The sequence below is a fragment of the Rhinolophus sinicus genome, linkage group LG14 (genome assembly GCF_036562045.2).
Source record: "Rhinolophus sinicus isolate RSC01 linkage group LG14, ASM3656204v1, whole genome shotgun sequence".
Lineage (NCBI taxonomy): Eukaryota > Metazoa > Chordata > Mammalia > Chiroptera > Rhinolophidae > Rhinolophus > Rhinolophus sinicus.
Window position 1 is genome coordinate 47339872 of NC_133763.1, and position 71842 is coordinate 47411713.

The 71842-nt window shown below is 47.1% G+C and overlaps 1 protein-coding gene across 1 annotated transcript; it reads right to left on the bottom strand.

Moving 5' to 3' along the window:
* Positions 1 to 663: 663 nt before the first annotated feature.
* VTCN1 (V-set domain containing T cell activation inhibitor 1) lies at positions 664 to 50007 on the bottom strand. Its single transcript, XM_019730569.2, has 6 exons — positions 49881 to 50007; positions 19841 to 19905; positions 9757 to 10104; positions 6781 to 7059; positions 2497 to 2666; positions 664 to 2196 (listed from the first exon to the last, which is right to left on the bottom strand). The coding sequence occupies exons 1-5, from the start codon at positions 49910 to 49912 to the stop codon at positions 2542 to 2544; spliced, it is 849 nt and encodes a 282-aa protein (XP_019586128.2). The 5' UTR covers positions 49913 to 50007; the 3' UTR covers positions 664 to 2196; positions 2497 to 2541.
* Positions 50008 to 71842: the final 21835 nt, after the last annotated feature.

Here is a 71842-nt window from a genome sequence, read left to right on the forward strand (position 1 = left end):
AGGCCAAAGAATTGACCTGGGGTAGGAGTGTCCATGTTTTCACAGCTCCCTTTCTTGGTTTGGTTCCGTGTTGTTCTCTTCTTGCAAAAGGCCCAGTGAGAACAAGCTGGGAATGCAGCCAAGAGTCCTTCCAAAAGTCCCCTGGGAATTTGAAAATTAAAATTTCTATAGGTGTCATCCTCCCGTTGACTACCAGCGTGATTTTTGGCGAGTGATACAACCTGTAGACAGCCAGTTACCCACACTTCAGCTCTGGGTCTTCATCTGAAAAGTGAAAGGACTAGGAAAGGTGACTTTGAGCTTCTTCCACCTCTAAGATTTGAGAATTCGATGATTCCTGAGAAGGAAAAGTCAGATGTTTTTTGACACTAGAGCCATGGGTTTGTCCACCTATATGTATTCAAGTCCACTGTCACCACTTATTTTCCCAGATGGAAACATGCCAGGTTGGTACAGCCAAGTGGAATTTTCTTAACACACTAGACCCAGCTGCCTGGCCCATGCTCACAGCCTCCTCTCATTCTTTCCCATTCATTTATCCATTCATTCAACATTTATTGAAGGCCTGTTATGTGCTAGGCACTAACCTTTAAAATGTGACCGGTGGCTTTTTATCCATCTTCCCGTACACTCACTTTCTGTGACAAACCAGGCAGATGACAGTATAGGAAATATGTATTTAATCATTCTCTTGAATGGTCAGAACTCTAAAATCAAGTTTTCTATCACAAAATGTCATACAGTCATGGCAGGTCCAAAGTGCTAGGGACGCAGTGTCCACCCACGTTAAAGTGTTGGGAGAGGGCTGCAAAGCAAACATTCTTTCCCATCACAGCTTCATTCCTCACGGCCTCGTCCCCAAGCTCTATTGTCCCTGCTTTCAGAAGTGTCTGTGTTTCCGGAAGATACACGTCTCTGTTGCCTTGATTTGAGTTTTGACTAGCCGGGGTTCTGAGGTCTAAGTTCCGAGTGAGAGAACTTGAGATGGACTCCAGCGGCTCTCTCACAGAACTTGCCATGTAGAGAAAAATGAAGGGAAAGGAACTTAGAAGCTCAACTGGCTGCACATAATCCTGTCAGGTCGCCCCAAACTGAGTTCTGGCTCTCTTTTTTAGACCTTTTCCTACTCTACATCAGGGTTTCTTAACCTCAGCGTGACAGACCTTTTCGGCTGGATAATTCTTTGTTGTGGGTTGGTGTCCTGGACATTGCAGGGCATTGAACAGCACCCCTGGGCTCTATAGGTGCCAGTAGCACCCACCACTCCAAACTGTGACAACTAAAATCGTTTGCGAACATTTCTAAATGTCCCCAGGAGGTTGCAAAATGGCCCCGGCTGAGTGAGCCCCACTACTCTAGATGCTGTTGAAAGCCAAGGTCATCGCTGTCCATGCAGGATAGAAAGCAGAAGCCTCAAACCTTGTGATGACCTAATGCCACGTGCAGTCAAGGTGACAGCTCTTTCCCTGACCACTCAAGGGTGAACATCATCTGAGAAATGAAATGGCTTTTGTTTGTTAAAAAAACAAGGTGCTCAGAACATTTAGAAAATCACTGTCCCCCAACTATGTTTTTCTATGTTACAATCATGATCATTTCCCACATGTCTCTAGCATGGGTCAGTGCGAGGAGATGCGAAGGCACTTTCGGAAGCATCGTAAGGAATAATGACTCATTTGAGCCATCACTAAAATGCAGCCACCTCTGAATTGTGACGTGGCAGCTGATTAGCAGCTTTTTACTGTGTCCACTATGGCTTAATTTGTGGATTATAAAACGTGGATATGTTGCCATCAAAACTTTCTAGGACTTTGCTCAGAGCAATATTACAGCAATATAACTAAAGATTCAGAGACAAAGGAGATGCATTATCCCATCCTCTCACTCCCCAAATGGGGATGGGTAAGGGGAGGTCCCTAAGATATGGGGATACACTTGTCTCCACGAGCATTTTACTTAGCAGTCTTAACACACTTCTCCAGTTCAGATGAATTATTTTCCCAACTTTTAATATATGTCTTTGAAGATGGATATATCTTGTTCATATTGGAGTCGTCCACGGGTCCCTTTTGGCTTCTTTTTGCTTCTTGATCTTATATGTTCACTCCAGACTTCTAGACATGAATTCATTTCCCCCAAGGAGTATAAAACTAGGTCATATCTTGTGGTGAAATAGTTCTGCGGAATCCTGGGAGTCTGAAAATAACAGCAATAAGATACCATTACAACCATTTGGCAAATACCTGTTGAGAACTGGAAATCTCCCTGTCTGTGTCTGGTGTCTGTCTTATTCAGAAGTGGCCTTGTTTGTCTGTATTTTGATGATGTTCTAGCGAGACTGCATGGTACATGGGCTGCTGGGGAAAGGAGACAGCTTGAGTCTTTCCTTAAGGGCAGGGGTCGCCTCAGAGCAGATGCTGGGGGGCTGCTTGACTCTCGTTAGGAACACAAACACATACACAACCGATCCTCCACGCCATTCAGGATTCATCTCACCTGTCATACCGATGGCTGTGCAGGTTTCTGGGTGGCTAAGGCACATTATTTTAGCATCAGGCAAGAGGAGAGAGGCAGGAGTATCCAGCTGATGGCAAAGGAAGAAGAGACACACCGGGAAGCCTTTGAGTCCAGCAGCTCTAGGTGACTCCGCCTTTTAATCTCAGAGTCTGTGAAGGGAGAGAAAAAGTTCAGGGTCATAGTGGAAACGCTGGGTATCTTCTTCACATGGCTGGTCAGCAAAGAAAATACCCGAAAAACAGAACAACTTGTTCCTAATACAAGTTGTACCCCAAATTTGAGGGCAATGTTGTACCCCATTCTCTAGTTTTCTGTAATGGGCTTCAAAGCAGAGCTTTCCCTTTCTTCAGAGGAAATTCTGTTCTGTGGTCCACTCTGGCTAGCACTCAGAGAAATGAAAAACTACACCAATAAAGAGATCATTATCGGTTACCAAATAAAGAACAAGCTAAACAAACAGCCGTGACCAGTCCTTGGTTTCAGACACATTTGTTTCCTCTAGGTAGTGACCGTTACAGGTTCTGTGTTATTCGCTTCCTGCACACCACCACAAAGTGATGAGAAAGTATTGTTCTCATTTTGAAGGAGAGAAAGGTAGAAGCGAAGAAATTACTCTTTACTCCATTTTCTCCCTAGACAGTCCAATCTCATTTAGTTCATTTCAGCTCTGACACTTACTAGCTGTGTGACTTCAGGCAATTTACTCAATCTATACGTGTTCCAGTTTCTCCATCTACAAAATAGGACTAAAATAATAATAATAATAATCACGTACTTTGTAGAGTTCTTAGGAGGATTAATGAGTTAATACATGCAAAGCCCTTAGCACAGTGCCTGGCACATAGTAAGCACTCTATAAGTATTAGCTATAAAAACAACAATAACAGTAACCCCACTTAAGCCTAATGAGCATTACTTTCATTAAGCTGATCATTTATTTCCAAATTCACCTCCTCAGCCTGAACCCTGTCCTGAGTTCCACAGCTGGATTTACAGTTGCTATTGTGTATGTCAGTCATAAACATAATTGTTCAGTAAATATTTTTGAGTACCTACTGTTGGGGTTCAAAGGAGTCCAAAAAATAACACCCCCTTCCCACCTGAGTTCTGGATCAATTCACGAGTCGGACAAAAAGAGTGAGGCAACTGGAAGGAAAAGCATCCCCTTTATTACTGATAAATCTGATAAAGGATGAGGCTTTGTCTGCAGGGACGTGAGCTGCAGACCAGGCTTCTCCAGTTGCAGGCAGCACCACACCGGGGCAGGCTTCCTCCTCCAAGGGCAGATCTGCCCTTGAAAACCTGATGGCTCTGGGGGAGCAGAGTAGAAATTATACTTCCTGAGGGTTAGCTAGAGAGAAAAGGCAAAAGGAGGAACTGAACTATGTACTTTTATGTCCAGCTTCTTTGAATAAACTCCCCAATCAGATAAATTAGTAATTCTTCCTTCTCTGGTGAGGAGTGAAAGAGGGGAGAGGAGACAGGCTAGAAGGGTTACATTGGTGGGGCTCTCTCCTCATGGAAGCAACTATGTGGGGTCGGGGTGAAGCATTCTCCCCCACACCTGTCTTATGCTGGGTAACGTGCTAAGCATCGGACATCTGTACCCAGGTAAACAATGGGCACTTGCAACTCAGCATCTCTAAATCCCTCATCTTTTTGCCAAGCATGTTGGTGCTCCTGTGTTTTAACTTTTTGTTGGTAGCATTCCTAAGCCAAGCTTCTTAGCAACCTGGTTAGACATGGCAGACCCATCTGACTTGCTCTTTCTCTAGTCCTTCACATTGGTGTCACTAAGCCCTTCGTGAACTTTTCATTCTTCCCCTTCCCTTCCTGTGTCCGCCATCCCCAGGATCTCTCCCCTGGACATGGATGTAGGCTCCTGACTTCATGCTTTCCTATCTAGCGAATCTGTTCTTCTTCCTTAAAACCCGGCTTAAACTCTGCCTCATCTACCGACCTCATATAGTCTTAATTAACAACTCTTTCCCCTACGCACAGCTACATTGATTGATTTCTCTGTATTTATTGGGACTTACATATTGCTCTGTATATATCCAGCACACAATTGATAGTTGTTGAATGAATGACTTGAGTTAGCAGTAGAGTCAGAGAACAGAAGATGTAAACCCCATGGCCTCATTCAGTTGTTTAAAAGCATGTATGGAATACCTCCTCTGTGCGTGGCAAGAAGGGATTATGTTATTTTCTTAACTTTGAGCTATGCCATGTTACCAAAAGTTGTATTTAGTCATAGTACTGATACATGGAACACTTATTCTGATGTATCCAATGAGCACGTATGGGGGAAAAAAATCTGCTCACTGAATAAAAGCTGTGCTCAATTTCTGTGGTTTGTTCAGTTACTGCCCTTTCTATTAGAAGGCATCAGTTATACAGTTTGGAGCTTTTTATTGAGATCTAAACTGAGATGCTGTTGTTCACACCCATTGTTTTGAATGCCCAATGCTTCATCCCCCGTTCTCTTTTGGTAAAGCCTTTCCTCAGGTACTGCCTCGTTGTCTAGGTGAGGGCAGCTGGCCCACGGTGAGCTTCTCTGGGAATGCAGAATAGGACCAAAGGATTGAGGTTCAGTCTGGTTACTCTGAGTGAAAGAGACTTTAAAAGCTAGCAGCTCTCGCCAATCACATTCTGCTCTATAGACGAAACGAGAGAGTAAATTAGAGGGTAAAGAAAGAATCAAGTAGAAATGAGAGAGGAAGAATCCCAGTGGAATTTAAGTGCCTGAAGCCATATTGCAGTACTGTCCTTAGTTCCACAGGACATCCCATTACCCTTTTAGCTTAGGCTTATTTGGGGTGGTTTCCTCTTGCAGGTAACTAAAAGCGTTCTAACCATGGCAGGCACCAGTTTGTTCCACAGGACAGTGGAAGAGCTCTCTCTCATATATACAGTTTTTGTCGGAGGCTTTTTTATGTGTGGTAAACACATAACATAAAATTTGCTATCTTGCCATTTTTAAGTGTGCTGTTCATTAGTGTTAAGCATATTCACACTGTTGTGAAACAGAGCTCCTAAACTTTTACATCTTGGAATGGAAAACTCTATATCCATGAAATAGTAACTCTCTTTCCTTCCTCCTTACCCTCAGCTGCTGGTAACCACCATCTACTTTCTGTTTCTATGAATTTGACTACTTTAGATACCTTATATAAATGGAATTGCACAGTATTTGTCTTTCTGTGGTGGGATTATTTCACTTAGCATAATATCCTGACAATTCATCCATATTTTAGCATATGAAAGGATTTCCTTCTTTTTTTAAGGCTGAATAATATTCATTTGTATGTATATACTACATTCTGTTTATCTGTTCATATGTTGATGGACATTTTCGATTGTTTCTTTCTCTTGCCTATTGTGAATAACACTGCTGTGAACATGGGTGTTTAAATCTCTCTTCGAGCCCCTACTTTCAATTCTTTTGGATATACACATAGAAATGGGATTGCTGGATCATATGGTAGGTTCTATTTTTAATACTGTAAGGAACCTTTATACTGTTTTCTATACTGGTTGCACCATTTTGCAATCTCACCAACATGCACAAGGGTTCCAATTTCTCCTCTCCTCACCAACACTTGTTATTTTCTGTTGTTGTTTTTTCCAAACAGTAGCCATCCTAATGGGTTTGAGGTGATATTATGGTTTCCATTTACATTTCTCTGATGGTTAGTGATGTTGAGCATCGTTTCATGTGCTTGTTGGTCATTTGTATGTCTTCTTTGGGGAATTGTCTGTTCAAGTCCTTTGCCCATTTTTTAATCTGATTATTTGAATTTTTTTTGTTGAGTTGTAGGAGTTCTTTTTGTATTCTGGATATTAACCATTGACCAGATATATGATTTGTATTTTCTCCTACTCCATAAGTTTCATATATAATTTTAAATAAAAGTTAAAAAATTAAGCTGATGAGAAAATGGTTTATTCAGTTAAATTCAGCAAACATTTATAGGGAACTTGTAGTATGCAAAGTATTCTGCCGGGTATTATGTTAAATATAAGACAGCGATTCTCCTGATGTGTTCCTTCCACAACAGCTTTGACCTCTATGCCATAAATGCTGTTTTGTAGTCGTCTTCTTATATAATGCAATCTCAACGGGAGTTGTGATCAAGATCTCAGTGAAGAGAACTCTCGAGCTTTCTGTGCCCTGGTACATAACATCTCTGTTGTAGAGTTTAATTTAGGTTTGATTCTTGCTTACCCGATAAACCCATATGAAAGTGTGAAGGAACCCACCTGTCACTTTGATATCCCCCGTGGCTTTGGCAATGCTGTTCTCGATCATACAGGAGTATGTGTTGTTGACCGTGACGTTGTAGAGGACGGATACAACCTTCATGGTCACGTTCTCAGAGTTCAGCTCAAAGCTGGTGTTGGAGACTTCTGAGAAGTTGGCTCTCTGGTCCACTTGGGATGTCCAGACCACTGTGGGCTGGGGGAACCACCGGGGAGCCTCACACCGAAAGCTCTCTGAGCTGGCGTTGTAGTCCACGTCCATCTTGGGGATGCTGAAGGCTGCAGGGTTGAAGGTCAGAAAGGACAGATGTCAAGGTCAGGCAGATAAGACAAGATAGCCTTGGAAATGCTAGGTCTTAACAACACAGTGGTTTCCGCCAGTGAAGTGACTCTGTACTTCCCCGGTGAGCAGTGTGGGGATGGCCCGCTGTGCTGTGGGTGCAAAGAACGATTATTTCTAGTGTTGCTCTCCATCACAACTCTTGCCAATAGCATAGACGCCAGGGACCTAAGTCCTAGGTATAACTGTTACCATAGATACATTTCTGCGTGTAAGAGGAGTTCCGGTGATCTCAGAAAAGCCTACCCGTTAGGGAGACTGGGTGGTTTCCCAGGCACCTGGACTGCATGTATTTTCCTGCCTGGAGAAAATAGGGCGGGGAGGGAGAGGAAGGAAAAACAGCTTCGACCTGGCACCCAAAGAAATCCCGTACACAAGCCCTGTGCTCATGGGGTTTGGAGTTTTCTTGGGCCGAGACTGTCATGCTGTGGAATCCAGGTGTGGAGACAGGCTCTTGTTTTCTACTAAGATAATTCTCCTCACTGGGGAGATAACTGCATTGTGACAGTAAGACTAGCTCCCTCCTCTGTCTAGGCAGAGAGACACTTGTGGAAAATGTTAAGGCCTGGACTTTTGACTGTAAAATGCTTGTGATGCCCATAGGCAAGACACAATTTATTAATTTATTTAGCAGCTGCTTTTGCCCAGGACTGTGCTAGTGCTGCGTGAGCAGTGAAAGGAAAGGCCTTGCTTTGCCCCTAGAGCGCGCAAAACAGACATCATTTATTCAGGGGGTGCCCTGTGCTAGGTGCCAAATTCCAGACATTCTCTCGTTTGGTCTCCACAACAGTCCTACAGATACCTGTTATCGTCCCCATTTTTTAAAAAATAAGCGTTTGATTTTGGAGTAATTTCAGATTTACAGAAAAGTTGCAAAGATAGCACCGAGTTCTTGCATACTCCTCACCCAGTTTCTCCCAGCGGCCCACTTGTCAAAACTGAGAACCACGGCTGGTGCATTACTGTTAGCTAAGCTCCAGACTGTTTGGATCCTACCAGGTTTTCCACCAATGCCCTCTTTCTGTCCCAGGATCCCATCCGGAATACCACATTGCATTTATTTGTCACGTCCTGTCGGGCTCCTCTGGTCTGTGACAGTTTCTCAGTCTTTCCGTGTTTTGGATCACCGTGACAGTTCTGAGCAGTGCTGCTCAGGTGTTTCGCAGGCTTCCCTCCCCTCGACTGGAACTTCTCTACTGTTTTCCTCATGATTAGACTGAAGCTGTGGGTTTTGGAGAGGAAGGCTACAGGAAGTAACGTGCCCTTCGCATCGTGTCATGTCAGACAGTGCATGCTGTCAACGTGACTTGTCACTGAGGATGTCCACTGTGATGGCTGAGGCTACGTGTGCCAGGTTTATGTGGAAGCTGGACTTTACTAGGTCGGACACACGCTGGATCTGGTGCAGGGAGAGGGGGAAGTACTAGGTTCCACCTCCTGGAGGAGGAGAGACCTACATACATTGTCTGGAATTTATCTGTAAAGATTTGTTGCATCGCTCTCGTGTTTATGTCAGTGTGGACTCCTCTGTATTCATTTTATACTTAGAGTTATAATTGAATACTGTATTGTTTCTTTTGCTGCTCATGTCTCCAGTGGAAGCCCTTTCAGTTGGCTCCAGTGTCCCTTTGACGTGACCGTATGAATCCCCATTTGAAGATAAAGAAACAGACTCAGCGGGGTTGCCTTGCCCAGGCCACTGTACTGGCCCAGGCCTGGCGCTAGCTCTGTGCTTCAAACCATTCCATATACATGTTATGAGGTGTCCAAGAAAGGCCTGTGCAGACAAGCTCAGGCTGGGAGACCTCAGGCTACTGTCTGCCTCTCCTTCTAGGCTCCCCTTCAACGCCACCCTCTCTCCATGGGGCTTTCCTGTCCCCTCCCTCCCTGTGCATTTGGATATGATCTCTCTCTTCATCTGAATCCCAAAATCAGACCATTTATACTTCTCTTAGAGCATCTGACACACTCTACCAATTATTGTAGATATTTACATATTTGTCTTTCTGCCCCAACCCTCCTCTCTGTAAGCGCTACACTATGAGCTCTGCAAGTGGAGGAGCAACCATCTCTGTTTTCTTAATCATCTTTTTATTCTTTCCAGTATCTGTCTGAGTCCCTCCAGCATACATTCAGAAGACACGTGAAATTTAGTTGGTAAGGAAGGGCGGGTTTCATTGGGGGAGGATTAGTGAGTTTATGGGACAAAACTGTTTTATTTAATTACCTGTGAACTTCTCCTCTAATGAGCTCTACTGTTGTAAGTCCCTGAAGGTACGGATTCCAGACTTGGGCTGGGGCCTGCTTTGTAGAGAAAAGTCTCAGGCCGATTCTAGGCTTCTCTTACTAATGGTACCAGAGGCTCCAATAACAGAGACTATATTTATTGTGGCAAAATATTTCAGGGAATACACGTGAAAATTCAGAAGAGCCTTTAGAGTCCTGAAAAGCAAGATTTCAAGACCTGCTATGATAATGGTCTTGGACAGCGTGGACGGCTGCTCGCAGAATTCGAGGGTCTTGTCTGAGATGAGTCACTCATGAGCATAACGACATCACATTTCATTAGTAACCCATGTTCTTTAGCCACCAGTATCTTTTGGCACTTCCTCTCCCTCTCTGCAAACGTGACTTACCTCCAGTTTTGTACTCAAGGTTCGCATTCCCCTTGCCTTTGGAAGTGACAATGTAACATTTGTAGGTGCCAGCATCTGTGAGTTGCACATTTTTCAACCTCAGGGAGGCGTTGCCAACTCTCACTTGATCAGCAAACACTGCTGTCCGGCCTCGGAACATTTCATTCTGGTCTGACAGGTCATCTTTGCCTTCTTTAAACTCATGGACCAAGCCCATGACGCCTTCCTTTAGCCACTGTATCACGATATCAGACAGCTTGATGTCAGGTTCAAAGGTGCAGCTCAGGATTCCGTCCTCCCCGAGGTTCCCCGCTGAGGTGAGAGTTGTGACTGTGATGGAATGTGTGCCTGAAATTCAGGAAGGAACGGTTAGTGCCAAGGAGCTTGTACAACCAAAACCTTCACTCCTAAGAGCCAAACAGAGACTCCTGTAGTAAACGAGAAATATACGAGCACAGGAGAGACATAAAGAAAGACGTAAGGACAATAGAAAGAGCAGGAAGGCAATAGTTTTGATACCTACAGCAGATGTGCCACAAACAGTAGCTTTTTGAGCCCAACCAATCCAAACTGTGAGGGGCAACAAGAGGAAAACACACTGGACTTGGGGTCTGAAGATGAGAATTCAGGTCCTGGCTTTGTCACTGAATATGTGTGTGACCTTGAGTGAATCGTGTAACCTCTCTGCATCTCGGAAAAAGGGAGGTGAAAATATCTGTCTTACCTACCTTAAAGAGTTCTTGTGGGGATCCAATCAAATGGATGTGACCTTGATTTGCAAATTATAATTAGACATAAGAGGTATTGTTATTTTCAGTTACCTAGAAGTGGCTCAGAAGTGAAACTTCATGTTAACTGACTAGTAATTCTGAAGAATGCTAATGTGCTCTTACTTTTATCTCCATTTGAATGATGAGGGAACTAAGGCACAGAGAAGACAAGTTTGTTGGTCAAGGTTACAGTGCTGGCTAGCTATGGCATGATGAAGAATGGTACTTAATTAAATTGTTTCTTGGCCTAAGAGAGAAGACACTCCCTCCCTCCTCTCCAATCACACCACCAGTACAATATTAATTATGGTGCCAGCCCTGTGCACGGCCTCATTCCCACTAGTCCAGCTGATAGCCCACTCAGTCTGTGAAGGGTTGACCAGCTGTTCTTTCTGCACCGGGGGCTGCTGACTGGGGACGCCTGTAGGAGTGATTTAATCAAATCACTGAATCTTCTTGAGAGGCTCCTGAGGTTTGGATGTGAAGCTAAGGAGAGGATGGGTCAAAGACTAAAAGCAGACTGGACAGACACTATGAGAGAAAGATGAAGAGAGTCCCCCATCCCCAGAGCTGTCTTGGATCCTGAGGGTTTTCAGGTCCAGTTCCCATCCCAGTCTAAGAGGAACCTTTACAAAGACCTTAGGTTACAATGGTCTACACGAACTTCTCTTCCTTCCAGCCCCAGAAGTCCAACCTGGTGGGTGCTGAGCGCTTCTCACCTGCGTTTCTCAGCTTCCTATTGGTATTCCTGCCTCTCACCTTTGCTGCCATCCAATCTATTTTACATGCATGAATCTTACAGGTAGGTCTTAAAGTTCCATCTGAACATGTTAGTTTTCTAATCACTAGTCTTCTGTGGCTCCCAAGGGCTGTGGAGTAAAGTTCAGACCACCCAGCATAGGCTTCAACCCTAAATACTGCATGGCACAGAGGAAATGCCCATACATAGTAGCTCGTATTGCTTCATGCCTTATTTCTACCATTATAGCCTTATTTCCCACTACATTCTTCTAGAGTCTGTACTGTTTATTCAAATCAAGTGATTTGTTGATTTTCTGCTTTCGGTGGAAAAATACATAAGCAAAGAATACTTGGTATTTTTCAGATGTAAGAGGTAAACATTATGAACATACGGATGTCCTCTCTGGCCTCTCCTAGCCCATAAGGGGTTGGGATTGTATAATTGGCTCCTAGGCCTTTATAAAGTAGATGAAGGTAGTGGATGAGGGATAGACCTGGAAAAGCTAAGCGAGAAAGATGTACATGAGAAAGAACAGAGAGCTACTGATGGGAGAAAAATCGTAAGTACAGAAGAGGCAGAGGAACACATGTGCACCGGGTGGGAAGACGCTTGGGGGCTTTAGAGTGTGGAGAAGAGAGACTGGAGCAGCTGTCGCACATGGCCATTCATGTGGGAGGTTGGGAAAGAAGAGATGAAAGAGGACGGCATGCAGTTTTGCTGTGTAATATGAATGCAACACACCCCATAGCCTGCCCTCGCATTTTTTTTTTGAACACTCCTTTAACCATTTAATCTGCTTTTCAGTTATTTTTACTTGGCAGATTGATATCTAAGACATCCCAGGCTAGTCCTGGTTATACAGTTACACAATGCATTTTCACACCCCTGTTCATCTCGCACCTGCAGGGTATAGTTCCTTCCTCGCCTTTATCACCAGTTATCCAAATTCTGCTTATTCTCAAGGCCGTGCAGGCGGCAGTCCTTGCAAGACACTCTTCTACTCTCCCAAGACACAATGAACAGGCTCTCTCTTTACTCTCCCTGACACTTGCCATTGACTGTATTACAGCAGCTGCCTCCCTCTACCTTGTCTTGAGTTTATGCCTGGCCTCACTGGTAAGCTTTTCAAGGGCAGAAACGGTTTAAATCATATTTGTAATCCCTATAATGCTGCAATGATTAATTTTATGTGTCAGCTTTACTGAGGCACAGGGTACCCAGACATTTTGTCTACATTTTGGGGGTGTCTGTGAAGATGTTTCTGGATGAGATTAATATTTGAATCAGTACATGGAGTAAAGCAGGTCTCACTCCCTAAGATGGTTGGGCCTCATCCAGTCAGTTGTATGACCTGACTAGAAGCATTAAGTTGGGATATCAGTGTTTGTCTGCCTCGGACTCAAACGGAAACATTGTCTCTTGGGTCTTGAGCCTTCTGGCTTTCGAACTGGAACTATATCATTGGCTGTCCTGGTTCTCAGGCCTTCGGACTCAGACTGGAACTAAACCATCTGGGTCTCCAGTCTGCTGACTGCAGACCGTGGGAATTGTCAGCCTCCCTCATCATGTGAGACAGTTTTTTCTAAATCTATCTCGTTCTATCCCTCTCTCTCTATACACACACACACACACACACACACACACACACACAATTGGTTCTGTTTCTCTGGAGAACCCTAATACAAATTTTGGTACCAAGAAGTGGGGGCACTGCTGTAATAAATGTCTAAACATGGGGAGGAAGCTTTGGAGCTGGGTGGTGGGTAAAGGCTGGAAGAATTTTGACAGGCATGCTAGATGCTAGAGATACGGATGTTAAGGACTATTCTGGCGAGATTTCAGGTGGGAATGAGGAATGTGTTATTGGGAACTGGAGGAAAGGCCCTTATTGTTAGAAAGTGGCAAAGAACTTGGCTGGACTGTGTCTTAGGGTTCTGTGGAAGGTTGAACTTGTGAGTGATGAAATTGGCCATTTGGCCGAGGAGATTGATAAGCAAAGTGTTGAAAAGACAGCTTGGTTACTCCTGACTGTATATAATAAGACATGGGAGAGGAGAGAGATGAATTGAAGAAGGAATTGTTAGGCGAAAAGGAACCATCCATATTACAGAACCGGAGGAGGTTGTTCTGAAGAGAACGCTAAGGGTGTGGCTGAATGGCCATCTGATCAGGAGACCGTCAAGTGTGACCTAAAGGCTGCATCAGCCACTGCAGCAGAAGCCAAGAATAGAGATGGGATCACACCAGCAGAAACACTGCCAGCTGGGGAAAGAGAGTAAAGGGGAGAGGAAAAAAACGAGAAACTAAGAAAGGCTTCTTAGATCCTACAGGACGGGACCGTAGAGCTATTCAGCTGTGAACATGTGCTCTTCTTCCAGAAAAGGGAAGAACTACGCTAAAGGTGATTCAGAGGTCATTCAGGCTGCCTGCTTGGCTTCCAAGGGTGAGGCCCTCACCTCTGCTTCAATAGGCCAGAGGACCTTTGATGAAAGCTTTAGAGATGAGGCCATCTGGCACCTGCAGTGACTTCCCAGCCTCTAGGACTGTGAGAAAGTGTATTTCTGGTGTTTAAGCCACGCAGTCTATGGTGTTTTGTTATGGCAGCCTGAGCAAACTAGGACAAGTGCCTAGTGCTGTATCTCTACAGAGAAAAATAAAATAATAGTTGTTGAGTGAATGAATGAATGAATGAGTGAGTGAATGCATGCATGAATGAATGAATGAGTGAATGAATGCTTGAATGAATGAGTGAATGAATGCATGAATGCATGAATGAATGAGTGAATGAATGCATGAATGAATGAATGAATGAATGAATGGAACTCAGTAGAAATCAAGGTACAATGGTTCTATTTGAAATTATTATAGGAGTAAGGAACATGTGGCAGGATTACCACCTCTAAATTTGGGGGAAATGTGAGCCAGTGAAAAAGAAGGCACTGAACATACACAGATTCTCAGTAAAGTCATGGAGCAAATGTAACTGTGTGAGAGCAAGGGTAAATTTGATTGGAGTTTAGAAGAGCCATTAAAGTTGAATTGAAAAATTACTTTTCGGAAAAAAAAAATATAATTAGCACAGGGTATGGAGAGAATGAAATGGTAATGACTTATTTCAGTTTGGTAATTGTGCTACTGAATTAATTCTAATGTGTTGGCCTTGAGCCCACAGGTGGAGAATTTGTGGAAATCTATCTTTTAGAACTTAATGATTAGAAGTAGGCAGCTGTGGGGTGCCCCAGGGCCCCGCTGCAGGCGCTAGCCAATTTCAGCTTGTATTAAAGAGGTGGCAGATGGAATGGGTAAAAGCACCCTCCCCATATCAAATCAAGAGGAGGCGTAAAAGCAAGTGAGGACGTAAAAACTGCCGAGGACCTAGCCATTGCTTGGCACCCAGAAGTCAATCAATCAGTACTTATTTGTGAGGTAAACAAATGATGATTAAAAGTGCTAAAATAAAATTTAATTTGCAAGCAACAGCATAAACATATTGCTTCTCACACACAAAAAAGAAATCTGTATACAAACTTGCAAACAGATGTTGGCTCAAGGAGCTGTGTTGTGGGAAACAGTCTGCTCTGATAGGCTCGCCAGGCCTGTGGCCCACCAGGGGCTCCTGCGTGACCTGGTGAGCCACAGGGCTCTAGGAGATGGGTCAGAGGCCGCCGTCTGCCCATGTAGAATCCTGGTCATTTAAACAGGCCCACATTTTAAGGGTTTCAGTGGCCTCTAAGATTCCATCAAACTTCTTTAGAGTTGGAAGACCCAGTCACTTACTGAAAATGAACTGTCCAGCCCATGAGAGCTAATCACTGTCACAGCTCTGGTCTGCGTGGGGAAGGAGGAGCTAGCTGTGGAAGGGAGCCAGCTAACCCCGAGCCATTCTCAGTCACACGGGTGAGCAGTATTCAGCTGGGGCAGGAATCGCCTGGAGAGTGGGGTTACAGGTAACAAGGCAAGGATTCTTTACAAAAATTATGATTTGGGGTGCCCCGCACCACTGGATAAAACCTGGGAAGTGGACTTCCCTTTGAAACGACTCAGTGAGACAAGTTGTGTAGATTCCAGGAGCATAGAGAACATACTGGAAGTCTTAAGCAGGTGCTCACTCAGTATCTAGTGGAACCCAGCTGCCCAGATGGGCACCGCAGCGCATGGCGTAAAGGTGGAAACACATGCGTAAGCCTGCACCCATGGAGCCTGGGGTCAGACAGTGAGGGCACTCTTGCCAGAGAAGAGGGCGGGGTTGGTGGTAGCTGTGGCTCCTGTGAGAAGAAACGGGAAAGGATCCTGGTCCAGGACCAATGTAGGGAAGCAGCAGCAGACCGTGGGGTGGAGGACCTGGCACAGGTATCGGCCGTCAGGGATCAATCCTGCCCCACCCCGCGGCTTATTGGGTATGTGTCCTTGGGCACATTTTCTAACTTCCTTATGCCATAGCTTTTTCACCAGTAGACTGGGGATGCTAATAAGCATAGTTCCCTCAGCAGGTCCCTGAAAGAGCTAAGTGATACAACACAGGCAAAGAGATGAAGATAGTACCGGACTTGCCACATATGAAACCTTAAGTTGGTGATATCGCTAACCAGTATTCACTGGAATCATTAGGAAAGATTGCAGATCAGAGCTCCAGGAGGAAAGGAACAGTTTGCTAAATACTTATAGTGACTCGTAAGCTTGGTAACAACCACGAGAGGGAAAATGATCATTCCACCCATTTTCAGGATGAGGATGAAGACACTCCATGGGATTGAATGGCTCGCTGAAGGCCGTGGGCCTGGCAGATCGTGGAGTCTCGTCTGGTTCGCAGCCTGTGCTCCTTCTGCCATGTTTTGCTGTAGAGAGCCTGCCCTCTACAACGGGCTCCTCACCTCGTGTAAAAGTGAAAACAATTACAAACCCTAAAACAAGTGTAAGAAAGGCCAAGAGCTGTTTATTTTGTCAGATGACTACAGTTAAGGAAACATCAGATTCTTTCCCATCTGTTCAGTGCTCCTGTGTCGGTGCCATCGGCACGTGCCTCACTGGCATAGTAAGCAGACCGTAACTTTTATCCCGTGTCCGAAGCGGGAGTCTTTATTAAGAGGCAGCGTTCTGCGGCTTCCAGAGGAAGCCTGCCCTGGTGTGGCCAGGAAGTTGGGCAAGTTTTAGGAGGGGCTATATGAACGCATTAATAATAGCAAATTATTATTCATAGCACTGATGTTATCAATACAAATAGCAGTGGCTGCCATTTATTGCACACGTGTGTCAGGCACTTTACAAACACTTTGTCATTTAATTCCCACAACTCTGACTGTTTCACCAGTGAGGAAACTGTTTCTGGAAAGTTAAGTTATATCCCAATGGATACATACAGGGTGGCGGGAAGGAGTGTGGGTTCTGGAACAATCTGCCAGGGCGTGAAACCCAACAGTAGCCGCTTGTTAGCTGCATGCCACCTTAGGCACATTTCTTATCGGGACGGAGTCATAATATTTACCTCCTATTTGTTGTGAGCAGGAAATAAGGTAATACATGCGAAGTTATTTAGTAGAGTGAGGTGTACATAGAAAGGGTTCAAAAGATATCAGCATCTGCCGAGTGCCATTTGCTTAATTTCGCCATCTTGTATGTTAAACCAGCTAACATTTTACTGAATTTATTTAAAGTGTGATACTATGATTCTGTCCGGGAAGGGTTATTGTCTTTTAAATAGAGGCAATGGAGAAAAACCCAACTAGCGTTAAACTAATAAATAGCCCGTTTTATCCAAATAACCAGCTTTCATCCCATGACATAGGAAGGAGGCAGAAAACCTCTTCATTGCTGGTAGGGCTTTAATATTATTGGAGGCACATTGTTGGGCCGGGGAGACTGTAGCTTTTATCTAGGTAGTCACCCCTGCGTGCATTCATTCACTTGTCCATTCCAAAAGCACTTAAGGGGCACCTCTGTATTGGAGGAGCTGACCCAAAGCACTTGAGGTCGCTATAGCTATGCAACAGGAGAAGCGGTAAGTAGCATAAGTTTGACTGTCGCAGGGAATCTGTGACAATGGGAAAATTCTTGCTAGGGTAGTTAAAGCCACTAACGACCAAAAGATAACTCCATAAGGGCTCTGATGTCAAACCATTTAGCCCTAAGCCCAAAGAAGCCTAGTCACCGAGATTTAGAGTGAAAGACAAACGCTAGGATTTTAATTCAAGGTGGTAAATAAGATCAACAATAGGGTCAATTACAACTAAGGAAGCGTTAAGCTTTAGCAAGAAAGGTACCAAAATGTACGCAGTGGTATTTTTAAAAGTCAGTCCAAAGTATGTGCTTTACCAGTCAATATTTTATTTCCAGTGCACTTATAATATGTGTGTATTGAAGTATTACATACATGCATAAAAGTGTACACATTATAACTGGGTAGTCTGAGGAATTATCACAACTTCATCCCACGAACCACCAAGAACTAGAACTTCCCTACCCCCTGGAAATGCCCTCCAACCCCCTCTTCTGGCTACCCTCTCACTCTTCCCACAGTCGTAGCCATGTGGCACCTTCTCACACCAGCGTCATTTGCCTGTCTTCACATACATGGAATTATAGAGATTGAAGTGTTTTGTGTCTGGCTCTGTCACTCAATATTATCTTTCTCATATGAAAATGTACTCAGTCACCAGGAAATAGAAATGAAAATCACAGCAACATTCCACCATAGCTGGTGTTGGTGAGGAAATGGGGCCCTGGACGTCTCACACACTTCTGGTAAAGAGCAAACTGGTAAATCACTTTGGGAAGCTAAAGGGCAGTACCTACTTAAAAGCTGTTTATTGGCTTTCTGGACATAGTATTTTGTGAAGTGCTTGTTTTAAGATATACAAAGCATATAAAAGTAGGAAAACAAAGCAGAAAGAGGGACATTAGTAAAGATAAAAGCCAAAATTAATTAAACAGGTAAACAATCAGAGGAAAGGAAAACTAAAACTAAAACCTGGTTCTTTCAAAACTACCACAATGTAAATGACACTAATAACATTTTGTAAATCTGTTTGAAGACGAGAAAGAGAAAAAGAGACAGACGGATAAAACACTCAAGATTAGGAATAGGAAAAAAGAGAAAGTAACATGAAGAGAAAACAAATTATAAAAGAATATCAGAATGATACTGAGTTCAGAAACAGATCCACACACATTTGGATACTTGATTTATGACAAAATGGCCCTGGTGAGAAATGGAGGAAGGACAGTGTTTTCAGTGAATGGTGCTGGGTCAGCTGGATAGCCAGAGGGAACAAGTGAATCTTGACAACCGTCTTTCACCAGGCACAAAAGTAATTCTAGATGGTTCGTTGATGTAAATGTGGAAGGTAAAAACGTCTGCAAGATAACTTAAAAGAAAATCTTCATGACCTTGGCATAGGTAAAGACTCCGTAACCAAACAGGTGACTGGAAGCTCCAGGTATAAAGAAAAAGATTGATATGTTGGACTGTGTTAAAATTAAGACATTAAGAGAGTGAAAAAGCAAGCCATCGAGTAGAAGAGATCTTGAAATACATATAACCAAATTGCATCCAGAAGAAATAATTCCTCCAAATCAAAAAGACAATCCAATAGAAAAATGGATGGAAGACCAAATCTATGTTTTTGATGATAAACGAAGTGAGAAAGTGCCCCTAAGTCTTTTCTAGGCAAACACATCTACAGTGAGTTTTCTTCATTTAGGCCTTGACACCACTATTCAATGGCAGCACCCCACCCACCCCCCGCCGTCCCCCTCCCCCCACACACACTGGGGGAGAGTGACAGAGAGAAAAGACAACGGAAGCTGTGAAACAAAAGTTATAAAGCGACAGCTTTGGCCACAGACGAAGTTAAAATAAATGTGTTGGCCTGAGTCAGGCAGCTTAAGGGAAACAGAGCAAAAAAAAAAACCACACACATACACACAAAAAAAACTTGCCTCAGAGAAGACAGCTGCTGGCCTAACTCACCCAGTGTCTCAATTAATGTGGTCTCCATAATAGATGCTTCTGAGACACAGTCTACACGGAAGAGGAGAGAGAAGACTATTCCTTGCAAGTGGTATCAGATAGCTGCATTCAGAAAGTCACCATCCATGCCCCAGTGGCAACTGTTTCCTACACGGAACAACAGTCATGGCCAGTATTCTCTTCACCCAAGACCCCTTTGTCCGAAGACTTGATATTCTTTAACATTTCAGTGGAAGTTTCATTGCAAAGACGTCATCCACCCAGGTCAATCATTGCTAGAGTGGCTCAGCCCCAGCACTTGACTTTTGACTCCGAATGATGCCTGGAGTGCTGTCTGGTAGATAGAACACCCTGATAAACGGTCCATCTGATTCTCTCAACTACTGGGTGATGAAGACGTTATCTCCTCCACTCTCTAAAATGAGGAAACGGGGGCCCAGGGAGTTAAATGGCTAATGTGAGGAGAACAGAGTCAGTGAGTAGAAGAACCAGTGCTCTGCTCTGAGGCTTTCTGGGTCCGAGACCTGTGCCCTTTTCCTCCTCCCACCCTGATGGGGCTGAATGGTGCGGGCTGAGGGGATGGTGGTAAGGCGAGAAACCACGTACCTGAAATCCCGAACCCGATGATAAGTGCGATCGCTCCCGCCAGAATAATGATGATGCTAATAATGCTGAGGGAGAGAGAGAAACAGGAAGTCACTTCGTGCCACTGAACACGCCGATGTGCCGCCCGGGCTCCTAGCTGTCATTTGTAAGAGTAGCTACATGAAGCATCTCAACGTTTTCCTCAACATAAGCCCCTTCCTAGAAATGGGCACCTCAGAAAGGAATCTCAGCAATCCTATGCCCGTTGTCCTATGGCATCCGGAGAGATGAAAGGGGTGGCCCTTCTCTCTGACTGTGTGTGTCGTCTTACCTTCCTATTTCCAGATCAGGGAAGACCATGTAGAAAGACTGTTGGGGCAAAACTGGTGGGCTCTCTAATGGCAGGTGCCACCTGAGGGGGCCTGGTGCCATACTCAGCCTGCCCTGAGCACGACCGCCCCTCCTCCTTCCATCCTCAGTTTACCCGTTCTGCCTCCTTCCGTAGACTTTAAACTCCGCTAAGGACAGTGTGTTGTCCCCACTTCGTACCCGCTCACCCCTAGTCCACTGCACCCCATATATCCTCAACGAAAGCTTACTGTCCCTTATTAAAAAATTAATCCGTATTTATTACAGAGCATTTAGAAAATACAAATAAACAAAAATGCCATCATCCAGACATAACCACTGTTAGTTTCTTGATATAGATTCTGCCAGTTTTCAACGAACAGATCAACAAATGACATTTGGAAAATAAACAAGGAAGTACTGCTTGTATTTATGGAGTGCCAGAATTATGTGGCAGACTTGTTCCAGGCACCATTTATGGGTTCTATCCTTTGCCCGTGTGATAACCTTGTGAGGTAAACAGATTTGTCGCCTCTGTTTTACAGACGACGAAATGCCAGGGAGGCCGAGCACCGTTCCTAACATCACATGCTCAGTGAGAGGTAGAGCAGGCGTCAGAATCTGTCTCTGGAATCCGCACTGGACTGCTTCCCCCACTGCCGCGCAAGGGTGGGGGCTCACACCTGGGGTGTGTCTGTCCTCTATTTCCAGGGGAGCCCAGGGGACACCAGCTTTAGCTGGTGAGAGCGACTGAGGCAGAACAGAAGGTGCAGGTCAGAGCTGGTGTGTGGACAGAGCAGTTCCTGGGATGCATGCCCACGGCTGCCTGCCCTGCTGCAGGGGTCCTGGGTCAGTGCACTCTCTCACTGTGGAATCCCCATACTCCCACACCCGCACTCAGTATGCAGGACAAAAGGAAGGCGCAGACAGGCAAAGAATGACGCTGCAGAGAGAGAAGGGAAGCACGGGGGGGCGTTTACTTTCCTCCCTGAGTAGGTGCATTGTACCGGGTCCCCTTGGCTCAGGGGTGGGCCCAGCAGGGAGAAACAACAGGCATAGGAGGCACCATTTAAGTAAACAGTTCCCCTGGCGGTCGGGTCCTTATGAGGGGCAGCCACAGGGGCAGCAATGGAATAAGCAGGATGAAGCTTTCAATACCGCGTTTCCCTGAAAATGAGACCTCGCCGGACCATCAACTAGGTAAAATAAGACCGGGTCTTATATTAATTTTTGCTCCAAAAGACGCATTAGTGCTGATGGTCCGGCTAGGTCTCATTTTCGGGGAAACACGATAATAGGCATCTGCGACGGATTCCAGAAGGAGGCCACATTTGAGCACTTGTCCTCTCTTTACGCACCTCGGTGCAGCCTCAGTTCTTACTGGTCCAAGTGTGTGAGAACAGCTAGACAAACTCACAGCAGAGGTACTGTCTGGCTCCCTCTGGCCACGGGGTCAGACAGAAGACTTGCATTTGTGACCCAGGGATTCCCGTACCTTGTGGAAATGACTTCATCTCTCTGACACTCAGTTTCTTTGTCTTTAAAATGGGAATAAGAGTAATTCCTACTTTACCTGCTATAAAGGTATAATGGGTTGAAGTGTAACCTGCCCCCCCACCCCGCCATTCATATTTTGAAGTCCTGATCCCCAGTGCCTCAGAATGTGATTTCATTTGGAAATAGGATCATGGCAGATGTAATTAGTTAAGATGAGATCATACTGGAATCGAGTGGGCCCCTAATCCAATGTGACTGGTATCCACTGTGACAAGGGGGGTATTAAGACACAGACATGCAGACACACACATGGGGAAAACACCATGTGAAGAGGAAAGCTGAGATCTGTAAGCCAAGTGTCATGCAGGGTGTCACGCAGGGTCTCTGGTCCCGTTCCCCACATAAGAACGCAGGACATGTGAGGCCAAAAAGGAATACCCATGGAGCCATAGGTAGGGGAGTCATACCACTATATTCTCGCTGGCAGATGGGTTGGAGACACAGGAAGCAGGAGCCACACGATCTGCAACCTGCCCCCTGCTTCTCTGCCAACCAACCCCACTTGCTAACTGCAATCCGCTCTTGCTAGCTCAGCCACCATCTTCTTGCTAGCCCCCATTTTTTACTAGTATAGCCACAGCAGTTATATTAGTGACCAATGGCTCACTGGTTACAGCTGGCGGCCAACTAGCCACAGCTGATGGCCATCCAATCACAGGTGATGGCCATTTACTACCTGAGTGAGCATCTTTCACATGAGGCCAAGAGCCTGGAAACTGCACCCCTGGCTCTATCCCCACAACAAGGAACAACAAAGATTGCCAACAAACCCCCAGAAGCTCGGGGAGAGGCCTGGAACAGATTCCCCCTTATATACCCCTCTGAAGGAACCAGCCCTGCCAACATCCCGACTGCTAGTCTCCAGAATTATGAGACAATACACTTCTGTTGTTTAAGCCACGCGCTCTGTGGTACTTTGTTACAGCAGCCTTATCAAACTAATATGAAAGGGTTGTTTTAATATCAAATTTGACAATGAATGTTGCATATAATCCATAATTCATATATTTCTTTTCACTAGGAAAAGTTTACTTGCAGCCATTTGCTGTAAATTTATTATTAAAAACTATGACTCAGAGAATAATCCAACTGGTAATAATAAAAATATCATAGTATTTTAAAATATCAAAAAGAGCATGAAGCAGGCTTGGTGCTAAGTGTTCAATGTGCATTTTCTCATTTGTTTGAATCATCAAGTCCTGTTATCTCCTTTCTTTTTCTCATATCCCTCCTGTGGGGACAGAGCCCCAGAGAGCAGTTTCCAGGCTCACATGGGAAGGTGCTGGCTCAGGTAGTAGATGGCCGTCAGCTGTGGCTAATTGACCGTCAGCTGTAACCAGTTAGCCAGTTAGCCACTGATGTAACTGCCGCGACTACGTTGGTTGGTCAGTCGGTTGGTTGGCAGGCAGAGAAGTGGACAGCAGGTTGCAGGTCGTGTGGATCCAGCCTCCAGTGAGACTATAGTGGTGTGACTCCCCTATCTGTGGCTCTGTGGGTGTTCCTTTTTGGCCTCGCCACATCCTGCATTCTTATGTGGGGAGCGGGAGCTGAGACCCCTCAGGCCGCCTCGCACGACGAATGGCACAGCGAGCAGGGTCCCCCGCACGACACTCCTATTCTATCTTTACTGCTTCTTGTCACCACCATGTCTCACAGGAATTATCGCAACACTCTTAACAGTTATCCTAACAGTTATCCCTGCCTCCAGTCTGGATCTCTCCAACCCATCGGTCACACTGCCAGGATCAGCGGTGGCTTCTGGATTTCTATTTAAGAGCAGCTTAGGGGAGACAGCCTGGCTTGTGGACCCGGCTCGCATAGCTTCAAGTAACAGCACCACTTACTAATCGTGTGGCCTTCAGTCTCCATCTTGTGAAGACTGAGTTAACACATTTTTAAAAAACCATTTAGAATAGCACCTGCCCCATAGGAGGCTTCGGTAAATATTAGCTGTTCTCATTCTTCTGCTGTGGGTATAGAACAGGCACATGTTTCTAACTTAAAAGATGTTTCCTTGGTGGTGCTGATGGAGATTGTTGTGGGTCTATCCTTGGGTCCGCTCCTGAGCTGTTGGCAATAATGATTACACAGCTGACTGCAGTGGTCCTCTGTATAAAACGTCAGGGGCCTTCTCATTTCACATCCCCCCTGCTGTGGAAGCAGAACCCTGCTGTCCATCCATCCCTGGCCATCGGTCAGCGAGTTTCCTAGCTGAGCAGGAATCACCCGGAGGTTTGCTATGAACCCATCTTCCCTCGGGAAACAGCTCACCCTCCAGGGCCTTGGAAAGAGAAGCAGGAACTGTCAGAGCAGCCAAATTAAATAATTCCTGGATGCTGCTTCTTAGTTTTTTTTAAAAAGACGAACAAAGTATTTTGCGTAAGGTGCTTTTACATTGCTTTGTGGTTCTTACTTCCCCAGAATAATTTCCAATCAGTATGCTACAGGGAATTCTTAAGGTGAAACTGTCTTCTAACCACTGCCTTGGAATTCACAGTGCACAGTTGTTAGACATTCCTTACAAAAGGGCCCGGATGCAAGCCAATGCTTTGGGGGATTCGTTCATTTAGTGAACATTTTTTAAGTACTTACTATGTGAAAGACATTGTACTGGGCAATATGGAGGAAATATAGACAGGAAGTAAACATAAGGAGCTTATCGTGTGACTGAAGTAAAACACACCACCACCCCCCATACACACACGCACACACACACACACACACACACACCCCACAGTAATTACACAAGACAGAATGTGGTTGGGGCTTCAGTAAAGAGAGGACTGTGTTCTCACAGGAACTCCAGGGAGGTAGCAAGTATTTGAATCTGAGAGAAATAAGGAGCCTCCATGAACAAGTTTCAAAGACAGCAAAGAGAAAGGTTTTATTCAGGAATAGATTTAGCTGATTCACGTTGCTGCACTCCAGGGCAGAAACACAGAGAAGAGTGGTTATTTCTGCTGCCCTGGGTGGGGTCAGAGCCCAGGCAGCACAGGGTAGTCCTGAGAGCTGAGAAAAGGTGCTTTCTGGGGCCGCAGAATGCAGAGCCTTCCAGGGGAGGGGCCAGCCTGGCAACCTGGGGTCCTAGCAAGCGATCCAAGCGACCCCAGGATGGCCTGGTTCAGTTCCTGTACACGTCTTTGCCCCGGCTGCTGCCGCTTTCCACAGCACTTGAAAGAAGGTAGGCATTTCTGTTCAGAAATGCAATGTGCTACTGATAAGACTCACATTCTAGAAAAGGTAGTGGGGCTTTTGGGAAACAACAAGGTTTGGGGCAGAGCCCTGGAAACCTGAGACTTTGTGATGGGTCTGTAATTGGTACCTCGGGACGTGACTTGGACAACCAAAGCAGGCAGCTTGGTAGGGCCAGAAGCCGCTTCAGGGGACATTAAAAATGCACAGAAACAGGTGAGCAGAAACTCTGACTTAGGGTGCTGTGAGCCAGTGAGGGTGCTGTGACAGTGGGCACAAAGGAGGTGCCAGCTGGGATGTCCAAGGCCAGATGTGCTTCTCTGGGGGCGGAGCTCCAGGGCAGGTGTTCATTTAAAATCTAAAGCGAAAAAGAGCCGAAAGCCACAGCACACCGAGCCCTTCAGATGTTGTCATTCTCCTCTGCTATGCCCGCTCCCCTTGCCGTGGGGAAAATGACGTGGATCAACAGGACGTCCATTCTATGTTGTCATCATTCCCCCATTTGCCAACCGCGTATGAGCTAATTGGTGCTATGGATACATGTATTGCAGCAGACAGACGGTCTTATTGAATGACCAAGAAATAAACTGGGATAGAAATACCTCTCTCCTAAGGACAAACTTTCATTGTAACCACCTGAGGTCCCTGAGGGTGATACAACAACAGCTAATGCTTGCTGGGCACGTTCTGTGTGCCAGTGCTAAACACACAGTGTCTCATTCATTCTTACAACAATGCTATGAGGTAGGCACCACTATTTACATGTGGGGAAACCGAGGCTTAGCGTAAGTAACTGACCAAGCTCTCACAGCTGGCAAGTGGGAGAGCCAGGTCTCAAACCCAGGGAGTCCAACTTGTGAGCCAGGGTTCCCAAGAGCCGTACTTCGGGAAAAAGTCCCATGTGGCAGGAGGCCACAAGTTCAGAAGGCTCCCCTCGTCCCTGCGTCTGCGGATCTCCTCTGGCTCCATCTCTGAAAACCAGGGCTTTTGGGATCTGCTACCCAGTGTACAGGACACTCGAGTTTCTGCCTCCTCCTCAAATACGGACACCACTGAGAGGTACCACGTTCCTTATAGACCATCAGCTTCCTTCCACTTGTGTGACTGATAAATGACTAAAGCTCTGAAAAGTAGATTAAGTTAGCACACGTGTGATTAATCTGAATAGATTCTACTTTTAAATTAAATATACCAAGCAGAATATTTGAGTAAATGAAGTAAGTCTTTGAATAAATCAGATATATTACTTTGTCCATAAACTAACAAAGTGGCTAGGTTTATGAAGGAATGCTGAAATTGAAGGCATTTATTTCAGCCGATGCAAACAGTTTCTGTCTCTCGCTCTTTTTTTCCCCCATAAAGGAGAAAAGGAATTATTTTTAAACACTGTGTGGGACAGGGCATTGGGCTTCAGGGTAAAATTATGTAATCATCTCATAGATATTGATTAGTATGGCTTTTAGGTTTATAAGAAACTTAGATTGTTGTCTACTCAGTTGTTTCTTTTCCCTGAAAATCCCGGGTGTAGAGAATGTTTCCCAATCTCTCCTTCCTCTCTTGCATCTCTTTAAATTGGTAAAACTAAAGCCAGCTTCGATCCAGGGGACCAAGAGCATGAGCATCAAGAAAGGTAAGTGGAGGGTCGGGAAGAAATTGGCAAAGAGGTGGGAGCTGCTCCACGGCGCTGAGAAGAGTGTGGAAGCGAGGGCCTCCTTCCCGGGCAGCCCTTCTCTGCTCTGCTTCAGTGACCGCGGATGGCACGCCTTAGTGCGTGGGAAAGGGCCCACACTGGGGAAACGCACAGAAGAGACGTGCGTGCTCTTGTGTATCAGGTTCAGGCATCATGTCTTCTTTCCAGCTGCCACTAAGGACGGTGGCCCAGTCTTGTGGGGGGACCTCCAGTGCACAGGCCACAGGATTCCATCATACCTGGGGCCCCAGTGACATAAAACCAAGGAGACACGACCAGCAAGTAGACTTCATCTTACACGCCAGCCCCTTTTGAATGATTGGCAGTGGTGGCGTAGGATATTGTGCTGGAAGGATTGCAGGGCTGCCTCCGGGCTCAGCAGGACAGAATGCCACCACTGATGAGTGACTTCTAAGTGAGCGTGCAGGCCCTCTGTGTGCCGTCCCTGGCCTAGCAACGACACGTGAAAGGGGCCTTTAACTGACCGCTAACTACAAGCGACCAGAGTTTTAGGCTAATTGAACAGGCAGGTAATGACAGTACAACGACAGTGCTACCTGACACTCCTCTCTGCACGTTTTTGGCCCAGACTGTAGGAAGAACACTGATTCAAGTGTGTATTTCGGACAGGGTGTCTCAAGCTCAGCACTACTGACTACGAGGGGCTGTCACTGGGGGCTCTTCTGTACATGGTAGACGTTTAGCAGCATCTCTGGCCTCCACCTTCTAGATACCAATAGGTATTCCTCTTGTGACAGCCTAAAATATTTCCAGGTACGTCATCCCGGTTGAGAACCATTGAGCTAGCAGAAGCGGGACCAGCGTGGTGATATGATTAGAAGACATGTTTTTTGAACAATAGTTGAAGAAACTAGGGTAGTTTAATTTGGTGAAGTCTCAATGTAACAGATCATTTCAAAATTTGAAAGGTGCCATATGGGTCTATTCTCCATCACTTGGGAAGAAACGAAGCCAGTCGGTGAAAGTCCTTGGAGGTTCGATTGCGATTCCGTGTACAGGGACGCTTTCCAACCAAGCCAGCTAGCTCTCTGCGACGGGCCCGAGACCGCCGTTTCCCACCACGGAACGTGGGGACGTGTGTGTACGAGCAGGGCTGAGTGACCGGTGAGGCACAGATGTGGGCCGGGAAGTGTTTCTGGCACCAGATACGGGTTGGAACAATTTCGAAAGTCCTTTTCAAATATACTTGGTTATACGATTCTGTAATTTGATCTTCCCTGGGATTTGCTCTGGCCCTGCCCTTGCCACAGTTATGTGTTCGGATATGCCTCCTAAACCCTTGGTTAACAACATAACAATGATAGTTGCTATTTACTGAGCGTGTGACCTCGCTTATCTCATTTAATCCCCACAATAACCCTGTGAGGCGGGTGCTGTGATCTTTGTTCTGTGGATGGGAAAACTGAGCCCTAATGGTAAGTAACTCGTCCAAGGGCTCACCCCCAGAGAAGTTAGAGCAGGATTAGACTCAGGTCTGAGACTCCCTCATCCATGGCTTTGATTATTATGCTGTTTTATATAAACCCCACCTTTTGTAGATCCCAGGGTTCAGATCCGTTCCCAGTGTCCTGTTTGTGCAGGTGGAACCTGTGGAACGACCTGTCCCATTTTACTTTGACTGAAGAAGCCCATGTCTGTCGGGAGGTATCTTTTGCCCGAGACTCTGGAAGGACAACTGGAAGGGGCGGATCAGGTAGAAGACCACAGCCCGCTAATAAAGAGATAGCTTTCCCTAAATAATGGTGGAGTTTGAAGCCAAGCCATTCCGTTTTATTCTTAAGCCTGCTGTGTTTGTAACTGTCCCCTGGCTACCCATGAGGCACACGTTAGCGTTTCATCAGCCCTGCGCACACTGCTTTCTGGTGGCGCAAGCTGAGCGAGACAGAAGTCAGCACAAGGTTGATTACTAGTCCTTTTCCTAAGCATACCTGTGTTGCCTGTTCCTTCTCATTCTCACCACAGAGAAAGAGCGTTCCCAAAAGACTCCTTCTGCAGTATAACTGAGCCCATTGTGCTGAATAACTAACATACTTTAAACGCTTTATGAACCTCCCACGAAGTGTCTGTACTGTTAGAAGAGCCAGGGAGCCCCCAGCAGTCCTGTGTGGTCTGAACTGAAACAGCCCCAGTGCGGTCCTTTCAAGCTGGAGTTCAGGGCAGGCTTCCAGGAGGCACTCACTGCACCTGGACTAAGGTTTGGCGGCTCATAAGCAGCTCCTTCTTATGGCCGCTGCTCTCCTGTGACACACAGCCTCCCCCCCATCACCTTGCTCCCCTCACCCTGCTCAGTGACAGCCCGGTCATTTCTGGAAGGGGCGAAACAGAGAAGGTGCTGCTGTCCCTCTGCCCTTGTCAGCTGCACAGAGAACCTGCATCCTTTTCCTAACGGTGCCTCCATGGCCGGGGGGGCTCAAACTGAACACTCCCGTCCCCACAGGAGTCTAGTGAGGGTCCAAAGAAACAAACCCTGCTTCGTACAGTGTACATATCAGCTAGTAGTTTGAATTGTAAATGTGAATTTATAGTTTTATCCCTTCTCATTATTCCCAAATTTAAGTGACTTCTCATTGCTTGTACATTCAAGTTCGAACTAAGCCTAGAATTTAAGAGCATCCCCGGATGGCCCATCTGTCTAACCCTTCTCCGTATCTGGAGCCCTGTGTTCTCGTCACACTGACCTGATTGTCCCCTGTTGCCCTCTGCCTGGATGTCCCTCCACCTCCTCTCTGGCCACCAGGAGCGGCCCCCATCCAAAGCCCAGCTCAGCTCTGTCTTGCCTCTGACACCGTTCCTGGAGATCCAACCTAGAGCATGCTCCCTTTCTCTTTCCTTTATGGACTTAGGGGGGTGGTTAGGAAGGTGACCCTCTGAAGGCTGGGCCCCATGGCCAGAGGAGGAGGGCCAGAGGTTTGGGACGGAGCTGGCAGGCAGGGGCTGGGGAAGGACAGGGCAGCCTCCCTCTGGGGAGAGTGCGTTCCCCTAACGCTTTCTCCCCCTGTCACAGTGAGCTGGGCCTCAGGCAGGTGCCTGGCCCACAGAGCTGCATGACTGACCAGCTACATTCCCTTTGCAAGACCCTGAAGCCCCCGTGACTATCTGACTTTTCATCCTTTTCCTGCCTTCAGGAAACACATGCTGTCACTGAAGAGGTTCAGAGAAGTAATGGGCTGTCTCCTATCGGGAAGCCTAGCCCTGGGATCGGTTCACTGTTTATTCATTAATAAAGCGGGAAACAAGTGCATTTGTCACCCTCAGAGCTTTTCTCTACCAGAGCAGAGGTACCTGTCGTAGGCAGTCTGATGCCTCTGTGTTCTGAAATGGGACACGATGTCATGTTTGTCTGCTCCAAGGCTTCTGTCATTCACTGTTTATTTCAGTGACACCCCAGTGAAAAGCAGACCACTGTATCTCAGAAATCAACAGGGATGTGTTGTACGGTCTTCCAGAAGGCCTAAGGACTTCCATGGCATTTTGGCACCCACATTCTCATCTTTTAGACATGGGCACAGTTCCGCAGGTGTGGCCAGGTAAAGCTTGTGAGGACAGAGGTGTGGAAATCAGTGCCTGAGCCGCACTCATCAGCCACAGACCCTAGGGCGGTCCTATGTGCATGACAAGCCTTGGCTGCCCACACCAAGGATGGTTCTGAAACCCAAGGCCGGGGAGACACCCCCTGTCTTAGGATCCACAGTCGTCCTTGAGTTGAACCCCTCTGTGGACCTGTCCATCTGTGACACACAAGGGAAGTTCCCCTGGCCTTCCCTCCCGGGGTCTGTACCCTGCTTCTGCCCTCGAGTGGGTCTGAACCCAGGGTCACCTTCGGATTCCAGGCTCTTCTGCTTGGTCTTTTCCCTCTGGTCCAGCCCAAGTTCTGTGGCCCTGGTCTCAGCTTTCTCCTCTAGATTCATGGTTCCCGCATAGCCCGTGGTAGGGACTCCCAGCCTGATGCTGTATGCAGGAAGGTTCTACTGTGTTCTCCTGGACCCACACCAGCTCCCACCTTGGACCCTTGTGGGCCACCGTCACCCACTGTGGCCCAGGGCCTGGCCCTACCCAGGGATTGGTTACAGAGCTGCTAGAAAACACACGATGTCTATTTCATCTTGTGATTAAGACGTCTACGTATTTAGATGCCATATTTTAGTAAAAGCTTAAGATTTAAATCAAAATATAAAGTATTGATTCGAGCCTGAGAAGTGAAGAATGCATGTTAATTCTGAAAGCTTCAAAAGCTGAACACAAATATCAGCTCAAGAAAAGTTTACATACACTTGTAATTCCCTTATCCCGTTTCTTGCCCCATTTCTGGCCCCTTGCCTCCCTGCTCCATCTATTTTAATCTAAATATGTCAGGCTGTTTCTTGCCTTTATGCGTTGTTTATGCTGTTTTTCCAGTTCTTGCAACACGGTGGGAACTTAATAAATGTTTGTTGAATTAAATGCTCCACTTTAGAGAATACTTCCCTCAGGGTGTCTCGCAGATAGTATTTAAAACTTGTTGAATTAATGAATAAATGAAATATCCATACTGTGTTACTAAGGGAAACTAACGTATCTTTAACTTTTGAGCAGCCATTTGTGGGAGACATGACCATTTATCTTTCCCTCTAAAGGAAAATAATCTTTTATAAAATTGCGGTATGTGAAATCTTGCTGATGCTACAAATTATTACACAATGCCTGTTGGCTGGGGTCAAGAAAGGATCTGGAGAAGGAATTCATTGATAACAGCTGTGCCAATTACTTGTGAAACTTCTTTCCTGTCAGTTATTTCTCTCCACAAATGACTTAGAAAACAGAGGCATTCCTTTAAATCGAAAAAGGAACTTTGCAGGGAATGGAAATTGAACTTTCCGGCCGTAGTGCATATAAATATCCTTAAAAGAAAGAATAATCTTTTTTAAAAAATGCTTAAAACGCTGACTAAAACAAAACAAAACGACACACAAATTTTTGAACACTTGGTTTTGCTGGCAAGAAAAAGAAGGGAGAGTTGCAGCGTGTAAAAATGAAGCAAAAGCGTGAATCCAGGCAGGTAAGAGAGTGCCGAACACAGGGGCTCTCTGTTGTTCTGGTGACAAAAGCTTGTTTCTTAAGAGCCATACAGAATACCAGATCAAATCTAAGGGGCCACACGAGACCCCCAGGCCCCCAGAAGACAACAGCCTCATTTACTCTTGGTTCTGGGTGAAGAGAAAAACACTCCCTGAGATTGTCTACATACCAGCCAGTCATTGTGTGGCTTGGAGTCTCGAAACCAAACTTAAGTTGAAAGGGTTCCTAGGTGGTCAAGTTCTAATGTGTAATAGAAGCACAGTCACATATTCTCCGGAGAAATGCATTCGCAACCCAGGCCTCAAAGAATTTCAGCAGATAAAACTCCCCCAAATATAAGCTCATACTAAAACATCACTGAGTACACAAGGAAAGAGAGAACCATGAACAAAAGAAACAAGCAGCAGATTTGAAATGTAAAGACTTCAGATATTGAAACCGTTATATACAGAATATGAAAATAAGACTTTTTAGTGTCTTATTTAAAGTAAACGAATGAGGGACTGGAAAGCCTGAGTCAGGAACAAAAGACTAAAAAAACTGACCAGATAAAGATTTGAAAAAGACACAAACAGAACATCTAGAAATGAAAAATAATTGAAATTTAAAGCTCACTGGACATATTGCAGAGTAGATTGGAGAAAACTGGAAGAGAGAATTAGTGGAACAGAAGACTTGAAGAATTACATGTAATGCAGTACAGAGAAACAAAGAAATGAGAAATATGAAAGAGACGGTAAGACACATGAAGACCAAAATGAGAAATGTTGGATATATATATAAAATCAGAGGTCCAGAAAGAAAGAATAGAGAAGGAGAGAGAGAGGCAACAAATGAAAACAAAAAGACCGAGTGTTTTTTAGTATTTACATGAACCCAATCTTCAGATTCAGGAAGCTCAGTGAATCTCAAGTAGAGTGAAAAAAAAACTACATGATACTTCACAGTGAAACTAAAGAACAAAGACGAAAAAGATCTTAAAAGCAGTAAGACATAAAAGATCACCTAGAAAGGAATGACAGTTAGACTAATAGCATGCTTTCTAGTGTAACAAGGGAAGCCAGAAAAATGGCGGAATTATGTCTTCAAAGTGCTAAGAGTAAAGGCGGTGTGAGATATGGAGTATACCTATATACTCCAGCAGGTGTCACAGGCACTGATGTCATAGGGAGAGAATACGGCCCCCGCCATTAGGGCTTCGGACCCAACAGAGAAACTGCTAGGTGATGGCATAAAGACTTAAAAGTAAGACGTGTAATTTCACCTTAGGGTACAATCAGCCTTAAGGGTCACCCAGGGCGTTTGGTTCAGGCATATTAAACAGCTTGGAGAAACAAGTCCCAGACAAAGCTTTGCTGCCCAGGGGTCCAAGCTATCAGGGAGTTTAAGAGACGGACCAAGACCAGCTTTGCTGGGCCAGCACCGGGCAGCCTGCAGCCCCGGCAGCCCAGGCCATTCGCTAGGCTGACTCAGCTTGTCCTGTGGCCTCAGCAAAGCAGGGATGGTTGCCTGTTCCTGCAAACACACTCACCAAAAGGGGCCAGAGGCCAAACTTAAGGGTCAATGAAATTGACCAGAAACTTACAATCAGGAAAAGTAGAAGGAAGCATTTTCTATTTTGACTCTTGTACATGTTTTTTGTTTCATGGTTTCGTATTCTTTATACTTTGAATTACACGCTGGCAGGTTGGGGCGGGGGGCATTGGTGGGCACCACTACCATCTTTTTAATGCTAAGGGCATTGTTTCCGAGCTTGAGGTCAGACATATTTGAGCACCAGAGAGGAAATACCTTCTTTCCTTGCTGCCTGTTTTCACGATGTATGCAATTTCTGCAGGATAGAGCCTGGCAAATGCACTAAAAATGTTGGTTCCCTGTCCCACTGCCAGAGGCTAGGCGCACATCCAGAACCAGGGAGATTGTGGATACAAAGTGGGTTGTATTTCAAGGCCAAAGGCGGGGAGGGTAGCGTTAGGGGAAGAAAGTCTCCTGCAGAGACACTCGGAGGCAGATTCTGTTAGGAGCTGAGAGTCCTGCTAGGCCTGGGAACAGTGTCTCCCTAGTTTTCTCTTGGTTTTCGAAACCGATGAGCTTTGCCTTCACTAACCTAGAAGCAGATGAGAAAAGCAGCCAAAGCTGACGCCCTTAGAGCGGCGTCATCCAAGTCAAGTCTTAGATTTTAAAAATCAGGATAAGAAACTAGCTTTGTTAGTCTCGTAGTTACAACGTTTTAGATTCTTCCCCGTTTCTAGGGGTATCTCACCCAAACCCAGGACAGACACAGTTTTCCACATTTCAGCCAAACACAGCCGTTCTGGTGGCCCCCGGAGCTGAGAAGCCCAGGAAAGACGGCGAGGGTGTGGTAGCACAGACGGGAGGCCCAGAGGAAAGAGACAGCAGTACCTGTGGGTCCTCTCCCATCCGGGCAGCTTGCCGAGGCCCCAGGGAAAGCAGCCACCTTCTCCCAGATGACGTTTGTGAGGGCTGCCATCAGGGTCAGAATCTAGTGGGGTTAGGACACGAAGGAGCATGCAACGCGCCTTCCCTGCTCTGTAAGGGTCTCTGGTGATGGGAGCGCTCTTTCCAAACGTGGGAAATGCGGTTCGACAGTGGTCACGTGTGTCACTTCCAGGCGTGCGAGGTCTGAAAGGCGTAGTTTGGGTTCATAACTATTTGAGTTTCTGAGATGTTGCAATGGCTTGAGGGGACAATAGGTAACATGATTGCAATTACAACAGTTCTGCCGACTCTGGGGCACGTAGCCATGGTAGGGTTTTCTCAGTGTGTGAAGTGGACTGGACTTGTCTGGACAGCAGATGGGACTCTCCAGGGCCCGGGGCTTAGCAGCATAGCCTTGAGTGAGGCCTCCCTGCTCACAGCTCCTGTCTCCCCTGCCTTAGCAGCACTCGGGGAGCAAGCGCGTTCTTAGGCTTCTCTAGTATTTTCCTTGCTATTTCATAATGCCATGTTCCATGTTGGGGTGGGGGCTTGGGAGACTACAGTGGACTATTTACTGCAAAGGAAAAGAAAGACTTGGATAGGAGATAGAATTCAGAGAATGAGAAGGCAGGTGTAGTGGATGGGGCCCCTGAGTCTCCCTCTTCTCTCCTGATATCTGGGGCTGTGTTTGTCCACATGGCCTCAGTGCATTCCCATGATGACATGGAACCAAGAGCACAGCAGTGAGACCCCCCCATCGGGGTGGCCCAGGCCCCAGGACAGCCCTGTTTCTGCAGTGCCTCACGGCAGATTCAGAGAGCGTTACTGTTTTTACACTGGGCTGCCAAGATTTCTGGGCCTCCTTTCAAACCCTTAAAAAAAGGCTCCTTTTCCTATGCTCTTTAACCAATTATACAGCATTGCCAAGAACCTATAATTTAATCATCCCTCCAGCCCTTGAGTAACTGGGGAGCGAGTCAGTAGCATTTGTTCTGGAGCATGAGGTTCCCAAAAAGATACTGCATTCTTCCAGTTCACTTTGTAAGCCACACAGATTCCTTATTCTTTCATGGATGGCCTTCCTCTAGATAATTTCTGAGGGAAAATGGTGGCAATAGTGTCAGAAAGTGTCTCGAAGCCCTCACTGTCCCCTGTGCATTTCTCTATCATGGCGCTTGTCACCTACTGAAATGATCTGTTTACACATTTGTGCCTCCTTTTGTCTCCTCTAAATTTCTCAAGAACAGGGACTATATCTTTTTTATTTCTGTGTAATAGGATGTTAAATTTAAACTCGCAACTGAAGTTCCAAGATAAAATAGATATTGTGCACTAAAGCGAGATACCACATCACTGAAGAATTTGAAAGGAATCTTTGACAGCCATTTCCATAATTCTTAGCCACCTCCATCAGATGGAGGATATAAAAATGTGTCCAGGGGAGGGAGAGAAGATTTGTGAAGCTATTTCCTTGAAGAGAAAAATGTTTTCTGTGCTCTGAGGACACATTCCTCCCCCCTCCCCCCAACATACAAATACAAAGCATGAAGTTGGGGTATGGTGGGGACCTCATGGACTAGAGCTTACATGACACTTGAGACATATAATGTGGTCTAGGGCAGGTCGGGGAGGGGGAAAGAGAGAGAGAGAACAGCTGTATTTGAAGGAAAGGAAAGGAATATGTGAGCTCGTCCAATAGGCCAGAGAGCCTAGAGCCATGGTGAGTCCTAACCAACAGGAATACCTGGGAGAGGGGACCTCAACATTGAGAGTCATGCGTGATGTGGACCTTCTGGGAGCCAGGGGCCGTGGGGACAGAAGCCCGCTGAAGGAGAGGCCAGGTTTTCATCACGCATTTCCCTACTGAAGGCACTTGAAAAGGTTAGAGGGAGATAAGATTTCACTTCGATTATTACCTGTTGGTCATATATTGGATCAATATACCCGTCACATTTGTTGCCCTAAGTGCCTGACTCATCCTAGCCATTTGATAAATGCCAAGCTGAGCTCATCTTCTACTGAACCAAAATGTGTTCATGAGGCAGCTCAACTGAATGGCAGTTCATATTTTCATTTCAGGGTTATGTCTCCTTAAATGACACTTTGGGAAAGATTTTATGTGAACAATTAAAACTGGCAACTAAATATGCGCATTTAGAAATTAGTTCTTATTCCATATACGTAGCATCTGGCTCCAGAGACATGATCCTATTGTAACCGACATAAAACCCAGACATCTTATGGTCTAGTTTTTGATAACATCACAGTCAAAGAAATAGCAGTCCGACAGAAAAGTTTAACTGAAACCAATGGACATCTAGGAAAACATGAAAAGGCGTTACATGGGTGATGCACAGCAAAACTTTTTTTTTTTTTTTTTAAATCCTCTTTCCCAACTTCTGTCCTTCTAATTAGCTCCCCACACTTCTTCCTTCTTGAAATTTCCTCGAAACTCTCTCTCTGAAATCCACTCCCTGGTCTCTTCTGCCTCACAGCCCCAAATCTGTTTTCTCCTCTCTCACCAGCAAATCCACTGTCCTCTCTTCTTTCTGTTAAAACCCTTTCCGTCTTCTCTGTGTGGTTTTCTTCATGGACTCATAACCGTGAGTTGGAGGGTAGAGAGACTTAGCAGAAACCACCAAGATTTTTCCGACGAGTTGGGTAGAGAAAAGGCTGTGAATATTTCACTGTTGTTCCCTGTGACTCCATAAAAGGGACACTTGACAAAGGGCAGCTCAAGAGTAAGAGGAACAACTGGCCTCTGTTTTACTACCTCTGGGTCTTTCTTTCTCCACGCCACAGTAACTCTCATTTTTAGCTTGATAATAAAGTGAAACTCTATAATTAAGACGTTCCTTTGATTTTGTTCCCCATTAAAATGCATAGTATAACATTTTATCTCGTTAGTCATTGATACCTGGGTATAGAAGAGTAGATTAGTTACTTGACTGAGAGTAGCGTTAGGTAGTAAATTAAGAAAAGGGAGGCTAAGACATGAGAAAGAAAATCTCAAAAATGAGAAAAAGTGAGATTAGATACTAAATCCGCCATTTTCTTTTTCAAAAACCTTAGCAGGAGTTAGTGCTGGTCACGGGAAAAGGCTTAGGCAGAATGATTACTCCGGCGAGTCTAGATGGCAGGTAGCAGTGGGTGTTGGTGCAACATTAGGGTGGGGAGAGGGGCACTGGGCTGTGTCTATTTATCCATCTCCTCTTGTAGCCTGCGCTCTCAATGATGGTAGGCCCGGTACCGTGTACATGATTGTAACCCTAAGAGCTCTGGTGCCAGGTACACACGGTAGATGTTCAATAAATATTTGTTACATGGATTCAGAACGTATGCAGGTCTTGTAGAAGTGTGCTGGCACACGGGAGGAACCCGATGCCGGGGGCCATGGCTATGAGGTTGTGGGACTCTGGGATAATCCCACAAGGCCAACCCCAGAACTGACGTAAGTTGTTGGCCGACAGATCCAAAATGTCAGCCTGCATCTCTGATACAGACAGACTCTCTGGAAGCTGAACCCACAGGGAAATGAACAATGGGACACGTGTGGCCGTGGCTTTGAATGCTTTGGCCTATTTTAAAGCCCAGGGTGTATGGATCTTGGTGCTTTTAAAAAGCTATCTTATTCCAGGGGGCAAGGCAACTTGGCAATGAAAGATGTAGACACGTCAGGTAAAGCTAGAGAGCTATGTGCTGCCATCAGTGTCCCTGCCGGGATCATCTTTTGCTCCTGATCACCTTTGATCTTCAAGGCTGTTCTGGGAGGTCCATTTATTGTCTTGGCTTCACAAGAGAAATGATGTGACTGTCATAGGAGCACACACAATACATTTGGAAAAGGAAGTCAGGTCAGGCCCATCTGGTTCCAAGTGTGTTACGCAGCTGCAGAGAAGTAGCAGTGTCCGTGCCCCTGCCTTTCCACTGCTCTCAGGGTGCTCAGTAGATGTTGTTAAGATAATCTGACGTTTATGCATAGAAGACAGATGAGCTGTGAGCACCTGAGAGGTGACAGGGCCTGTGCAGGCTCGTCCATATTTGCTTTCAGTGAGCCTGAGTCACAGACTTCCTTTCCGCTGACACCATGAGACATCAGAAAGGCTCGTTCTTACCCTTCCTACTAATTGCATGTTTGTAGCAACACGTTTGAGAGGCCAAGAGTTTCTTCTGTGGGCACGCTCGCTCTGGGCAGCGTCTTGCCCTGCAGGGCACAAAACTGTCAGGGTCCCATTTAATGTCACTGAAACTCCACCCGACTACAGGGAACCACTTTCATTCAATTAACTCTCTGCTCTCATGGGAAAAACCCTTTACCTTTCAGCTCTCATCTTCCACTCCCCCAGAGTATTAGATAATTCCTACCCACACCTAACACAGTTACACTGACGACCATTAGGGAGCGTGTGACTGACAGACAACCCAATTCAAGCCTCATCTTGTGGGAAGAATTCCAGACAGAGGAGCCGTGGAGAGGGGGAGAAATGTGGAGTGGAAGCACCAAGGATGTCATCCTGGCCCCGCGCTGTCTCGCTGCACTCTACCTGAATCTGACCTGCCCAACCATCCATCCTCTGTCTTGGACACGGGGCTGTGGCGCCCAGAGAGGAGCAACAAATTCCCATCTGGCTGAGTCCACCTTCTTTGTAGACAATGTGAGAGGCTTCCTGAGGCACAGGCAGGCAGGGCGAGTCCCCTCCCTGCGTTCAGATTAGCTTAACACCCCTCGCAGTTGTAAGCCAATTACATGATCACCTATGACCTGGGGCGGTAATAATACCCTGAACAGATGAACTAATTAGTAATTACAATAATGAGAGGGCAGGCAAAATAATACCCATGTTTACTTAGGCTCTGTCACTGGAGGAATAGGGGGAGAACCATTGATGTCACCTCACGAATCCTCCCTACACTCTCATGAAGGAGAAAAGGGCAGAGGTTAATTACAAAAAAGCCTGTGTGGAGGAAGGTTAATCATGGAAGATTGACTGTAGAAGGGGAAGCTCTGAGAAATGTGATGATTTGGGTATGAGAGATGGCGGGCATTCCCGGGAAGGGAAATCCCATCCTGCCCTTGCTCTCCTGGGCATTTGCTCAGCCCCGATGTTGCTCTGGGCTCCCACATTAATGTGCTTTTCTTTCTACTCACGACTTCTGTACTTTTGTGGTTACTCTAGCCCCTGGTTTCCCAAAGTGTGTCCTGAGGTGTGCTCATCAGTATTATTTTAAAAAGGGTTACATTTTCGTAACATTGGGTCAATCGCAATCAAACAGATTTCTTTAACTTTAGAACTTTGATTCGTCAATTACATAGTGAATGTCCCAGGGTATATAGTAGGTTGAACCATTTGAAATAATCATTTTTGGAGGTCACCATCAATTGAATGTTGGCAATTTCATGCGGCCCAATCTAATACGGTTCAGCGCTTTCAACCAACTGTGCGTGACTACAGAATGTGCTGGAGAAAACTGTGCTGCAGTGTCAGCGTCCTCAGAACTCACCTTGGGAAGCACTGTCTTAGGTACTTAAATACTGACTCTTGGGTACTTGACTCCTGCCTGTCCTTGGACCCCACGGTGCTCAGTTGTGACTGGATAATGGACTGAGCAGACAGCGGGGGGCAGGTCGCTGAAGGACTCCTGCTGGGCGGGAAGGCTGAGATTCCAGGAAGCGAGGCCCAACATGGCGTTTCCCGACCCAGGAAAAGTCTAGAACCACACGTTACTGTGCAGCCTCTCAACTGTTGCCGCATTGAGGTACACGGATTCTTTTAGCTATCAAATTGCTTTAAAATGTTTAGTTTCAGTTCACCTAAATTCAATGGACGAAGCAGAATAGGAAAGGATACACACTCCATTCATAACTATGTAAAAATTATTTGCAGTTGCGTTTGAAAGGACAAACACAAAAAAGAAAATAGTCATGTACAATGGTAGAACCATGGATGACTTTTTGTTTCCTCTTCTCAAAGTTTCTTTAAACATTATATTGCTTCACGGTTTTATATATATAATGTATTATATATTATATATACACACGTATAACACCATATATATGTATATATGTGTATATATATATATATATATATATATATATATATATATAAAACACTGTATATATATACATATATATATATAAAACACTGTATATATATACATATATATATATAAAACACTGTATATATATACATATATATATATATATATACATATATATATATATATATATACATATATATATATTAAAGAATATCCTCTGGGAAAATCCTTATGTCCCCTCTCCCCATTCCTTCCAGATAGGAGAGTATGTCAAGGAGAAGGTGACCTTCCAGCCAGGAATTTGGTAAATTATGTTCCTCTGGCCACCTCACTGAGCTGGGTGGAGTCAGATACCTGAGAGATGGGTAAAGGGTTACCCCTTGACTGGTCCCTCTGCTGCCCGTCCAGACAAAGGGCCTGCCCACCCACATAGTTCCCCAAATCTACAGGCATCCCCAGCACCCATGGCTACTTTCTAAAGTCTGCATTTAAGTTGGTTATGTGACGTTTCCAACAGGCTCCTGTCACAACGCTATTTATAAGTGATGACTCGTTTCTCAGCAAGGCCTCAAAAAGCTGTTCAATCCTAATGTTTCAGGAATACTATACGTGTATAATGGGAAAGGAAAATAGAAAATATTACTGTCATAAGCTCACAATTCTGGCTAGAGTATATAGACTTTTGTGGGCTAACTTGGGAATCCAGCTCTCATTTATAGAGCTGTGTCCATGGGAAGACGCCTTCCTAGCTTGCTAAGCCCCTTAGCAGCCTGTGGTAGAGGGTGAGGTTGTCTGTGCCAGGAATTCCTCCGTCTGGGCCTTCAGGCACAGCCTGGGCTGCAGGAGAGACTCCCTGGGCAGCAGCTTTGTGGACCAGACAACAACTGAGAAATACTGCTCTGCCCCGTGCTTCGTGGGGACTCCCTCTACGGGAGGGATGTTCTGGACCCCTGCTTCCTCTTCCCGTCTCACTCCCAGCTCTGGGCCAGCAGTGACACAGCAGGGGCTGGGAACATGACTGGCTTTGGCTGAATGGCCATGACCCTCTATTAAGGTCTTTAGTCAAAGAGTCCCTGACCCAAGGCCACCAGGAGGACACTATGACATCCCCATCGATGCTAGCTGCTTCTTTCTTAGCTGCAAAGAGAATCCCCAAGGCTTGGTTTCTCTTCACAAAAGGGAAGACAGAAGGAAGGGACAGGAGGCGGTTTGGCTGGAGAGATTCCTGGTCTGACTGCCCGCCCAGGGCTTCCACCAACCTGCCCGGAAACCTTACTCCAGGCTTAGGGCTCCTCTGGGGCGTAGAAGAGACTCCCTCCCAGTGAGCACGTGCTAGTACGTGACTGACAGGACTGGAACCCAACCCCAAAGCTGTGCCAACCACTTTACAGGGTTATTGTCCCTATACTATGATATTCTGTTCCTGGACCCGGCAGCTTTTGGGCAAAGGGTAGAGCCAATCGTCAGATACAGGAAACACGTGAAAGGAGGCGTCCGCACGGCAGAGGCAAATCCCCTGGAAGCAGAGCCTGGTGGTTTGGAGTCGTGTGGGCAGCAGCGCAGGGAGGCGGCTAACACCGGCCCAGGGACCAGGCGTAGAGAAGCAGAGACCAGCTCCTGGAGACCCGGCCAGGGTCACAGAGGGAGGGGGTGGGGGCCTCAGGCGAGTGTTGTGTCGTAGAGACCAAGAGAGAACGTGTTTCAAGAAGGAGGGGCATCTGTGCGAATGCCATTGTGAAGAAAACAACAGAGATGTCAGAGTCAGATGCGACATTGACAGGAGCAACGTCTGGGTAGAGTGCGGACAGGATCCAACCAGAGTGAGCTGAGCAGAGAATCATAATGGAAGAGTATGCGGTTTGCAGAAAGTGTCTGCTAAGTGCTTGGTGTGTACTAACCCACGGCATTCTTACACTCTTTATGGCGTAAATAAGATCATCCTCATTTAACATATGCGGAACCCAGGCACAGAAAGGATAAATAACCTCCCCAGGCCACCGGGCTGGAAAGTGGCAGAGCTGGGATAGTAAGTACCCTGGCAGCCTGGCTCACGTCCATGCTGGGAACCCCCCTCCCTCCCTTCCATCACGCCCAGTAAGGTCAGTAGCTGCAGGCAGCTCTTCCTACAAGTTTGCTGAGAAGGGAAAACAGAGCTGGGACGTTCCCAGAGAGGCTGTGAGGCTGAGACGGGTTTTCTTCTAAGATGGAAAACACTGATGACGGACGGGCTGCATGCTGCCGGGATAACAGAGGAGCAGAGGGCGATGGATGATTCTGGCTGCAGAGGTGACATGGAGTGGATCCAGGGTGCAGAGGGGTGGCCCTTTGATAGCAGCTGGGCTCGTCCTCTGGTACGAGGAAGGGGGAAGAGAAAAAGGGCACAGAGGAGGGGAGCAGGTAGTTTGGGAAGTGAAAACATGAAGGAGCGGCTGTCTGCTGGCTCCTATTTTCTCAGTGAAGGATAAAGCAAGATAATCATCTGAGACTCAGGCAGGAGTTGGGGGGGGGTGCTTGTGATAGGACTGAGGAGAAAAGAGGTGTGAAATGGCCATTTTGGGGGGCGGGGCACGGGGTGGGGGAGCGGAAGAGAAAACCTGAGCAGCCTATAGGAAGCTAAAGGAGACAATTCAGTACCTCTCAATTTTATGGATGTTCTCTCAGTTTCTGAAATCTTTCATGGTTTTTAGTCTATGAAATTTTTCATTCTCAATCTGCAGAAAAGGAAAGGGGGAAGTGCCTGCCCTTTCTCCCATTACTGCTGTGCGGGGAGCAGTAGAAGACATTTGGAAGTGATGTGCTAGTAAATCTGAACCATTCCAGGCGGCTGGTTTGGGGCTGTGGAAAGCTAATAGCACCTGCAGGAACTTCATGGTTTTCCCCTTTGTTTTCATCAAGGCCCATCTGTTCCCTCCTTAGAACAGTTCTTAAGGAGAAATGGGAAGTGATAAATGATCCTGGGTGACGTTTATCTCTGTCTGGATTAAATCTTTGTGCTTTCCCATAGGAGTCAGGAGCCCAGAGAGAACGCTAGGCAGTCGCCCCCGCCCCATGCCCGGCCCCCCAGTTTCTGATGCAGGAGGTGGAAGGTGGGCCTGGGACTCTGCATTTCTCCCAGGTTCAGGTGACCCTGCTGCTGGCCAGTGGCCCTGCTTTGAGTTTGGAGTCAACGTCACCACCTCCATCAGCAGGGACTGTCCCATGTCTCACACAAGGAATAGAAAAGAAGGTATCGTACGTCCACCGAAATCCCACAATCCGGACCCAGCGGTCCCTTAAACCCAGCTGCTCCTGTCCCATTATTCTCTCCCTCCCTCCAAGTCACCTTGTCTGTCTGTGAGGACCATGGGAGGGAATCTCTGAGAAGAGTCACTAACACACAAAGTGCTAATGTGCAAGGTGTGCTCTGAACGCCCCCCCTCGTGCCTGTACAAACTCACAGTCTTCACAACAACTCTACGAGGGAGGTGCTATGCTCGCCCCAATTCACTGAGGAGGAAATGCAGACAGGAGGTTAAGCAACCTACTTGCGGTCCCTCACCTAGGAAGTGGGGAGCTGCAATATGTGCACAGATCAGACTGATTCCTGCATCCACGTTAGTTCCACTTCCTCCTATGTCAAAGGGACATGTGGCTGAAGCTTTGGTCTCTCAGATTTGGGGATCCTCGATGTGGGGTGCATCGTGGCCGGCTGGCGTCCCACGCAGGTTTTAGCTAAGGTCACTGGGCGATATAGGATCATTGAAAGAGCTCTGTTCTGTCCTTTCTTTTTTAACTGCATGACCCTTGGGCAAGTTGCACAGTTTATTCTTATTATCACAGAGATGAGATGAAGGGCTGTACTGACTTTCTGAATTTTCAGGCTCTGAGAGTATATTATTCTCACTGAGTTTCAGTCACGTCCTACTCCTGCCTTCACTCCTGTGGAACAGCGACCTGAAACAACAGATGGGGGTGGATAACTCGGGGGCTCCAGCCTGCTCTGGGACAGCCCCCCCTTCCTCTTCCTCAGACCTCTTCTGCCCTGGCCGTCACTGGTCCCTGAGGAAGTGAGGACGTGATGAGATGGATCCTGCTTTCAGTGGCTGGGGATGGAGCAGAGCTGATGAGAAAGATAATTTCCTAGTAAAAGTCAGTATAAGGGTCTAGGTAGGAACTTGTTGGTTGCTGCTTTGCCTTTGGCTGGCTGGGAGGCTTTGAGCAAGTCCTCTTGCCTCAACATTTGTATCTGTGAAATGGGGATAATTAGTAAGAGTGTGGGGCCATTGAGCTCATTTCCCATTCCCATTGGTCACAGCTTCCCAGCTCCCACTGCCCCAGGGGGCTGAGGCTCTTGATGTCAGGAAGATGGAGACACTGACCCTTGTTCACAGGATCCCAGACTCACCTCACCAGCCTCAGTGCTCCTCACTGCAGGGCCACACCTGCCTTCTAAACCCTAGTCATGTTCGGGTCTACAGAAGGATTGTCCGAGATGCATGCACAACAAAAGGAGGGGTGGACTTGATTTTGTTTTCAAACCAAGAATCTGGAGGACTCTCTGAGTATTCCCCAGGGAGTTGTTAGAGCTAACTGCCTTTAAGAGACCCCTGTGGCCATTCATCCAAAGTATATCCTCACTAGGGCACCTGTTTCAGGAGCCAGTGGAGTCTTGGAGCTGAAGTTAACAAATTCTTACAGACAGCCAACCACATATCAGGCATCGCACAGCGAGCTGTCAGTAGAGACTCTAGCAATAGCTCTTAGAATGTGCCAAGCATGTAATCATCACATGTGACTCACGTGACTCTGGGAGCTAGGTTCTATTGTCAGCCCCATTTTAGATGGGGAAAGTAAGGCTCCTAGAGGTTAGGCGTTCAAGGTGACGTGAGGATTTGAACCCAGGCAGTCTGATTCCAGAGCCCAGAGACGCAGCCATGGTGCTATGTGTCCCTCCAACAATGAACATGACAGAAGCCAGACCCTCCCAACCCCACTAACAGGCACCAGGAATAGATGCTCGTCAACGTGGCCGACTGGAAACATAAAAGGAGCAATTAATTGCAACTAGAAAGATCCAGGGAGACTTCAAAGTGGAAGCGGCAAGAAACGAGTAGCATTGCCAGAGGTGAAGATGGGGAAAGTGCAGCATGCTTAGAAGGTAATGTCCTCCCGATGGAGGCAGGAACACGGGGGCCACCTGATGAAGATGTGAAATTTATCTCATTTCCAGCTTCCTGTCCTGTTCATGGGAATGGGTTCTGAAGGCCCTGGAAGCCTCAGATTTCATAGGTTCAGAGAGTCTGAAAGTTGGACCCATCTTCTTATATCTCAGTGGGGTTTCAAGTGTCAGCATGGCCTATGCTGGGATCCTCCCCATGCCAGGCCTGTGGAGATTTTCGCACCAGGCGCACTTTCATTCTGTTGCCAAGCATCATTTTCCCTGGCCACCACGGTCTGGCATGTCGGACCCAGGCACCAGCTTGAAAACTTGGGGCAACGGGAAACCAACATCCCTGAGCCTCGCTTGTTCTAGGATCCCTCATTCCTCACTTCCTCCACCTTCCTCGGCTCAGCAGATTCCTGCTCCTTCTCCGCCAGTGGCTTTCTTCATCAATCCCATTGTCACTGGTCATTTCCCCAAATCTTAAATGCTCCAAAGAGATCTCTACAGCTAGAAGAGCCAGAATGGGACAGATAAAGACTCCAGAGGAAAGGAAGGGAGGAAGGAAGGAAGGAAGGAAGGAAGGAAGGAAGGAAGGAAGGAAGGAAAAAAGGCAGGGAGGGATGGAAGGAAGGAAGGAAGGAAGGAAGGAAGGAAGGAAGGAAGGAAGGCAGGAAGGAAGGGTAATATTTTGAAATCCATGCCAACTGGGCCTCGCTTCTGCTTTAACCACGCCTCTGCTTTCTGGAAGGAGAGCTACCACACGTTACAGCTGATTCTCGCTGCTGACAGCTCACTCGGTGCAGCCATGAGCCCTCCTTTAGCCTAAACTCAGAGGATTCTCACCCCATCTTGGCCTCGTTTGGGTACAGGGGCTCCTTGGCATCATGTCCGCCTCACTTTCTGGGCAAAGCCACATGCGTTACGCTTAAATGCTGCAAAGGTCATAGTGTCGTGTGGCTTGCATCTCCCCATCAGCCCCGGGATTGTCCGGGCTGGATGACACCCCTCCAGCCCTGCGTGCGCCAGGAAACGCTGCTCTGGTGACATCTCTGAGACTTCCGTAACCCGGTCTCTTCCTACCTCTCCTGCCATTTACTCCCAGCTCTGTGTTCGTCTCCACTTCCTCTGCCCACCACTGAATGTGGGTGTTCTTCAGTTTCCCATCCCTGGCCCCTTGCTCCTCGCCTTAGACGCATCCCAGGGCCTGCACTGGATGACTGATGTGGCCAGGCGTGGCCTCTCCCAGGTTCAGCCTCAGGCCTCACACTACCTGCCGAGCGTCTCCACCTGGACGTCCCAGGGGAACCTCCAATTCCACACGTGCCCACGCGAACTAACCCTTCCCTCCCTTCCCTCCTCCCCAACTCACGCAGTCCAGTCCAGAAACATGGGGGTCCCCCTTTGCCTCTCCACTCATTCTCTGCACTGCCCTACCTGCCCCTCCATCCATTTGTCACATGTCACCAATTTCAAGTCCTGAATGTTTCTGGAATGGATTGTGTCCCTCTGGATCCCAGCTGTCACCCTCTGCTCTGCGTCCTTATTGTTCCCTGTGCTTCTGACTGCAGCTGTTTTCCTGCTCCTCTCCTTGTGTCCTGGCTCACGGCCCTCGCGTCTGTCCTCCACACTGTCTCTGGAGCAATCGCCTCAGATGAGACCTCTTGCTGGAGAGCCTTCCATGGCGCCTCCTCACCCTCAAGTCTGCAAATAAGGCCCAGCGTGCGCTGGCTCGGCTTCTCCAGTCTCATCGCATGCTCCCTGCCTGAGACTCCATGCTCTGTGGTGATGCAGCATAGCTTGTAGCTTTCAGACACCCCATTATGATTCTTCATGAGTTTTGTTCTGTAGTCTTCTCCTTTCCTTTCCTCCCCTCCCCTCCCCTCCCTTCTCCTCTCCCCCCTTCCTCTTCCTCTTCCCAGTTCCAGTCCTGTCCTCTCCTATCCCCTCTGCCTAGAGGGTCCTTCCCACCCTTCTTTACCTGGATCTCGCTAACTCATCCTTCACTACATAGCCGAGCCATCCCCTGGCTCAGGACACCTTCCCCAAAGCCTGCTCAGCCTGCCCTGATTGTCTTACGATGTACGAACAGCGTTACGGAAGTATCTGTCTGGGAGTCTTTCCCCGTTAGCGTCTTCGTCACGTTTGCCCAGTTGCCAGTGCAGTGTGCAGCACACAGTAGGTGCTCAGTTAATGTTGTTGACCCGAATGTAAGCCCTTCAGCGCAGGGACCATGGCTTGTCCACACTTGGACTTCTAACAGTCACTCGCCAGCTGTCCCGTGGGTGACCACTGTCCCCACTGCCAGCCATGATGGGAACAGGGGAGGAGAGTGCTGACCACAAGCTCCTAAATGTACCAGGGGTCACACCGGCATTCCACCCTGGTGGCACACACTTGAGCACGAGACTTGACGGTATGAAGCTCGTAGGTGATTATTTAAGAGAGCAATCTACTGGGTCTGCAGAGGACGGCAGGCCCTCTCATGAGCGCTCCCACCCCACAACGGTCGTGATCACCCCCATGAAACGTATTGCTATGAATTAAGGAAATTACGGCAAAGAAAGAGGGTTTGTGGGGGCCCAGAGCGGACACCAGGTTCCCCCAGGTGGGCTCCCCCTGCTTCCCCAGGCCGAGCTCTCCAGACCCTGCTTCCCACCCAGCCGGCCCTTTGACCCTCTTCCTGGCGGCCCCTTTGCACAAAGGACCTGCTGCCCTTGTGGCCTGTCGCTTTTGCACCGTAGAGTGTGACTAGCTAAGCTGGCAACAAGGGGAGCCTCTGTTGACTCCGATGGGTCTCTAGAGGGTGGGGGACCCACGATTTGAACGCCCACCTCCTGCTAACCCTCCTGCACAACCCGTCAAGCTGGTTGTGGTGTGTTCTTAGAAAGCCCACATACCCTTGCTCAGAACAACAGAGCTGCTTGTGGCCTGAGGAGTGTCTCACACCTGTGGAACCAGGAGTGGAGGTGTGGGGGGCAGAGGATGGGGCTGGGATGGCAGGGAGGGGCAGCATGGCGCCGGTGGGGGAGAGGGGTGGGGTGTCAGACGTAGGGAGAGTGGACTTCAGTGCTGCTCTGCCTCTTCCACTCTGTGTGGCCTTGACCACATGACTTAGCTTCTCTGAGGTGGTAATGAACCCTCCCAGGCTGCGGTGAGCATTAAAGGAGGCTACTGTATGGCCTTAGCCCAGGGCGTGGAGATAGAAGGTGCTGGCAAAACAGGGGTTCCTCTGACGTGGGTGCCTTTTGGGGCATTCTCACAGGGCAGGAAAGTCCAAATGGAAGCCACCCCACCACCAGCACCACCTGGTGCTTTTCTAGAGCAGAGTGTCCTCCTTGTGGGGCACAGGAAGTGGGGTGCTACCCAGCAGCCCTGCCGACCATGCAGAGTCCCCACCCCTGTGTGGGACTGGCCGCGCCAGGTGCCCACAAGGGAGAGCGCTGACGGTTTTTTAAAGGAAGAGAGTTCTCGGCTGCCCCTGGGCAGTAGCTTTCTCTCAGTCTCTTCACAAACTTTTCCCTGTTAATCTGGGATTTCCTCTCCTTTCTCCCTTTTCCCCGTTTCACTGGAAAAGACACAAAAACCCCTGGAACGGACAAACACCAGTCTTCCCAAACACTATCAGGAATTGTGAGGAAATCGAATCACCAACATTTCAGGAAAACCCTTCCTTCACTTCCCGTTTCTTTCCTTCTGGAAAGGAAGTCCTGAGGGGAAAGGAGGCAACTAGAGGCAGCTAAGTGAGCGGAGCAACATGTGCAGGAGGGGAATTCGTTCTTCTTCATCTCGGGGAAGTGAGGCTGGTCCCATAAGCCCTCCCCCCTCCCCCTCCCCCCCCAGCCCCCTCTCCCCCCCCCCCAGCATTTGGCTCTCCATCCTTCCAGTTCTGCCGTCGCTCGCACAATAGCATTTTACACGGTCCACTTGCCCCCCTTCTCCTGTTGCTTCTTTCTATGTCCCTCCCCAGCCCCCAGGGTGGGCTGACGCTGGCCAGACACACAGGTCTGTTTCCTCAGCAGCAGCATCGGGGGCTCCCCTCCAAGGAGCCCCCAGGAAGACTGGGGACCCATCCTGGAGCTGGGGTTGGAGGGGGGCGTTGGTGTAAATTATACTCAGCAGGACTGACACATCCCACCCACAACGCAGAGACGAAGCATGCTCACCTCCCTCATCCTGGGGGCTACAGAGAGGGTCCCCCGCCTTCCACCCATCAGCAGTCATTGGATCCCTCGCTTCCCACACCAGACAGCCCCGTGCCACCCTGCTCGGTGCCCCCACGAGAGCCTTGATGTCTCTGTGGAGCTCCCAGCCTGGCACACACGGTCCTCGGTCCAGAGCTGCCCCAGCAGGTGTCAGCCCCTTATGGCAGAAAGCCAGCCTCACCCTGAGCGGGTGCCCCACATGGCTGGGTGTGACGTTGAGTTCAGTTAGCCTCTTGTCTGACCAAGCTCCCGCCAGCCCAACGCTGGATCAGATAAGGGTACAGGTGGGGACCTATGAGATGGCCCAGAGGTCCTCAGCATCCCCAAAGACAGCCCTGCTCCCTTCACCTGTAAGGATAGGAAAGTGTACACTACCTCCAGAAGATGACCTGCCCCAGGGACGCCATGGCGAGGGGAAGCGTCCCTTCCCGCAGCGCTGGGTGCTGGGCTGAGTGGAGCTGCCGCTGCCCTCCAGGTGCCGTGACTCACAGCCAGCGCGGCTGTGCTGGTCTTAAATAGTGTTCCGGGGCTGGGAGTGGTGCATGCAGCTGTGGACGGCTCAGGTATGAGGAAACAGCCCTGCCGTGCAGAGGTCCCAGCCAGCCAGGGGGGCCAGGCGTGCACAGCTGCCTTTCCAAGCCTTGACCTGGGGAGAAGGTGGGACAGAAATGCTTCCCATGCCCCCCGCTTCAGGGCTGGCCTTCTGCACACGCCTGCCTGTTCCTCCTGAGACTGCAAGGGAACGCTGGCGGTGAAGATTTAATCTCCAAATCAGAGGGGCCTGGGACAGCTCAAAGTGTCAGCAGGCTGGGAGGCTGGGAGTCGCTCAGACAGAGGCTGGTTCCCACGGGTGGGGTTTCTCGTGGGGGACATTCATGCTGAGAGACCTCAGGAAGGTTGGGAGACAAAATGACAGGAGTGCTGAGTTTGTCACTCAGCGCTGAGCTCGCCGCAGGCACTGAGCCTGCCCAGCTGGCAGAGCACATCTCTCCTGGCTTCAGCTCAGGGCAGGGGCAGCGGGTCTGCCCTGCCCACCTCACGAGGATTTTGAGACTCCAACAGGGCACGGAATGTGCATTGCATAGAAGCTCTTGCTTCGATGTAATGTGATGTGGGTTTGAAAAGCTAGTCTCTGACATTTCATCCAACACTCAGATTTTCGATGAGACAGGACGTTCTTCAGGCATAAAACAATGTTTCCGCCGTTCCCTCCATACCCGGGGAGCATCTGGATAGTACATGTGCCCTGACTGGCTGCTGGTTCACAGGCTGCGGCCGGACTGACTGTTTGTTTCGGAGTGAAGGTCCCCAGGACTTAAGTAGGATGTTGGCTGGAGTTAGCGTGGGGTACAGCTGGGAAAGGGAGAGGCTAGAGGGGAGGCAAAGGTCTTCAGAGTCAGCCAGAGCCGGGTCGCAATCCTGGGCTCCTAGTTCATCACGTGACTCTGAGGAAAGCACCTTTCTTCACAACATCTCTTCCTGAGTTGAAGTGGGGAGTAGATGAGAGGGGCCCCTGTGCCTCCCCTTTCCCCAGAGTAAGTAAAGGCGTGACTCCTGGAACCTACAAAGCTCCCATGCTAACTGGACCCATCCCCGGCTGGTGTGGCCGGGAAATGAGAGCATTGATTCCGATAATTCTTGTACCTTTAACAAAATTCCAATACATTTTCACCTCACCCCATAGACGCAGGGTTTCTGCCCACTTTTCAAGGAGCCTTAGAAAGAGCAGCCCTACCCCAGACACCCCAGAGCAGAGTCCCTGAGACCCTCCTCCAGTCCTCCATGGTCGCTACAGGGTGGGCTAAGGAGAGCCCTGGAGGAAAAAGCGAGGCAACCACTAGATGCCGCTGAGTGAGAGAGAAGGTGACTGAAGGGCAGCTTCTGTCAGGGGATGGCTGGAAGAGCCCACTGCCACGAGGCCAGCTCCATCAGGCAGGGACAGAGAGCGAGCGAAAGTCTTCTGCTGCCTCTGGAGAAGCGAAGGGACGTGGCTCTGGTTCTGGCCCCAAAACCTGAAGAGCAGTGCTCATAAAATAATGGGAAAATCATTGCAAAGCACCAGACCAATACCGCAAAATGGTAGAATAACATAAATATGCGTGCACGCGTGTGTGTGGAGAGAGAGAGAGAGAGAGAGAGAGAGAGAGAGAGATTGATCTCTCCAGGAGCTGAGAGCCTCTCTTGACACTTCCTTCTCTGAAAAATGCTGACTGACCCCGAACCTGTACATGTCCACACTGGAACGCACCATCTTCCATCTCTACACATGCCAGACTGCCCACGTCAGAAACCTGAGTGTCACCCTCTCCCCTCTCCCCTCTCTCCCCCTCGCCCCCTACATCCCTGCGCTCCCCAAGTCTCCTGATTCTTTTCTCTTCTATCAGTTTGCTCTGGTTCCCATAGCAAAGTGCCACAGACTGGGTGTCTTAAACAACAGAAATTCATTTTCTCGCTGTTCTGGAGGCTGGAAGTCCAAGACCACGACATCAGCAGGGTCGCTTTCTCCTGAGGCCTCTCTCCTTGGCTTCTACATGGTGTCTTTTCCCTGTGTCATCACACGGCCTCCTTCTGTATGTCTCTGTGTCCAAACCGTATAAGCACAGCAGTCATATAGGATTAAAGCCACCCTAGTGACCATTAACCCAATCACCTCCTTAAAGACCCCATCTCCAAATATAGTCACATTCTGAGGTCCTGGGGGTTAGGACTTCAACATAAGCCGTTTTCCAGGGAAGAACACAATTGCGCCCATAGCACTCCGTTATGCCTCCTAAATTCATCCCTTTCTCTCCGTCCCCAATAAATTTAATCCCCCATCACTTCCCCTTTGAAGTGAATTACTAAACAGTTTCCTATTTCATTGCCCGGCTCTCAGTCTGCCGCACACACACGTACATTTATGTTAGTCTACAATTTTGCGGTATGTGCCAATCTACGCACTTCTGCTGGAAGGATCTTTCTAAAATGCAAATCTGACCAGACCACGTCCCAGGTTTCAGTAAGGAGTGGTTCTCCAGCGCCTCTGGCCTCTGCCACCTCCCCAGAGTTGGTGCTCCTGTCCCCCCTCGTCACTCTGTGTACCGGGCGTGCGGGCGGAGCTGCTTTCGGTTCCTCTAACATGTCAGCCTCTCCCCAGCCGCTCTGCCTTTGTGTATGTTGTTCTGTCTACCTGGAATCCACCGCTCGCCTTTTTCTTGTTTTATATAAACTATGGGAAACTTCCTGCCACTGCATCGACCTGACAGGTGCCATGCTCTGGGCTCCTGTGTGACCCTCTTGCCTACTTCTCTGTTCCTAAATTGTGACTGCAGACTCATCCGACTCCTTCACTAGACACTCCTCAAAAATAGAAAAGGCATCTTACTCCTTTTTATATTTCACACCAGCACGAGGCATGCACAGAATAAGGAATCATTCATTACATGGTGGTTGAATAAATGCGCTTTTTTTCTTTCACAGCACATAATGATAGGACTATTTCCTGTTTATGCATCTATCTCACCCCTAGTCCGTGAGCTCCTCGAGGATAAAAACTATGCCTCATTCATCTTTGTGTCAGCACGTCCTAGCACCATGTCAGATACATAAAAATGACTTGGTAATATTTGATGGATGGGTGAGCAGGGATCAACTTGGAGTGTAATCCATCAAACACTTTAGAGGAGACATCTTTTAGATGGATTGAAGCTATTAAAAGCAGGAGAGAGCAGGTTGCATTTGAGATAGAGGAACAATTTAGGGGTAGAACAAAAGGTAAAGCAGATGTGTGGAAAAAACACAAAATTTGTCGTCTCCTTGTTGGTCTGGGGTGGGGACGGTGAAGAGAGAGCGAAAGAGAGAGAGAGAGAGCCTAAGACTAACTTAATGTATCTGGAACCAAAGTTTTTCTCGTGAATTCTTTTAAAAATTATTTAAACAGCCCACTCACCTGGAGCTCTGTTTTCTCATTGAGTATCTGTGCATTTCCCTGTGCGCCAGCCTAATGTTTCCATTATGGCCTATTCTGGCTGATAGGAGAGCATCCATGTATGTGTGGCGCTTTGCACTTTTCACAAAAGGCTAGGAGCTCATGTGGTCCTTACCATCACCCTATGGGGAGAGTTTTACAAACGGGAAACTGAGTCTCCGAGATTACGGGGTTTATTCAAGGTTCATAATTTGAGTTTCCCCAGGCCTGCTTGCCTGTGTGTATAGCTGGCATCCTAGTAATGAAAGTAACAAAGATTTCACTAGCTCTCATACCGACCTCCTAAGGTAGAACTTCCAGCTGTCAGCAAGTTTTTCCTTTGAGGGTTTCCGGACACGTGACAAAGGTTCTCAGAAAAGCAAACTGTGGAAGATTCTTATCCTGAAAGGCCCCCAGGGAATCGTGACTTTGTGCAGCTAAGCTTTTGTGTAGTCGCTCCCACACTGACTCTGGGCTTGAGATATTAGCAAGTAGGGCGAAGGCACAGGCCTGAAAGGTGCCTGTGCACCTGGGCTTGCCCTCTGGCTGTGGAGGACTCTTCCGCCATCTTGTGATCAGGCCTGTGGAACAGAGATGAGTCACCCCTGTTAGATCCCCTCTGTCAACTAGGCTCTAAGTGACATACCAGCTGGTTCACAGCAGCCCACGAGTGACCTCGGGCGAACAGAAGAATCACCCAGCTGAGCCCAGCCCACATTACTGACCCACAGAATTATGACCAAATAAAATGGCTGTTGTAAGCCACTACTTTTGGGGTGTTTGTTACATAAACAATAGATACACTGTCCTGTTTCTCTCAGATGGCCTCTGAAGTAACTTCGGATGGCATCTCACCATTACTACTAATGCTGGGGGTCTGCTAAGGTAACCCTAATATCTATAGCAAAAGTTCTATCTGGCTTCCAAATTGGAAAGTTGTTGCACGGAGCACCCAGGATGCTAAGATTTACACAAATACACACACAGACACGCGCGCACACACACGCACATGTACACACATGCACACACACTCATGTTTAAAATTTTAAAAATAGTTAAAAATGTTTGTTGTTGAATCCGCCTGCAGGAAGGCACTAAAGAGGGGCCCTCACTTGCCAAAAGCAACTACTGCGCCCACACCTCTGGACTTTTCATCAATATTTCAGGCTTCCTCTTATACACAAGTGCACTCTGAGACCTGCGCTGAGAAATGCCTTGTCATCAGCAGGGCTTTGGAATCTTAGGATGCTCTGCTAGCAGTGAAGAGAGCTCGTACGACTCAGCAGAGCCGGGAAGAGCAGACCTTGCGGTCTTAATATAGCAAACTTCAGAAAGGCTAATGGTCTGGGCTGCTGACATCTGGTAAAATATTAAGGAGCTGTCATTTTGGCTGCGACTGTGGCTTTCTTTGGCTGCTTGCTAGAGCTCTGTTATTAGGGAAGGGCGGATCGCTTCATCACTGGCTGGGCTGTTGACCAATATCCAGGCAGGTGCCACTCTGGCTGCCCATTGTCTCTTCCTCATCCTTCAGCACAACCCTCAGGCGTGGACTTCTGGGCAGCAATGCCCTTCAGTTCACCAGCTTATGTGACCCTTCTGTCATCACTCCGTCATAGTGTGCGGGAACCTACCAGCTGAACCTACCTGCATGCATTTTCTGGTCAGCTGACTACAAATTCAGGTCAGCTCCCACCCCACATGCGTGGAAGGCCTTGCTTATGGATCGTGGGTCTCTTTCCTGCTGGTCTGGCATGGCTCCAAAACCCTTTCAAAAGGCAGCTCCTAGTACACAACTGGAAATGTTGCTCCCTGTCCGAGTATTAGGTCTTTAGGGCTGCCATAGCCAAGTACCACAAACTGGGTGGTTTCAGCATCAGGTATGAATTGTCTCCCAGTTCTGGAGGCTGGAGATCAGAAATCAAGGTGTCAGCAGGGCTGGGCTCTTTTGAGGGCTGTGAGGGAAGGATGTGTTCCAGGCCTATCGACGGCTGTCTTCTCCCTGTGTCTTCATCTCATCTTCCCTTGGAGCATGTCTGTGTCCAAATTAACCCTTTTTCTAAGGATAACTGTCATATCAGCTCAAGGCTAATCCTAATGGCCTTGACTGGAACTTGATTACCTCTGTAGAGACCCTATGTTCAAATGAGGTAACATTCTGAGCAACTAGGTGGGGGGTTAAGGCTACAATATGTCTTTTTGAGGAGACACAATTTAACCCTTAACAGTCTCAAATGAGGCCCATTGTTCCTCCCTTTCTGCTACTTCAAATTATACACACGCCCTCTGCTCTGATCAGAATACAAGATCTGGGGGAGAAAGATTGCATGCAGGGCTGTTTTGGCTCTGAAGTGTGTCACCCTCAACCAGCGGTGAGGTCCCCAGCCTGCCGCAGGCTCCATGGGTGTCCTTTCCCAATGCTGCACATTCACAGAAAGGACGGTGATGGAAGATTGAAATGCTGGTCTCAGACATGTGCTGTCCCTCCTCAGGGGAGGGTTATACTTCTCCATCCTGTTGGCAGCAGGGTGGGTCGTGTGACTCACTTTCGCCTGGGAATGTGAATGGAAGGGACACGTGTTACTGCTGAGAGGAAGCGCTAAGCGGCAGCACATGCTTAGTCACGGTCTGTCTTCTGTGGGAGACTGGTCGTGTTCCAGACGGAGGGGGTTCATCAGCCTGGGTCCCGGAGTCAAGAGGATGTGGAGCAGTGTGTGCCAAACAGGCTGGACGTGTAGCGTGAGCCTGGAATAAACCTCTCTGCTAAAAGCCACTAAGATTTAGGAGTTGTTTGTTACTGGGTGTAACGTTGCCTCTCTGACCAATACAACCTTCCCTAATAGAGCAGGGCTATGTGTTAGCTAAGAATATAAATGTGAGGTGAGCACAGGATAAATTCCAAATGGATCAAAGTTTACATGTAATCAACGAAGCCATAAAAGTACGAGAAGAAAAATAGGAATTATTTCTAACCTTTGAGTGGGGAAGGGCTTTCTACTTATAATGCAAAATCCAGATGCTACGAAAGAACAGACTGACAAATTGTATAAAAAAATTGTTTTTAAATGCATAGAAAAACTAATAACAATAACACCAAGAAAAAGAGCCCAAACCCCAAACAAACAAATACATCTTGTGAGTGTGGTAGATTGTTTGCAAATATGGCCACAAACTCACTTCCCTTCATTCACACCCTTAAGTGTGCCCTTCCTCCTCAGACTCTAGCCTCAGCCACTTGCTTTGGCCATTGGGATAATAACAAATGTGACACAAGCAGAGGCTAAAAACAATTGGAAACTGGCGCTTGCCCTCTTGCTGTTTTTGGGAACCGGTGACCACAGTGAGAAGACAGGACTAGCCTGGGGGATGGCTCGTCACCTATGTGGCCTCTCCTGACAGCCAGTCACCCACCAGACCAGGAGTGAGGCCCTCCGCCACCATGCGCTGATTTGAAATAGCGAACATTTTTGTTAGCGTTTGGGGGCTTCCCTCTCTTATTTCCTCTACCTGCTTCTAAGTTTCTCGAGACCTGAGATCAGACTTTGTATAATTTCACATATGGGCTTGTTGTATCTTTCAGGCCTAACTTCCGGCCACGTCATTTCCCATCAAGTTTCTGACTCCGTGGGGTCAAGCCCTGCTGTGACCAGCGTTGACCCCCAGTCCTCACGTTTGTCCCTTTGTCGGGTCACAAGAGATCCCACACATTCCATCCTGAAGCCTGAGGTTGCCATTGAACCGAGGGATCGAGTTCCTTAAGAAATAGTGGATCCATTTATAGTGTAAGGAGGGGGAGGGGCGACTGCTTTAGAAGCACTTCCAGAAGTTGCTATTCGGGTTGATTCGGTTATGCAAACAGACATCGGTTAACTGAAAGCACAAGGCCAGGTTGGAATCTCAAGCTGAAATCATGGTTTCAAGTGACTATTCTTCACTCTTCTGAAATCACTACCTTCTTCTCTTTTTCCCTCAGAGCCAAGGCCAGTAACCTCTGCCAGGACCTTGGAAGGCATCGTCTTACCCCAACAATAAAACCCGTAGTTTATTTCTCAGCTTGCCATTCACAAGTGGCAGGAAAATGGACTCTGAGTTAACTCACCTGGTGTCATTTCTCTGTGCAGTGGTTACAATTAGGTGAGAACTGCCACTTGACTAAGCAGCTGGGTTGGCCAGTGGCTCCTGTTGTTGTTAAGTAAAAAAAGGGGGAAAGCAGGCATCACAGGAGGGGCCCTGGCCAGAGATTTAGGTAGGGGTCCAGGGGCTGTGTGTTTATTGTCACGTCTCACCTCTGACACTGATCTGCTGTGTGACCTTGAGGAAGCCCCTTCGCCTCTCTGTGCTCCTCATCTGTCAGTTTACACTAGTGATCGTCTTTATACCTATTTATTTCATTCTAAACTTTTTGAACCAGGTACTCAGCTCCCTGCCCCACTGGTTTCTCTTCAGAAAGGTGTGGGGTTTTTTCTGTATTACACTCTGTTTCCCAAATACAATGGACAGTGTTATGTTTGGATGATTGGATTTACTGACTCGTTAGAGTTTTAAAATAGAACGAGCCACTTAGAACTCCTACTGGCTTCCCCCGAGGCTGACAGCATGGATAGGCAACGAGGCAGCACTTCCGTCTTTCAGGATGTAACTTGAACATGTGTTGTGTGACGAAGGAGGGATCCAGTGGAGACACTGACCTTGAAGTATCAGAGGATGGAGAAGGCGGTTGGCTCCATGGCTCAGAATTTCGCACCTCTGAGTTCTTGGTGTGCCAGCTGCCTCTCCTCCTGCTTGGCCCAGCAAGACCTTGTTTTTCAAGGCTTCACACGTCTCTCCGCTGTGGCCGTCCTCATGCCTGCTCACTGCCTACCTGGAAGGGGTCCCCCTCTTCTTTTCCCTCGATATACACTGCTTTGTTAGGATGCACTGCTTTGTTAGGATGCACTGCTTTGTTAGGACGCACTGCTTTGGACCACGGGTGTTTGAGCCTCTGCTTCCTTCTCTTTCTGGGGGTGGAGGTCACATGTCTGCAATGCCGTAGCCCGCAGGGCACACCCACGGGGTCAGCAAGGCCTTCTCCACATATCTCCTGAAGGAAATAAGGGAGAGTGACAAGGAGATATGTGGGGAAAGAGTATTGTGGGCAGTTGGAATAACAACTCCAAAGACGTTAGGCCAAAGGAATGGCGAGCGTGGTAGCAGGTGAGGACCCAGAGAGTCAGAGCACGTAGGGCTTTGCAATTTTGGATTTTATCCTGCGTGAGATGGGAAGCCATTGGAAGTTATGAATAGAGAATTTATGTGAGCTGACCTTGAAGAATCACTCTGGATGCAATGAAATGAATAGATTGATCGGGGTTGGGGGTGGGCTACCTAAGGAGAAGCAGAGAGACCAGGTCGGAGACTATTGCGTCAGTCCAGAGAGACGTGCCGAGAGCTTGGACAAATACGGAAACGGAGCTGGGAATGGGGTTAACTGGGGGAGGGGGCTACAGGGATGGGCTAGAGGAAGGCCATCGAGTACAACTTACATTCTTGTCAACTTCCTGTTATGATTAACTCATTTCCATGCACCTGAAATTTAAAAGAAGAAAGAGAGAAGGAAGTGTCTGTTTAATATCTCCCATTGTAAAATCGAATTGTCAGGCACAAAATTACGCGTCTGCATCAGGGAAACTGTAGTCAACTCCTTCCGCACATGCTTTGGGTGCCACAGGCCATCGAAAGCCGGCTCTGGTGGGTACTTCCATGCAGGTTGCCAGCACCCAAGCACACGCCAGAGAACCTCTTTGCTTTTCTGTCTCAGGGCTTTCTCTGGAACCAGTCTGTATGCTGACGGGAATTATCCAGTTGAGAGGAAAAACTGATGATGCAGGAGAGGAAAGAGTCAGCTACAGGAGCACTCCTGAGTAGGCAGGCGTGGGTGGGATGCCGTGTACCACTGGGGGGGCAGCCTTAGATGGGAGCGTGTACCACTGGGGGGGCAGCCTTAGATGGGAGCGTGTACCACTGGGGGGGGCAGCCTTAGATGGGAGCGTGTGCCACTGGGGGGGCAGCCTTAGATGGGAGCGTGTACCACTGGGCAGCCTTAGATGGGAGCGTGCACCACTGGGGGGGCAGCCTTAGATGGGAGCGTGTGCCACTGGGGGGGCAGCCTTAGATGGGAGCGTGTACCACTGGGCAGCCTTAGATGGGAGCGTGCACCACTGGGGGGGCAGCCTTAGATGGGAGCGTGTGCCACTGGGGGGGCAGCCTTAGATGGGAGCGTGTGCCACTGGGCAGCCTTAGATGGGAGCGTGCACCACTGGGGGGGCAGCCTTAGATGGGAGCGTGTACCACTGGGGGGGCAGCCTTAGATGGGAGCGTGTACCACTGGGGGGGCAGCCTTAGATGGGAGCGTGTGCCACTGGGGGGCAGCCTTAGATGGGAGCGTGTACCACTGGGCAGCCTTAGATGGGAGCGTGCACCACTGGGGGCAGCCTTAGATGGGAGCGTGTGCCACTGGGGGCAGCCTTAGATGGGGCGTGTACCCCTGGGGGCAGCCTTAGATGGGGCGTGCACCACTGGGGGGCAGCCTTAGATGGGAGCGTGTGCCACTGGGGGGGCAGCCTTAGATGGGAGCGTGTGCCACTGGGGGGCAGCCTTAGATGGGAGCGTGCACCACTGGGGGCGGCAGCCTTAGATGGGAGCGTGTACCACTGGGGGGGCAGCCTTAGATGGGAGCGTGTACCACTGGGGGGGCAGCCTTAGATGGGAGCGTGCACCACTGGGGGGGCAGCCTTAGATGGGAGCGTGCACCACTGGGGGGGCAGCCTTAGATGGGAGCTGGGACAGCCTGTCCTTTATGGTGAGTAGGAAGGAGCGAACGTGGGTAAGGTTGCGAGGAGGAGGGGTGGTTGCCTTTGTTGTGGGAATATGTGGACATTCTCCTCAGATGAATTCTGTTTTCTCAGTGAAGTAAGTAGCAAGGTCAATAGCTGAGTGTGAATTGCAGTGAAAGGGTTTGAGTTCTTTGGAAAGAGAAGAAAGTGCGAAATACTTATCCATTACATCCACTGCACTCGCTTTGTGCCAGGCACTATTCCATATTCTAGGCTCTTGGGGTGGACCAGTGAACAGAAATAAATCTTGACCATGCATGTAGAGCTCACACTCCAGTGAATTTACTAGAGAAGTGTATTCACATTGCCCGGCAGCACTTAGGACCCACTTGAGATTTGGAATCAAGACTATACATGAAAGTGGTCACAAGATTGAGTATTGGTCAGTTTCTTGAGGGCATTGTTGAATGGTCAGGGGAGGAAAAACTTTTCCTCTATCCTCTTAGGTTTAGTTCCCAGAGCCTGCGAATTAAACTGACAAAAGACAGATTAACAGGAGAAAGTGTTATTTTGTATGCATGTGGGGGTTTCACAGAAAAGAAGTGAAAATCCAAAGAGGGATTAGACCCAGGGGCCTATATACCACTTTAACAAAGGGTGATAAATCATGGAGAAGTGAGTAGATAATGGAAAGGGGGGGGCTGGTTTGGGCTTCTAGGGGCAGTAAATTGTGGGGAGGTGACCGGGAAGTATGTGTAGATAAAGGTTGCTCAGTAAGGTTTGTTATGCAGACTCATGTTAATACTGAATGGGTCATCTCCAGTGATTTAAAGTGTTCTCCTCTTCCTGGGGCTGGAGAGGAAGACACCTTCACAAATGGAAATGGATGCTACCATTACAAAGGGAAACGGAGGCCCTGCTTTTAGGCCTAAGGGGGAGGGCAGACAGTTCCTCTGGCATCTGTTTCTTAATTGCCTTCAGCTCAAAATAATCCTTAAACCACAGTGGCGTATTTTGAGATGGCTTCTTCTGACCCCCTTCACCAGCTACGAAGGTCCTGATTTCCAACAGAGCAGCGTCTGGCAAATATGAAGTCGAAATAGACAAATAAAACAGAATAACCAACACTTGAAAATGCCTGTCTAAAACTAAAGAAAACCCAACTTTGTTCATGAATCCACCTCTTAATTCCCTCCCTTCTTCTATCCCCATTACCACTGCTCTAGTTCAAGCTCTCAGCTGGGCTATGCCAACAGTCTCCTAACTTATTTCTCTTTTCCATTATATTCTTCCTGTAAGCCAGTCTGTAAACCTTGCTAGGTTACTTACTCATAAATAGAGCTGCCACTGTGTCACTGTCCCACTCAGAAGTGCACTTTCTCGATCTCTATAAGCTAAAGTCTAAAGTAATTTTTATTTTCAGTCATCTTTTCAATCTGGTTCCCAATGTGCCCAGGCGTTTCTTGTATCCCCATCTTCCTTACCCAAATACCCGGTTCCATGTAGACTGATTTGCTCCGTGGTCCTTCCTCATTGAATGCTCTTGACATGCGTCATGCTCTTCCTTTGGAAAGCTCCAGCCTCTCTGCCCATCTTAGGCCCTTCTCCACACTTGGTGGACTGCTCAAATAGCACCTCTCTCTACCCACAAACCCCAAACCCCCCGCCCACCTAATACCACCGATTGTTTATATCATTCCTTTAGCTCTTATATGTTCCTAAATTGATAGTTATTTTTTATGCGTCTGTTTCTTACCTCCCCAGCTAGATTAGAAGTTCTCAGCAAGCAGAAGTCATGCCTTATACTTCTCTCTGTGTCTGACCCTCAGCAGTTTTGCACTTGGAAAGTCAACCCTCAGCACTTCATTTTATATGCTGACTCAGAGACAAAAAGCAATCCACCAGGGAGCCCTCATGCGACACCTCTGACTGGTGGTTCCAATTTCAGGAAGCTTACATGAGAAGCCACCGCCCATTTGTTTTCACTCCATTTAGTAAATTTTTTTGTGTGGATTCAACATTTCGTCTTATGACCCATTAAGTAAAGCTATTTGGAAAGCAATTTAATTAAAACCCTTGTTATTTTTGCAAGGTTGCCAGAAGTTTTAGTCGCTCTAGGCAAAACTATGAGTTATAAAATGCAGTATTTTCAGATATCACCGTAGTAGTGGAGGAGACCAGCAGTTCAGGCTTGTTCAGAGATAAACTTCTGAGAAGTTCCTCCCTCATTGGTTGCGATCACTTAGCTGGGAGATAGAATTTGCAAATGTAGCTTACCGTCAGAAAGCTGCCGCACAGAAAATAGAGCCTCCTCATCCACACACACACACACATGCTTTCTTTGCCTAAGTAAATATAATGGCAACCTGAGTGTGCCAGCACAGCCCCAGCAATTACAGCTAAAAACAACAATTACCGCTTCATAGCGTCTCAAGTTCTTCATTCCCCAAGTGCAAAGTCACCCTGTTTGAAGCTATCATTTTCCCAGCAAAGATTGAGAGCTTACAATTCACCCAAGATAAATGGGGTTGCGGTAAACAATCTAAAGCAAAGTAAGACCTAGGTACGAGCTACTAACAGGAGGCAGGTCATACAAGGTTATCAGACTCAAGTTCAGGGGCCAGGAGAGATGTGTACGTTGGAAACAGTGGTAATACATGGAAGGAGGGCTATCTTGGGAAGAAGGGGAAAGGACAGGTCAAGGAAGACTTCAGAGAGGACTTAGAAGATGCTCAATGGGTTGACAGTTCCTCAGTAAGTTAAACATAAAATTAGCATATGACATAGCAATTCCACTCCTGGGTAGATACCCCCTCAAAATGGAAACAGACACAAACAAAACTTGTACGCCATAGTCATAGCAGCACTATTCACAGTAGCCAAAAGGTGGAAACAACCCAAATACCCATCAGTGGATGAATGGGTGAGCAAAACACAGTGTATCTGTACTGAGCAATGGAATGTTACTCGGCCAGAATAGGAAATGAAGCACTGACATGTATTGCAACGTGGATGAGCCTTGAAGACGTTGTGCTAAGGGAGTGAAGCCGACACAAAGGCCACAGAGTGCAGGATTCTGTCTGTACCACGGAGCTAGAATAAGCAGGTCCATAGACACAGAAAGCAGGTTAGCAGTTGCGGGGAGATTTGGGGCTCGGTGGAAATAGGGAGTGACTACTTGAGGGTTACAGGGTTTCTTTTGGGATGATGAAAATGCTCTGGAACTAGGTAGGAATAATGGTTATGCAATTAGTGAATGTTCTAAGTGTCACTGCATTGTGCCCTTTAAAATAGTTAAAATGGTAAAATTTATGTTCTGTGTACATTACAGTCATAATCATGACAACAGCAACACACACAGCCGACACACAAGGACAGAATGTGGCAGGAAGCGGGAACCATATCCACAAATACCTGACATCAAGAGATGTGATGTGACTGGTGCCAGTGGCATCTCCCCGTGATTGTGCTAACCCAAAGTGCCCCCACACATTTATTTCCAAACACCCCCAAGGGGTAGCGTCCATAGTCAAGAACTGCTGACTTAGAAGTTGGGAAGAACTTTCTAAATTAAACATGAATACGCCCTTCTTAAGTACCAGAATATTTAAATTAGAACTTCTTTCCAAGACATGATCTTAGCCAGTGGATCCAAGGTCATTCAGAACAGGCACGGCAGGTATTAGCTGTGCTGTTGTAAAGTCTGCACAGAATAGGCAGCTCGTTTGATTAATTAAAAGTTATTACTCTATTAGGTATGGCATGTACCGAAACTCAGGAAATTGTATAAAATATGGGCAGGAAGATAGTTTTTATGTCAAAACAAAAAGTTTTTGTGATATTTAATTTAAAGATAATATTATAGCAACACAGACTTGCAATGTGGCCTGGTTTTACGAGATACTTAAAACTAATGTAGTGGACCACTCTGAAACAGATGAGATGTTATACATCTTGAACTACTTCTTTAGCATTCTACCCATTAAGTCATAATGCTGTGGATTGGGGTGGGGAGACCATCTTTCCTGGAAATTGTTCAAAGGAGGCACAGATGAAAGGGCACCCAAAGTTGACCTCTGCTTAGAAACACACTTCCAAAAACGGCCATCCAGTGAGATATCTGTTAGGAATTTAGCTCCTCTGAAGCATTTTACATCCCATATTCAGCTTGGAAACAACACCCACTCCTGTTTGTCCCTGGGCCTTGTCAAGGTTTGACATTGGTCAGAATTCCTTTTTTCCCTCCTCGATTACCAGTATATTCTAAATGAGACCCTTTTCCCAAGGGAGTATCTTAGCTCGTTGATGGAAGGTCTTTAAAAATAGATGGCAAAGAAGGGAAGAAAGGAGGGAAGGAGAGAAGAGAGATGGGGGACGCAGGGAGGGAGAAAGCTGTTTAAGCAACCGCAATTCACCGGCACAAATATATATCCCCATAGATAGAAACACTATTTCCTCTCAGGGATCCAAACCCTCACAAATGTGTAAGCACAAACACTCATGCACACATACTCACACACACATCCCCGTAAGAGATCAAAAAGAAATCATTTAGCACATAATTACGGCGCTTCCAGGTACCAGCCATTATTCAGTTGTGTGGGTCCCACCCCGGACACAAGCTCCTCCTTTCTCTCATCTGGGTCAGGTCAGGCCTACCCAGGCCCGTTCTCCACTGCTGACTCTCCCACCTGCCTCTATACACTATTATCTTCTGGTTTCCCGTCCAACTTCCTCTGTGTGGCTCACCTGGCAAATAACACCACTCTGCACCTCATCTCCCGGTAACCTCTTAATGACACCATCTGATGGCTTTTTCCACTTCTCAACTTCTTAGCCGTTTTGCAGCACTGAGTCTTTCAATATTTCACCCAAGAAATGTTTGTTAAGAGCTGACTACGTGCCATTGTGGTTCTTACCAAGACCCGTAAGACGCTGAAACCCTCTTTTTCTTGGTTTCCATTGTGGCAGAGGGAAATGGTTCCCCTCTTTCCCCTCTTAGTGAGGCTGGCCTAAGAATTAAATTGACATGAAACAGTGTAATAGGAGAAAATCACCAAATTTTTTATGGATCTACATAATGGAGGGTTCCATAAGAATATGGGAGGGACCCTGAGGACAAATCTGGCAGGTGAGGCTTATATGCCATCTTGAGCTAAGGAGAAAGGGGGGTGGTGGTTTGGGCTTCAAAAGGGAGGAAGGCAACTCACAGTAGATGAGAAAGAGCCAACAGATGGTAAACAAATTCTTCTGGGCCACCCAGAAACAATGGGACACAGAGGGGAGTCTAAAAAACAGGCTTTGCTAGATTTTTTCCTGGCTGCCACGCTAAATAAATCCATGTATGCCAAGGTGAATATGCTAAGATGGATAGCTCAGGTGAGTAACTCCCTTCCTCTAAGCAAGTTTTTCTATCTGAATTCCTTTGGGCAGGTAAGGGGGCGGTCAAAAGTTCTGAGTCTTTTATTTCTTAAAAATAACCAGCTTAAAATAATCAGTGTCCCAAAAGGTATATTTTGGGGGGGCAAGCTCAGGACCCCTCGCTCTTCACACCAGTCTCGTATGGTTCAAGCATGTCAGTTTCATTTGAATCACTGCAAAGAATTCTGTCATCTCTTTCGTCATTTTGTCATTTTACCTTTAGTAAAGTTATATATGTATCTGTTTTATTTCCTGTGAGTCCTGAGTTCCATGAGTGCAGGAAATGTGATTTATTCAACTTTGTGTACCCCGTGGGCCTCGGCCCAGTGGTGGGTACACAGTAAACGTTTGTTGAATGAATGATTGAGCTTGTGTTGTTCAAAATACACTTTATCATTCTGTGTGTTTTCTTTTCTCTTCCAGTAGTTAAAAAAGAAACCCACAAGAGATTAATTCCAAAATTTTGGATCATTCATTTCTGCTAAAAGAAATAACACTGACAGCCAACTACTGACATCTATTTGTGATAGCGATCAATTTAGATATCATAATGAAATTCAAAAACACATTTATTATAATCACGGTACATAAAACCATTTGCTAATTATAACAAAGAGCAAAAACCCCTCTGAGTCCTCAATCATGGTCGTAAAACAGGATTGTAAATTAGTGGAAAAATAAGCAGTCTGTTGTGCATATTTGATTTATAGAATAATTTAAACACAAGAAGGGGAAAGGTTGACATTCATACTCCAGTCTTCAAAGCCACTTTTCCTTGTTCCTCAGTTTGGAACAATTTTGCCTTCTCTTAGGCGGATGTAAAACTTGGATGCATAGTGGGTGGCTGGGACCATCTGCCCACAGCTGTCGCGGTCACCGCAGGTATGTGTCCATTGCTGGGCTGAGGGACACATGGCCGCAGGAAACGCAAAATGGATTTTCAAAAAAACGATGCTATAAATGAGGCTAAATATATCAAAATAAAACTCTTAATGGTCCTCTTATATTATATTGTGGGTTAAATGGCTCTTGGAATCTAGCCTGGTAACCTAAGCATAAAACCTGAACCGTCTGGGTAAAGGCATTTTGAATTCCTACCAGCAGACTAACTTTTGAAACACCCTCTTTCTGCACATTTTTAGTAGATGGGGAAAGTCCTCTCCTTATCTTCCTTGATCCTCTTGACCTTGCAGCACGGTTCTAGGTTCTGCTGTCTCTGTCCTGAGGGTGTGGAAGATTTCGCAAGTAGACATCCCATTTTGCTGAATCACACTGGAAACCCCGGGCAAGTGTCTTTTCTTAGAAAGTAAGAAAAATAATACAAGAACGAAGCTGTACACGTAATGAGGCATCAAAGATAATGTTTGAAATGTTCTTTCTGAGATTTATTGCCATTAGATTCTATTCATTTGTGCAAAGAGCCGTTTTATTTCTCACACAATTCACCTAAAACCTGTGCTGTTCTCATCTGCCCAGAAATCATAAACTCGCAAAGTTGGAGGAGCCGTGGGAGGTCATTTGGTCCAATGCCCTCATTTTTCCTACAAACACAATGAAATTGCTTCAGTTTTATCTTTATCGTAAATTCTGCATGCCAGAAATGTTGTGAATGAGTGCTTCCTTCTGGGTCCCAAACGTAGCCAGTTGGGTTTCATATTGAACCAGCTTTGTTTATAAAACTGCAGGGAGAATTGATACATGGTGACTCCTTTGATAATACAAGACAGAAAGTAATATCAGAATCAATGGGAAAACATGAAACTCTAGAAAGCAAAGACCACACACTCAAAATTTTAAATTAAGACTCTGCATACAGGAAGAGTAAATGGAAGAAGCCGCCAACAGCAGTGGCTTAACTCCCAGACTCCTCGGCACTAGAGAGAGATGCTTTTTCTTTTATCTAACTTTTCTGGAAACTAGCTTAGTAATTTGAGCAAATAGCCAGAGGCCTGTTTAATAAGGACTGTCTCTGTGGTTAGGCATCTCTTTGTCCAAAAACAACTTCTTCTTTTTTTTTTTTCCTTCCACCATTGGAAATTCCTTCAGACACAGGAAAGCTGTAAGCAGGGGGACCTGGTAAAATGGGGTTTTGTCTTTTTGCGTATCTTGTGATCCACTCAGGAGGGTTGTGGCTACTTATAGAGGGGGTAAGTAGAGTCTTCATCAGGTGATGGAGAAGATGCGAAAGTAGAGAGCGGTGACAGCAAAACAAATCTCTTACACATGGAGGCAGATAGAAAGGAAATTATTGAAAACCAGAATGATGAAGTAGCCTCTGGGTCATACTCATTTCCTCTTCAGCCAGATCAGCTCCACCTTCACCTGAGTAATATACTGAGATTCCTTGTAATGTTTTCTTTTCACAAACAGTTGTATTAAGGGTTATTCGGAAGGACTTCGAAACCATTGATCTATTTTGATTTCCTCAATTTACATCAATGAAGAGCCATTAATTAAGCACCTGCTCCGTTTTGTGAATTATGTTGGTTTCTGGGTTTATAAAGATGAATAATACACACTTCCTGCTCTTCAGAAGTTTATCATCATGTGGGAAAGACAGACTCATCCATCACTACAACTGAGATGATAAGAGCTATGGGAACAGAGATGAAAGAGCAATTAATTCAGCCTGGGAGAGCCAAGTAAAGCTATAAAAAGGTAACGTTTGAGTTAGATTTCAATATGTTAGAAGTTTTTCAGGTGGACACGTGGGATGGGTGCACTCGAGGACAAGCATGCCTGGGGTTCGATGCCTGCCAGCATAGTAGGGGCGCTGGAGAAAGCGGCTGACAGTGAAGCGGCCGCCAGTTGCTAATATTATCGTTTTAAGAAGGAGGATGAAAGGATCAGCTGATGCTTTATAAATGCACCTTTGGAAACAACGTGGAGGGTGGGAGAGGGAGGAGGACCCAGAGGAGAGGCCTGAAAAGAGTCTAATTGGGGGAGGACGAGAGCCTGGCCTCTCAGCAGGTCTGGATGGGAGAGAACAAGTGCGAGAAATGTTTGCAGGTAGAACTGACTGTGGGGGGTGATACCCTGGATGTGAAAGGAAGAAAAGGAGCTCAAATGGAATCAAAGGGTTGTTTCTTGGGAAGGGGGTGGGTATGGTTCTGTTATTCTGTTTGCAAAGTACAGGAGCTCAGCTTGGGTAATATATTGCCCTGAGAATTGAAGTTTGGGGTAAGAAAGCAAACATCCAGAACAAGAGAACCAGATACTACCGTGTTTCCCCGAAAATAAGACTGGGTCTTATATTAATTTTTGCTGCAAAACACATAGTAGGGCTCATGTTCAGGGGATGTCATCCTGAAAAATCATGCTAGGGCTTATTTTCCGGTTAGGTCTTATTTTCGGGGAAACATGGTATCTAAAACATTCTTTCTCTTGTTTTCCCTCCTTCCTAAATACACACTTCTCATTTCTGCTCCTTTCTCTGTTAATGCCCCCTCCAACCTGCTTTTTAAAAAACAGCTTCATTGAGGTACCATTGACATAAAATGAGCTCTATAATTTGATATGTTTTGAAATATGTACACACCCAGGGAACCGTGATCATAGTCAAGATGGTGGACGTGTCTGTCACACCCAGACTTTCCCCACGCGTCTTAGGAGCGCCTCTCCTGCCCCACTCTGCCTCTCCTCACCCTCCTCTACCCAGCAGTGACCCATCTGCTTTCTGTCACGATACATTAGTTTGCATTTTTCAAGAGTTCTGTATAACAGGAATCACATAGTGAGTACTTATTTTTGTCTAGATTCTTTCACTCAGATTGACTAGTGTTGTTGCGTGTATCTGGCGTTCATTCCTTTTTATCGCTGAGTAGTAGTCTGTCACTCTGCCTTTTTCTCTGTGTTAGTTTCATTCTTTCATTGTCGCCTGGTGATCTCCTGTGGAAGGAAGTCTAGTCTGTGGACGCCCCAAGATTTACCTTTTATGGCTGCCTCCACTAAGAACTGATTTTCCTTCTGATCCCAAGGTCAGAAATTCCTGAGAAGGGGTCTCACTGACCTACCACGGGTCAGATACTCACCCCTGGGGCCAAAGGACTGTGGTTGGGCTGGCAGGGGCACACGAAGAGCAGGGCAAAGCCCCAAGAACCTCCTGAATGTGTTTGATTCTAACCTTCAGCCCACAGGGGACATCTTTCTGCCCTTGTCCTACTCTTCAGATTCACACTGAATTTGTGAAGTGTGTTCTTCTAGGATCCATTCCAAATGAATCAACTATTAAATGTAAGAAAACAAATCCTACAAGAAAGTTTCCTGCATAAATTCAGAGTAGAAAAGATCTTTCTAACTATGATACAAAGTCTGGAAGTCATAAAGCAAGAGATTTAAAAATGTAATTCCATAAAAATCAAAATCTTTGCTTGGCAAAAAACTCCTTGAGCAAAGTGAAAAGACAAGTGGCAAATTGGGAGCAAATTGTTTGTAACTCATTTCACACACGAAGTTTAATGTCCTTCATATTTTAAGATCCCCTAGAGGTCACTAAGAAAAAACATCCATTACCCAGAAGAAAATAGAGCAAAAAATATAAAGCGACAATTCAAAGAAAAAGGAAATACACACAGCTCTTAAATCCGTTCATAGTCAGCCTCCTTTATATTAAGAGAAACACAAATTCAAACCACAATGAGATACTATTTTCACTCTCAAATTAGTAAAAATCTGAGTGTATCAATGCACAGCATCGGTAAGGAGGGGAGAAATGGGCGTTCTGTGCCGCTGTTGCAGGGGCCAGTTGGTGCCACCCCCCTAGGTGAACAACTCAGTGATGACAATAAGAATTGGTTGTTCACTGCAGTATTGTTTGTTATGGCAAGAAATTGGCAACAACCCAAACGTCCACCAATAGGGAATTGGTTAAATACAAGACGGTACCTCCGAACAAGAGAATACTGTGAGGCTGTAAACAGAGAATGAGGGCCCTTCATGCAAATTGATATTGAAAGATTTCCAAGATGGATTATGAGGTGAAAAAAAAGTAAGATGCAGAAATACGCGTAGCATATCTGTGCGGAGAGGACAAGATTGCAGTGTAAATGTGTGTTTGCTTGTATATGGGGAAGGAGTCACAGGAAATATTGACATGGTTGCCAGTTTGGGAAGGTGAAGAGGAAGTGAACTCGTGGAGGCCAGGGGTGGATTACAGACATGTGTATATATATGATTTTGACTCATGTCCATGTATTGTCTACTTAAAGTTCAATGACAAAAAGTTCCATTGCTTGTCTGAGATTGCACCAAGCCGTTTTCTTCTCAGCTTTGATTCAAGAAAAGCTTACCTTTCAGCTGTGCCTTTAGTTCAGCAAAGCAGCCGTGTGCTTTAGGTTTGGCTTCGTGATCTGGGTTTAAGGCCCCGACACCTACACATCTACATCACACCGATACCTATATTCACGCGCACGCTGAGTGTGAACACGGCACGGGGACCCGTGCAGACACGCATGTAGGTCAGCAGAAGAACCAAACATGCACACAACTCGGAAATACTGCTGAGTGCACGGCCATATCCACAGGGGAGGGGGGCTGGGTCTGACTGTGCAAATGTGATTGGAGCTGGAAAGAGAAAGGGAATGGGCGCAGGGAGGGTGGGATCACCAGGAAGAGAATCCAGTCCCCTTCTGTCTCGTGCTGCAATTGCCACGGGCCCGGCGAGGAGACCATCATCTCTGACTCAGCAGATCTCGGAGCTGAGTCACCTCGTCCTGTAGCTCTTCAGGGGCTGATCCAAGATGCCCCAGCCACCCCACCTCTGCACTCTCTTTAATAGAAGGCACCCCCAGCAGAGCTCTGAGGGCAACCAAGAGCCCGCTGGCCTCATAACCTGACCTCTGATAACCATAGATAAGACCAGAAGAGAATGTCCACTCTAATGTCCCCATTTAGGGAGGTGAACGGATCATTGTGTCACTGTGCCTGATTCAAATGGAACCCTCCCTTGGGAGGGAAAGGTTTGTTGGCTTGAAAGGCTTCTAGGGCTAGAATTTTCTTTCCTGGCTCAAGTTTAGGGTGTGTCTCCTTGACCAACTCATTTTCTGAAACACCTCCCTTATGTCACTGGAAAAAGTCCTCAGCAAGGTGCTCTGCTTGTCCTGGAGCGTGATCTCAATCCTCAATGCTTCCAGCTGACATGAAAAACGGAGACACCGAGTCCT

Excerpts from the sequence above, each read along its gene's own strand:
- VTCN1 (XM_019730569.2), bottom strand. The coding sequence starts at position 49,912 with ATGGCGTCCCTGGGGCAGGTCATCTTCTGGAG. Across the intron at positions 19,906-49,880 it reads GGGCAGGTCATCTTCTGGAG|CATTATTAGCATCATCATTA; the intron begins GTAGTGTACACT and ends TCTCTCCCTCAG. Across the intron at positions 10,105-19,840 it reads CATCGGGTTCGGGATTTCAG|GCACACATTCCATCACAGTC; the intron begins GTACGTGGTTTC and ends CCTGAATTTCAG.